General features: G+C 35.8%; 2 protein-coding genes across 6 annotated transcripts in view; both read right to left on the bottom strand.

Moving 5' to 3' along the window:
- LOC114398332 overlaps positions 1-10,723 on the bottom strand; it is an 11,799-nt gene extending 1,076 nt beyond the window's left edge. The window contains exons 1-7 of one of the 5 annotated variants that reach the window (XR_003663580.1): positions 10,421-10,710; positions 8,673-8,936; positions 8,482-8,543; positions 8,304-8,382; positions 8,085-8,223; positions 7,594-7,707; positions 6,571-6,766 (exon numbers count right to left, since the gene is read on the bottom strand). Coding sequence is in view for 4 of the 5 variants with exons in the window: in XM_028360517.1 (XP_028216318.1) it covers positions 6,656-6,766; positions 7,594-7,707; positions 8,085-8,223; positions 8,304-8,382; positions 8,482-8,543; positions 8,673-8,842 (675 nt within the window). In the remaining variant the exon portion in view is untranslated. Of the gene's footprint in view, positions 1-6,570; positions 6,767-7,593; positions 7,708-8,084; positions 8,224-8,303; positions 8,383-8,481; positions 8,544-8,672; positions 8,937-10,420 lie in introns of all 5 variants that reach the window. The other 4 variants (XM_028360517.1, XM_028360515.1, XM_028360516.1 and 1 more) reach the window with 4 other exon arrangements.
- Positions 10,724-29,170: 18,447 nt separating this feature from the next.
- LOC114399956 (cleavage stimulation factor subunit 77) lies at positions 29,171-59,649 on the bottom strand. Its single transcript, XM_028362186.1, has 23 exons — positions 59,109-59,649; positions 58,960-59,025; positions 58,823-58,885; positions 58,578-58,687; positions 57,648-57,748; positions 55,550-55,611; positions 55,315-55,455; positions 55,059-55,187; positions 53,535-53,581; positions 52,678-52,741; positions 52,040-52,160; positions 43,380-43,438; positions 42,976-43,044; positions 42,249-42,389; positions 41,680-41,744; positions 38,776-38,872; positions 36,389-36,448; positions 35,667-35,813; positions 33,977-34,043; positions 33,802-33,897; positions 31,776-31,862; positions 30,556-30,816; positions 29,171-29,875 (listed from the first exon to the last, which is right to left on the bottom strand). Exons 1-23 carry the CDS (start codon positions 59,109-59,111, stop codon positions 29,712-29,714), a joined length of 2,220 nt encoding a protein of 739 aa, XP_028217987.1. The 5' UTR covers positions 59,112-59,649; the 3' UTR covers positions 29,171-29,711.
- Positions 59,650-72,089: the final 12,440 nt, after the last annotated feature.

The raw sequence follows: 72,089 nt of genomic DNA, 5'->3' as shown, positions 1-72,089 counted from the left end.
TTGGTGAAAAGGAACATTGAAATCCTTTTCCCATCCCCTCAGCCATGACCAAGTGAGAAAGATTGCTTTGTCCACCAATTTAGAGATGTCAAAAGGCTGATTATTAAAAATCATGTCATTTCTGAGATTCCATATGGATCTTGTAGCTGCTATCCACCATATCTTCCTCCTTCTGTTGGAATTCCTCGAGCCAGCCAATGAGCAGTGCTGAAGAAAGTTGTCCATAGGCTTACTGTGCAGAACTCTATCTTCCCTCACCCATGTGTTGAATTCCCACCACAAAGGCATAACTTTATGACAAGTGAAAAATAGATGGGATGCAGATTCGACTTGGCTTTGGCAGAAGGGGCAAAGGTCATTTTGAAGGACAATCTGCCTCCTGATTAGGTTTTCCTTAGAAGGAAGCCTATCCCAGAGTAATCTCCAAGCAAAGGATAAAGCTGTGGGGGGGATTTTGATTTCCCATAGCTGTCTGAAGCCACTATTTGGCTGATAGAATAGCTGATCAGGTCTGATACAATTATAAGCAGAGTTTGTAGAGAAGATCCCCGTTGGTTCAGCTCCCCACACCCAAGAGTCCATCAAGGCTGCATTGATACTTATTGCTGCAGTCTGGTCAATAAAAGCTGAGGCTCCCCCCAATTCATTGTCAAAGAGATATCTTCTCCAGGAGAATTTCCACTCCCAGCCAGTTTCTCCAAAAATCCCCATGCTTGCCACTGTCTGTAGTTTTTGAGATGATATTTGATATAATTCTGAGTATTTGTCTCTAAGAATAGTTCCATCTCCCACCCATGAGTCTTCCCAAAATAAAATTTGATCACCCCTGCCCAGTTTCCAAAGAAACTGCTTATTAACAGCAGCCATGCTACTATGTTGAATAATTGATCTTAAGTCAGACCACCAAGAGGAGAAAATCTGCTTAGGAGGACCCTCTTCCAAACCTCTCCAACCCCTGTACTTTGAAGTGAGGATTCTGCTCCATAGATGATCTGGTTGCTGGAACATCAACCATTTCCACTTGATGAGAAGAGCTCTATTAAAAGCCTTGATATCTTTGATTCCCAACCCTCCCTTTTCTCTAGGAGCACACACTTGCTGCCATGAGATCCAAGCTATCTTTTTTCCTTCCAAGTTTCCACCCCAAAGAAATTGTCTTTGGATAGTAGTGAGCCTCTTGATGACTGCTGAAGGGGCCCTGAAAAAAGACATATAAAACAAGGGCAAAGCTGTCAAGACAGCATTGATTAAGGTAATTCTGCCAGCCATAGAGATGCTTCTGTGGTTCCATTTGTTCAATTTGGCTTCAAAATTTCTGATTATAGGCTCCCACACCACCTTCCTTCTAGGGTTAACACCTATAGGCATCCCTAGGTATATGAATGGGAGCTGCAGGGGGCCACAATGCAAGTAGTCAGCAGCAAGACTACACCATTCCTCAGGTTGGCCAATCGCACCGAATTGGCTCTTAGCAAAATTAATTCTAAGGCCAGATACCATCTCAAAGCTTCTGAGAATAGCCTTAATAGCTGTGACATTATTCATAGTTGGTTCCCCAAAGAAGATAGTGTCATCAGCAAATTGAAGGATGTTGACAGGAACCCTTTTCTTGCCTACCATAAAGCTGTGGTAGTAATTTTTGGACACAGCTTCCCTCATCATACCTGTCAATCCTTCAGCAACCAGGTCAAACAAAAAAGGGGCCAATGGGTCTCCTTGTCTCAAGCCTCTTTGAGGTTTAAATTCTTCAGTTGGGCTTCCATTTACTAGAATAGATATGGATGCTGATGAAAGGCAGTCCTTTATCCATCCAATCCACCTCTCATGAAACCCCATTCTTCTCATCATATAGAAGAGGAATTGCCAAGACACCGAGTCATACGCTTTTTCGAAATCCACTTTGAATACCATACAAGGCTTCTTAGATCTCCTGGCCTCCTCTACAACCTCATTTGCAATCAAAACCCCATGAAGCAGCTGTCTGCCCTTAACAAAGGCTAGTTGCCTTTCATCTATTAAGTGATTCATGACCTTGCTTAGCCTATTTGATAGGACTTTAGCAATGATTTTGTAAACACAGCCAATAAGAGATATAGGTCTGAAGTCACTAATAAGTTGGGGGTCCTTAATCTTAGGGATAAGGGCAATGAATGATGAGTTGAGGCCCTTAGGGAATATTGCATTCACATAAAATTCTGAGAAAAACCTTAGGAATTCAGGCTTCAGCTCATTCCAGAAGTGCTTTAAGAACTTGAAATTGAGGCCATCTGGCCCTGGACTTTTGTCACTCCCACAAGCCCACACAACACTACAAATCTCCTCCTCTTTGAAAGGTTCCACCATCATTTCTCTCTGATTACTGGACAAAACATTAAAGGAAACCCCATCTAGATTGGGTCTGTTCAAGGAAGGTTCAGCAAATCTGCCTTGGAAGTGCTGAAGAATTGCAGCCTTAACCACAGCAGGTTTATCTACCCAATTGCCATCAATATGCAGCCCCCTCAAGGCATTCCTTCTTCTACTAAAATTTATAATTTTGTGAAAATAAGAGGTGTTGCCATCACCCTCTTTGATCCACTTGCTTCTAGATTTCTGCCTCACTATTGATTCATGAAGAAGAGACTGCTCCCAAAGGTCAGACTGTGTTTTCTTAAGCTGTTGGACTTGCTGTTCAGAGGGGTTAGCTGTGAGAGAATCCTCCAGATCATTCAGCTTTTTCTGAGTTTGCTTCACCTTGTTGCCTAGGTCTCCACAGTTATCTCTGCTCCAGGATTTTAGCCTATGTTTGAGGTTCTGAAGTTTGCATTTTAGTGCATACCCCCCCCCCCCCCAACCCATAGGCTGATTTGCTGACCAGCAGTCCCTAACCACCTTAGTGTAGTCCTTGTTAGACAGCCAAGCATCAAAGACCCTAAAAGGCTTAGGGCCCCAATCAGTGCATTTAGAATTCATTAGGATGGGGCAATGATCTGAATAGTTCCTTTCAAGATTGAATTGGGAACTATCAGGTCACTTAGATAGCCAGTCATAAGAGACTAACACTCTATCTAGCTTGCTCTTGCAAGAGCCATTAGGCCTAACCCAAGTAAAAGGCTTCCCCACACAAGGGATATCATCTACCTCCGTTTCAGCCAGCCAATCATTAAATTCAGCTATAAGATTAGCTTCTGAATTGGAGTGGCTACTTCCCAATCTTTCTGCTAGGTGTCTAATGCAGTTAAAGTCTCCTACAAGGCACCAAGACTGAACCTGAGACTGGTTCTTCCTTGAGTACAGCATCTGCCACAGCTGTCTTTTGCTTTCTATCTCACAAGGAGCATAAATATTGGCCACCACAACTCTCTGCATTTCTGCCATCCAAACCCCCTCCAACATAATGAATCCCCTTTCAGCAGTTTTCACCTCAACCTGGAAGTTATGATTGTTCCAGACACACAATAAACCACCAGCAGTATTCACAGCAGGGACCCATTCCCATTCAAAGTCTAAGTGACCCCACAAAGCCTGGCACAGTGCCTTATCCAGAGAGTCCCTCTTTGTTTCTTGCAAACAGAGGAGGTCTATCTTGTGTTTCCCAAACAGTCTCCTGATAGAGGCCCACTTTATAACTCTACCCAGCCCTCTAATGTTATATGACAGAATATTCATTTTAAAGATTTCCTATTGCCCAACTCCTTAGCTTCTTTTCTATCTCTGCACTCCATAGAAGCATAACTTTGAAGAATATCCGAGTCATCTGTGGTTGCCCCCATGCCTATATTTTCTCCAATATGCCATAAGTGCTAAGCTTCTTCCAATACCTCTGCACTGCACTCAATAATACTTTTTAGCCTTCTTTCTGCTTCCACATATCTTTGGTTGCTAGCATTGTCCTGGTTGGCAGTTTGAGTTAGTGAAACATCATCTCCTTGTTGAAGCTGAGGGTGATTTTCCTCAATCTGCAGGGGTCGAGCTTTAGAGAGGGAGTGTTTTTGTCTAGTATAGACTTTGGAATACTTGTCTGGAGTTTCTTTAGTGGGTTGGGCTACAGATAATAAATCCTCCTTATTACACCCCTTAGGTTTCGAAGTTGGGCCTATGTTTTTGCTTGTGTCACCAGCTTTTTGAGAGTGGTTGTGTTGCACATCCGAGAAGGCTACAAGGTAAGCATCCTGCTTACTACACCCCTCCTGTATGGTGTTTGGGCCCGAGTTGCAACTTGGCCCAGCACCTTGGTGGTTCTGCCCCGATATAAGGAGAGAGTGGGGTTGCATTACGTGGTCGTCTTCTTCCCCGATATAGGTGTGGTCAACTGGTGCTTCTATTTCAGCATTCAAATTACTTCCCAATTGCTGATTATTATGCCCTCGTTCTTGTTGTATTACCTCTTTAGTGCTAGCTGATCCCTTCTCTGGTCCCGTAAAGTTGTCTCATATGTCGAGCTTACCAAAATGAGGGCCCTGTATACCTTCGTAAATATCTTTTGACTTTTCATGGTAGGTAACGTCCACCTGGCTTTTACCCAGGGGTCCGAATGCATGGCAATGGCCATTGGTCTCTCCCTCTACCCGTTGGATATCAGACGATGACTATTTCCGGTAGGGCGACTCCGGCGAAAAGGAAGACATAGTGTCGCCGTCGTCTATGACACCGTCAGCGACGTCATCCGATGATATCTCCTCCGACCATCCTTCCGACGGCGAGTTTCCTTTTCGGGTCAACCCGCCTTCAAGCCCTGTCTCTTCCACTATCCATACCCGATACTCTAAGTCCCCCACACAAACGCGAACCTTTGTCCTTATCGACAGCGGAAGAGGTGTCCGCACCAGTAACCTAGCTCGGTCTAGTCTGTATCGGTCTTCTGTGTCATCATCGAGCTCGATGACATCGCCAATGGCAGCCACAGCTTTCTGAAATGGTCCTTTTCCCATACCTGAATGGGGAATCCCCACACCTGAAGCCAAACTACCCTGTTTTTGGGCCTGCAATCCGACGTCCACTTCTTCAGAGAATAGAAGAGGGAGTTTCCAATTTCCGTTTCCGCTCGAATGATATGCTGGGCCTTTTGATCAGGCATCCCAGGAAAGAGAACCATGTCATCTCCGAGGAAGTTGATTCGAGTGTTGTACCCTAACTCCCAAGCTATACGATCCTCTAAGGTCCCCACCTCTATCACCTTCTTTAACCTTCCAACCCAAGCTTCATTGCACCAATACCCCCTCCCTTCTTCTGGATTGATGAGAATAGTTGTTATTGTTGCTTCCTCTCTCTTTGTGCCTCCTGTACAAGCCCCACTAGCCGTTACATCCGCGTATGATCTCGTCGGAGGTCCAGTAATTACCCCACAGTGCTTGCTGGGTCTGTCAAGAGGCTTCCTCCCAATGAAACTCTTCTTCTGCAAGTCTGTCTTCAGTGCCAGCCTCTCGAACCTAGGTAGGTTAACGAACAATTTGCAATCGTTGATGAAGATATTATCCAGTCTCACCTCCAGCCCTTTTACGTCCGACACTCCCTTGAACCGCACGAATCCATATCTCCTACCTTCCTTATTGAGCCTTTTAGCAATATATACTTCACGAACATCGCCCCACTTTTTAAAATAGCCCCATAGCAGCTCTTCGTTAGCTTCATCAGGAAAATGAGTGAAGTAGAAGGAAGTGATATCAGGATTGTTCCTCCAGTTAAGGTTGTAGTATTTAGAGTGGCCCCCTGATTCCAAGTTCTTTGATTGTCTTCCCATTAGCAGTTGCTTCTTCCTGGCCTTCGCTGATCTTCTAGTAACCACCGTAGTCCAGTTATCTTCATCAGCATAGGGAGGGACCCGTCCAGGGACGTTGGTTCGTGCCCTGCCATAAGGATTTGTCGTTCGGTCCATGCTCCTTCGTCTCCATGAGGAACCACTTCGTGTCCTTCTGTTTTCGCTCCATGTCTCCTTCCTTCGAGTTCTGTCTCTCCCTATCTCTCTCTCACTCCTTGGCACTCTTTCGCGCCCTCTCTCTCTCTGTCTCTCTCCCTGTCTCTCTCCCTGTTTCTCTCTTTGTCTCTCTCTCTGTCTCTCTTGCTGTCTCTTTCTCTGACTATCTCTCTATCGTTTATTTATTTTTTTCACTGTTTAACTTTGTTTATCGGTCCTATCCTTCAATTAAGGGACAGATCAATAAGGCATTTTAAAGGCCAAAGTAACAATATTTCCATACATTGCATGAATTTCAAATTTCGTTTTGCTAACCCTTAAAGGAAATACTAACGAATCAAAAGTGAAGATCTTTTTATTAAAAAATGCAACATTTATGTTGTTAATGCATTTTCATTGTGATTTCTAAGAAAAAAATTATTTAGTAATTCCTTAACCATTGTCCTTGGAGCAATGGTTAGAAAAATCATTTTATATTTAGGTAAAATTTAAAAATATAAAGAAAAAAGAAAAAAAAAAATATATATATATATATATAAAATCAAACTCTTGCCCCATGTTTAGAAAAATCACAACATTTTTCCAAATACAAGAAAGTTGAACTTTCAAAAATCATTTTGAAGTCAGGAAATTTATGACATTTGTATGTAAGTTTGAAACTCTTCTTGCCCAATTACCAGAAATTTCTAGCGCAGTTGCTTCAGGGCGTTTTATAAATGGATTGAGTGAGATCATACAGAGAAAGGTGCACACCCATGATCTTCAGATGTAATGAAATCCATTTCTATGGCAAGATGGAAGTGGAATTGTACAGTGACTACATGGCAAACTGGTTGGATCGCACAACCAAAAATAATCTCCCCTTATCACAGCCTGCAGGAACAACCAAATCAATTACAGAACCTCTCAGTGTTCTAGGATTGGGCCAAGAATCACAGAGGACATGTCAGATCAGTGGTTTTCACCAAAACCAAGACAAAAGTTCTGTCCTAACTCAGAATCAAAGATGGGTCATTAATACTAGAAAAAGCAAGCTAGTTCTTCTGGAGTTGTGCAGCAAGCATTGCAATTCAGAAACAGAGGTATATGACTTCCTGACAACGAATATATATAAAGAAAGCAGGAAATTCTTGTTTTAGGTGTGTCCAACCCATCAATGAACTGAGAGGAAATTGAATGTGATTTCATTGGGAGAAGATGATGAACGAGTTGAAGATGCAGAATGTGAGATAATTGAATTGATGGAACCAAATTCAAATACGGTTCTGAAAAGGACACTTTCCTTCTTTTAGCTTTGAGGACAAGGCTGCATCTATACTGGAAGGCATTGATAAGCCAAGTTGTATGTTAGGCAGTTACAATTCTGTATTAGGCAGTTGTGTTAATTCTGGATTAGGCAGATATGTTTTAGGATGTGACAGTTATATATATGGTTTGATAGACTTGTAGGGGGAATTAAGGTGTCAATTTGTTGTTAATGTTTTTGAAATTTCTTGCATGGGGAAACCCTTGTGTGCTGAGTGCTTGTACCGCAAATCTGGTCAGTAAACCAGATTGTTTCTGTAATATAATCAACCACTGTTTTGTGTTTCTAATTCTAGAATCATACATCAGTGATATTAACTGTTAACTTGGTAGCCATGCTTTTTTTCTTATGAAAACTAAATTGTCATAAATAAATAGTTAGAAAACCAACTTACCTCCATCATCCCAGTGTGAATAACTGAAACCATCATTGGATTAACTGGAAGACATATTGCAGATGCTGCCATCAGTAACTTTGGATTCTCATTTCGGAGGGCCATTGACAAACACTGCAGATGATTTTATATTCAAATACTATATCAAGTTGATTTACTCACTGAAAATCCTAAAGCAATATCAAGCTAGACAATAAAGAAAAATCCAAAAATTATTGATAAATGCTTCCAAGTAGAGAATATAGCCGATATCATCGGGTTTTTGCATGTTATTGAATAGCCAATAGTTATATTTATCTATATGTAGCCAATTTTTTTTTCAAGCATATGAATGTAGCTTGTAACTCTTTATCAGTTGCTGGTTCAGAGATCTATTTTAATCTCGAGCCTAACACTGATTATTATATTGTATCTTTTAGTACCCCTGGTACTCAATTAATATAATTACTATTTTTGCTGAAAAAAAAAATATTTATCTATATGTTACTCACAATAGTTGTTGTGGCTATCATTGTGTAGTCAACCCATCTCAAAAATTTCCTCAACCTTCCTCTTGAAGAATGGTAAATGCTTGAGGCCACTCCAACTCCAATTAGTGAATTAGCATACAACTTAGAATTGAGATTCTTCCTACATTACACGGTTATTTATAAGATTACAAAGATGTGTTTCTAGCCAAAAAAATCATGATACTTGGAGCAATATATTACCTGGGGGCATGGATTCCAAGAGCTATAAAAGGAATTGAAGTAAGCACATTAGCAACTGTTTCAGCAAGAGTCTGATCACCTGATAAAGGGATGCAGTAACAACAATTATTTAAGACAGGATCATTCACAGTAAACTGATAAAATAACATCAAATGGAAAAAAAAAATCTCAACAGTACCGTGACAACTAATACCACAATGGATGGGTCTCAAGCATGCTGGTCTCTGTTGCCATAGTCTTCTGGTTAACATGTAAGTAGTAGGTTAGTGTGCATGGCTTTGTAAATTTTCAATTCTTTGTAATGCCATAAAAAAGTTACAATCAAGTAAAAATTGTATGACAATTGTGATGGGTATATATTTCACTCACTGCATCAACAGCAGCTGATTTGCTTCTGTAGTTGATGCTCCACCAGTTGAAGTACGAAAGTCCCCACTTTGATTAGTTTCTGTCAAATCAAATGGCGAGTTAGGGGCCACTTGGACCCCATGGACACCCTCAAGAGCTCTACTGTGATTCAGTATGCTGTTTTGAGTCATGTCATCCCCCACAGAAGATGCAGGACAACTTGAGTACCAGCAAGAAGTTGCTGGTACTGATTGGTTGGAAAGTGTTAAGTGCTAGCCAACAATGCTGCCTTACAAATAGAATATTAGTAATTCATAAAATTTGGAGCCAGTATGCATGTAGTTTTAACATTCAACCACAAGCAAATTTTAACATACAAGCACAAAGAACTGCATATTACAATGAGTATATAACAGATCATATAAGAATTTAACTCAGGTGACCTTCCACTATTTGTTGTAACTTGTAATTAATTCGCCATGCTCAAAATTAGGTTGACTTCCAACTTAAAAAAATTAAATGACTTCTATAAATTACATAACATTTAATCTTAACCATCAATGTATGGTTGTATAACTCAGATTTCCTCCTCCCAGTCCTATATAAAATCATGAGATGAGTATCCCTGAATTCATAAAAATTTCCAATTCAGAATTTCAGATAGCTGACATGCAGTCTTTCTCACATTATATCTCTTCAAATTGTCACAATTAAAACAACAAAAACAAAATCTCCTAGCAGCTATGCACCATAAGCATGCAAGTACTGTTAATGTGTTGACAAATTCACAGCTAGCCAATTGTTGACAAATTTCCTCTTATGAATAAATCCAATGCATTCAGATACACCAAAATTATGCTCGTTCACTGGTGCATTGATTTTGTGTTGAAATTATTGATAGGGGTCCAGGCAGTGTTATCAATGGCAGAAAATGACAGAAGGCTAAAATTCCACCATATAAACACGTCATTGCACCTCATGGTGCCACCATGGCAGGCCTCCCTTCACAAATTGCCTGTGGTGGTTGGCAAAAAATCCGCCATGCCATTCCACCATGGTGGTGCCATGGCTGCTATTTAACAACACTGGGTTCAGGTAGAAAAGGAATATAAGAATATCATAGTTTGCAATGTGTATCGATGCAATGCAATGAGATATATGATGTGTTAGTGTTATAAAAGACAAAAAAACAAGAGTAGATGGTGTATGAAATGACAATCTAAAAAGTTTTTACACTGTTATCCAATAACAAAATAACATTAAGATAATTTTGTTAACTTTTATAATGACTATCTTAAAAGTCACACCAACAAAAGTGTCAAATTACACGATCAATGCACAGAAATTAATCTCAAAAACTAATTCCTACTTATATACCTATACCATAAACTCTCATTCCTAATTATACGGAGAGATAATCTAATTTGCTCTAGAATACAATCTAAAATGTCATTGGGTATTTTTTTTTATTCAGTTCTCATAAAGCTAAACCCCATCCATATTCCTTCAACCTTGCAGTAATTAAGATAACCGCATAGCATCGCGAGTCTCAACTCGTCAACAATATTTACTAATTTAAAAGAAGAAAATATTGTTCACAACATTTACAATTTGACCCCAGAATTTCCCTTTAATTAAAAACTCCAGCAACCGCAAAAACATGAAGAGGCCTCAACTAACAAACAACCACAAAGAAGAAGAAAATAAAAGTTCACAACCTGTGTTTTGTGAATTGTGAGAACTAAGAGAGAGAGAGAGAGAGAGAGAACCTGAGGCTAAGGAGAATGCTGAGAAGGAATAGCAATGCAGAAGTGTGTATTATATATAGAAGGTTGTGGTTGATTTCAGGTTCTTTGAATTTTGAGAAATAAGAAACAAAAAGGGAAAATAAGGGAATAGAATAAGAGAGAGGAAGATGCTGCTTACGCAAGAATCTTCCTATTTCGCTCCACGCATATTCGCTTCCTTCAACTTCAACTCACCAGTCACCACGCTTTCCTTGACCTTGAGGCCAATTTCGCACTGGAAAACCCAAATTTACCCAATCATAAACCACTGTTGAGTCTTTTTTTGTGTGTTCTAGTTGTACTTCTATTTATGGGGGCTATTAATTATTCCTTGTCTTTTCCAGAGTGTTCTCGTTGTTCTGGCTCTAAAATAAGTCAAGTATTAGTTGTGCAATATGACTTGGCATTCTTTGGCAAGTTCGTAACTCTACGGTAAATAGGTGCTTTTCTTTTCTTTTTTTACGGTATCCTTTTCTTAAGTTTAGTAAAAAATTTAAATCGTTTTCTTTTTTTTTGCTGTTAGAGACCACATGTGTCTTTTAGAGTGTAAATGAATTGAGTCAGCACTAAAATTTAGACTTGACTTGAAAAAATAAATGGTTCAAACTTGACTCATTTATTTACATGAATTTAATTAAAAGTTTGGGTTTAACTAAAAAAATTAAAGCTTGAACTTGGGTTGTTTAGTTCATTTATAACCTTTTTTTTTAATTTAAGAAAAATTTTCTTAAATTAATTTTTAACTTTATCAATTTAGTATTTATAAAAACATTTTAATATTATATAACAACTACAAATAAAAATATGTGCAAAACATGTGGTGTGATAGTGTGAAATTTATGTTATTATAATTTTCTATGATATATATATATATATATATATATATATATATATATATATATATATATATATATATATATATATAAATTTATTCACCAGTTATTAATGTTAAACTTGTAAAGCTTGGATTTGGCTCATTTAAATAATCAAACTCAATATTGAGCTTGGATTTATTTATTTAATTAAACAATCAAGCTTGATTAAGCATTTAAAGAGTCGAACTCGAGTAATTCACAAATAGTTTGGCTCATTTATACTCCTAGGTGTCCCCAATGGATTATTCATGTTGTTCTTATCGAATTTGGCAGAATCTCTTCACGATGTTGCTCCTTTGTGAGCTCCTCATTGAATCATAATGAAGTGTATATGAGAAGACACTTTGACGCTTAAGTTAGCAGCGCTGAGGTAACAGCAGGAATAGTGAGGTTGGATTAAAGTTGATTTACCTGAACTTTAATGACCCCTTTTATTAGGTCAAATTGGATGAAAGGATCTCAATTTTTCTCATAAGATAATGTAATTAGGGAAATGCATCATTCTATCTTATATTTTCTCTGATAATACATAACTTCCGGTTTTATGGGATATTTTTATCCTTATGGTAGAAGATAGAATTTTTCTTTTACCTTAATAATCTTGTTAGATTCTTTGGATTCCGAGTAGTTTACTCGGTCGGGAGTACGAAGGTTAATCGAGTCCGAGTAGTACATCTGTTAAATAGATCATTCTTTTACATATGAACACAATGAGACCTTACATCACTATCTCAATCCTATGGGAGACCAATTGGCAACCTAGGCATAAGCCTTTTGGGAGACCAAATGGTGGCTGACTTGTTGGCTGTTGGGGGTGACTTTTGGTTGCCACAATTTCAGTTACACTCAGCCATTAAGTTCTTTTAATTCCCTAGGTTAATGGCATTAAGTTATTTTAATTCTAGCTTAGTGGGTCATTACTAAAATCTGATGTAAAACTTCTATATAAGCTAAACCACTTTATCAATAAACACAAGTTGAATTTTATTCAGAAAATTTGAGTTTATCTCTTTTATCTTAGTGAGAGTGATTCTCCTAAATTCTTGAGTGATTCAAGAACACTCTGGCTGTATCAAAGGACTTTCACAACCTTTGTGTGTTGCCTTCGCCGGAAAGAGTGATTCTTTCCTTCCTTTCATCTTCAACCTTGTTCTTTCAAACCACAATTCCAGAAAATCCACTTCTGCCCAGAATTATCTCGTGGCCATAACTCCCGTTTTACGCACTCAAATTAAGTGATTCTTGAGCCTAAATTGAATTTCAAGACGAGACCTTTCACCTCGTTTTGGAATCACCTCATTTGGAGCCATGTAGCTTGAGTTATTGCCATTTCTATATTTCTGTCCAGTCACTACTTAACCTACGTTTTACCATCCCATTAATCCATTTTATGCCAAGAACCACCTTATTAAGACCCACGAAATTAACCACCTTATTTTTCATCCTTTCCTTAATCAATTTCCGCATTTTCCATCAAGGTTTAATCCTAGACGATCCTAAGTCAGCCCTTGTGCCATGAGGGTTCATATCATTTGGTAATCAGAGCTCCGGTTCTAGGATCAACACTTCCTTTGCTGGAAATATTGGGTAACATCCTTCTTTATTCTCTTTGCCATTTATATTACCTTCTTATTCATATTTTTTTAGGCTGAACCATTGCAAAAGTTAAGCCTTTTGATCTCTTTGTTAAAAAAAAAAAAAGCAGAATTTCGTATAAGCAAAATTAAAAAAAATAAAATTGGGCTGAATGGTTCATGCTTGAAGAACTTTAAAAAAAAAATCTCTTTAAGGTAATATATTGGTTGCATGAAGGATTGTTACTTGAGTTCCTAAATTCAGAATTTTATTTCCTTCATTTGTGCCTAAAAACATTGTTAGCCTTTTTCTTGGTTAACCTTTTCCTTGTCTCTCTAGCCTTACCTTACACATATTGGTGAATTGTTCTTTGTTGTGGCCATAATCTCTTGAATTGCCTAAGAACTCAAGGGGAATTAGAGTGATAAAAGGCAAGAGTGTTTCATTAGAGAAAAGCCATAATTGTGTGATACACTTGAGTGGGCGAGGTATTCAAACAACAACTATAATTGTCTTGTTACGTTTGATTTGTTTGTTTGAGATGGCAGGAACAAATCCTAATGATGGAGGGGGGCTTTCGCAATTCCAAATGCAAGCTTTGATGCAACATATGGAGAGGTTAATGAAACAATGAGATGATGCGCTCCATGAGAGGTTGGATCAAATGGAGAACAGAGATCATAATGAAGAAGAAAGGAAGAGAAGAGGGAATGATGGTGTTCCTAGACAAAACCGAATTGATGGTATTAAACTCAACATTCCTCCCTTTAAAGGAAAGAATGATCCGGAGGCCTACTTGGAGTGGGAGATGAAAATAGAGCATGTTTTTTCATGCAACAACTATGAGGAGGACCAAAAGGTGAAGCTTGCCGCCACAGAGTTTTCCGACTATGCTCTTGTGTGGTGGAACAAGCTACAGAAGGAGAGAGCAAGAAATGAAGAGCCAATGGTTGATACATGGACGGAGATGAAAAAGATCATGAGGAAGCGGTATGTGCCGGCTAGTTACTCAAGGGACTTGAAATTCAAGCTCCAAAAACTAACCCAAGGCAACAAGGGGGTTGAGGAGTATTTCAAGGAAATGGATGTGCTCATGATTCAAGCAAAGATTGAAGAAGATGAGGAGGTAACTATGGCTCGATTTCTTAATGGTTTGACTAATGATATCCGTGATATTGTTGAGCTGCAGGAGTTTGTTGAAATGGATGATTTGCTTCACAAAGCAATCCAATTAGAGCAACAATTAAAAAGGAAAGGAGTGGCTAAGAGGAGTTTTACCAACTTTGGTTCTTCTAGTTGGAAAGACAAAGGTAAGAAAGATGGGGCTGCTACTTCTAGTAGTTCCACACCTATCCCATCAAAAACTCGCTCAAAGTCCCAAGAGGAACCCTCTAAAAGGAGTAGAGATGTGAAGTGTTTCAAGTGCCAAGGCCTAGGACACTATGCTTATGAGTGCCCTAACAAAAGGTCCATGGTTCTTAGAGATGGAGAATATATAAGTGAATCCGATGTTGAAGAGGAAGAGGAGAGTGAGTTCGTAGAGGAAGAAGAGACTCCGGAAGGAGATTTGTTGATGATTAGGCGGTTACTTGGTGGTCAATTGAAGCATGAGGAGGAGAGCCAAAGAGAAAACATCTTTCACACTAGATGTTTAATCAATGGCAAGGTGTGCATGGTGATCATTGATGGAGGTAGTTGCACCAATGTGGCTAGTGCTATATTAGTGTCAAAGCTAAATTTAGCTACTAAACCACATCCTAGGCCATACAAACTTCAATGGCTTAGTAAGGATGGGGAGGTGCAAGTGAGGCAGCAAGTTGAAGTGGACGTTTCCATTAGGAAATACAATGATAAGGTATTTTGTGATGTTGTTCCTATGGAGGCCAGTCACTTACTTTTGGGGAGACCATGGCAATTTGATAAAAGAGCTAATCATGACGGTTACACCAACAAGATATCTTTCATGCACCAAGACAAAAAGATTGTGCTCAAGCCATTGAGTCCACAAGAAGTGTGTGAGGATCAAAATAAAATGAGAGAAAAACTTCTTCAAGAGAAAAGAGAAAAAGAAAAAGTGAGCAAAAACACTTGAGAGTGAGAAAAAGAGGGAAACACTTGAGAGGAAAAAGAGTGAACAAAAGAAGAGTGAAACACATGAAGTGAGGGAGAGCCATTTAGCGACAAAAAGTGAGGTCAAGAGGTTGTTTCGTGCTAAACAGTCACTATACATCTTGTTTTGCAAAAATCAGATTTTGACCACTAACACTTTTGATGATTTTGAAGTGCCTTCTAGTGTTAAAACTCTTTTGCAGGATTTTCAAGACATGTTTCCATCAAATGTGCCAAGTGGACTACCACCTTTGAGGGGAATTGAGCATCAAATTGATCTCATTCCGGGAGCTTCTTTGCCCAATAGGCCAGCCTATAGAAGTAATCCACAAGAAACCAAAGAGATTCAAAGACAAGTGGATGAACTCATTAGCAAAGGTTGGGTAAGAGATAGTATGAGTCCTTGTGCTGTCCCAGTGATTTTGGTCCCTAGAAAGGATGGGACATGGCGCATGTGTTCTGATTGTAGAGCCCTTAATAGCATCACCATTAAATATAGGCATCCTATACCTAGGCTTGATGATTTGCTTGATGAATTGCATGGTGCATGTTACTTCTCTAAAATCGATTTAAAAAGTCGATACAATCAAATTAGGATTAGAGAAGGGGATGAATGGAAAACTGATTTTAAAACAAAATATGGTTTGTATGAATGGTTGGTTATGCCTTTTGGCCTAACTAACGCTCCTAGAACTTTCATGAGATTAATGAACCATATCTTGAGAGAGTTCATAGGAAAGTTCGTTATGGTGTACTTTGATGATATTCTTATCTATAGCACTTCACTTGATTTGCATATTGATCATTTAAAATCTGTCTTGACTGTGCTTAGAGAAGAACAATTGTATGCCAATCTTGAAAAATGCATCTTTTGTACTAACCATGTTGTGTTTCTTGGTTTTGTTGTGAGTTCAAAAGGAGTGCAAGTTGATGAGGAGAAGGTTAGGGCTATTCAAGAATGGCCTACACCTAAGTCCGTGACCGAGGTGTGGAGTTTTCATGGCTTAACAAGTTTTTATAGACGATTTATGAAGGATTTTAGCACACTGGCAGCACCTCTCAATGAAGTGCTCAAGAAAAATGTTGGTTTCAAATGGGGAGAGAAACAAGAAGAAGCTTTCAATGTTCTTAAGCAAAAGCTAACTAATGCCCCCATACTTGCGTTGCCAAACTTTCAAAAATCTTTTGAAATTGAGTGTGATGCTTTAAATGTTGGGATTGGGGCTGTGTTCATGCAAGAAGGCCATCCAATTGCTTATTTTAGTGAAAAGTTAAGTGGTCCTACCCTTAACTATTCAACTTATGATAAGCAGTTGTATGCCTTAGTACGGGCTTTGAAAACATGACAACACTACCTTTATCCCAAGGAATTTGTCATTCATAGTGACCATGAGTCCCTCAAATATATCAAGGGGCAAGGCAAGCTTAACAAAAGGCATGCAAAGTGGGTGGAATTCCTAGAGCAATTCCCTTATGTTATCAAACATAAAAAGGGAAAAGGTAATATTGTAGCCGATGCTCTTTCTCGGCGTCATGCCTTACTTTCTATGCTTGAAACAAAATTGATTGGTCTTGAATGTTTGAAAACTATGTATGAAAATGATGAAACTTTTGGAGAAATTTTTAAAAATTGTGAAAATTTTTCAGAAAATGGTTTCTTTAGACATGAAGGCTTTCTTTTCAAAGAAAACAAATTGTGTGTGCCTAAATATTCTACTAGAAATTTGCTTGTTTATGAAGCACATGAAGGAGGTTTAATGTGGGCATTTTGGGGTCCAAAAGACTCTAGAAACATTACAAGAACATTTTTATTGGCCTCATATGAAAAAGGATGTGCAGAATTTTTGAGAACATTGCATTGTATGTAAAAAGGCAAAGTCTAAGGTAAAGCCTCATGGATTGTATACTCCATTGCCAATTCCGGAGTATCCTTGGATTGATTTATCCATGGATTTTGTTTTGGGGCTGCCAAAAACAAGTAATGGTAGAGATTCCATTTTTGTGGTTGTTGATAGGTTTTCTAAAATGGCTCATTTTATTCCATTTAAAAAAGTTGATGATGCTTCCCATGCGGCTGATTTGTTTTTCAAGGAGATTGTGAGACTCCATGGTTTGCCAAGGAGCATTGTTAGTGATAGGGACTCTAAGTTCCTAAGCCATTTTTGGAGGACTTTGTGGAGCAAGTTGGGCACTAAATTGTTATTTTCAACCACTTGTCACCCACAAACCGATGGGCAAACAGAAGTTGTTAATAGGACTTTGGAAACTTTGCTTAAGACAGTTTTGAGGAAGAACTTAAAAACTTGGGAAGCTTGTTTACCCCATGTTGAATTTGCTTACAATAGAGCTGTTCATAGCACCCCTAATTGTTCTCCTTTTGAAGTTGTTTATGGTTTTAACCCACTAACTCCTCTTGATCTTTTGCCTATGCCTAATGTTTCTGTTTTTAAGCATAAAGAATGTCAAGCAAAGGTGGACTATGTGAAGAAGCTTCATGAGAGAGTCAAAGATCAAATTGAGAGGAAAAATAAAAGCTATGCTAAACAAGCCAACAAAGGGAGAAAGAAGGTTGTCTTCGAACCCGGAGATTGAGTTTGGGTGCACATGAGAAAAGAAAGGTTTCCGAAACAAAGGAAATCAAAGCTTCAACCAAGGGGAGATGGACCATTTCAAGTGCTTGAAAGAATCAATGACAATGCTTACAAAGTTGAGCTGCCCGGTGAGTATAATGTTAGTTCCACCTTCAATGTCTTTGACTTATCTCTTTTTGATGTAGATGGAGAATCCGATTTGAGGACAAATCCTTCTCAAGAGGGAGAGAATGATGAGGACATGACCAAGAGCAAGGGCAAGGATCCACTTGAAGGACTTGGAGGACCTATGACAAGGGCTAGAGCAAGGAAAGCCAAGGAAGCTCTTCAACAAGTGTTGTCCATACTATTTGAATACAAGCCCAAGTTTCAAGGAGAAAAGTCCAAGGTTGTGAGTTGTATCATGGCCCAAATGGAGGAGGACTAAATGGCACCACTTTGTCTCAATTTTAGAGTGTTTAGTTTGTCTAAATAATGGCCCAATCCTTGTAAAGTTGGCTGACCAAAAATATGTTTTGGGTTAATCAACTAAAAGGGCTTTAGTTAGGTTTAGTTCAAGTTGTAATAAGGGCCCAATTGGCAACCTAGGCATCAGCCTTTTGGGAGACCAAATGGTGGCTAACTTGTTGACTGTTGGGGGTGACTTTTGGTTGCCACAATTTCAGTTACACTCAGCCATTAAGTTCTTTTAATTCCCTAGGTTAATGGAATTAAGTTATTTTAATTCTAGGTTAGTGGGTCATTACTAAAATCTGATGTAAAGCTTCTATATAAGCTAAACCACTTTATCAATAAACACAAGTTGAATTTTATTCAGAAAATTCGAGTTTATCTCTTTTATCTTAGTGAGAGTGATTCTCCTAAATTCTTGAGTGATTCAAGAACACCCTGGCTGTATCAAAGGACTTTCACAACCTTTGTGTGTTGCCTTCGCCGGAAAGAGTGATTTTTTCCTTCCTTTCATCTTCAACCTTGTTCTTTCAAACCACAATTCCAGAAAATCCACTTCTGCCCCGAATTATTTCGTGGCCATAACTCCCGTTTTACGCACTCAAATTAAGTGATTCTTGAGCCTAAATTGAATTTCAAGACGAGACCTTTCACCTCGTTTTGGAATCACCTCATTTGGAGCCCTGTAGCTTGAGTTATTGTCATTTCTATATTTCTGTCCAACCACCACTCAACCTACGTTTTACCATCCCATTAATCCATTTTATGCCAAGAACCACCTTATTAAGACCCACGAAATTAACCACCTTATTTTCCATCCTTTCCTTAATTAATTTCCGCATTTTCCATCAAGGTTTAATCCTAGACGATCCTAAGTCAGCCCTTGTGCCATGAGGGTTCATATCATAATGAAACCTTAATCTAATATGTACAAAGATAAGTGGGCTCATACTTAGCCCATGGGTCCAAAATCTACCCTAAGGCTCATGAGTACCTTAGGGTCTTCTCTTGTATCACTGGCTCAATCTTCTTGGAGTCGTCTATCCAATGCCCTTTGGGGGTAGGATTGTACCACCTACCCTTAGCCCAAACTAGAAAAACCTATTATAGCATGCCTTTAGAAATTCATGCATATGCTAACAACATGTAAAAGACACGAAAAACTAAGTCAAGGAGAGACACAACCTGATCAATAATATCCAAGAACCTTTGCTTGAGTGAATGAGTGTCTTCTTGATCTCAAGAGAAATTCACGACTCACTTTTTACCATGAGAGCTTAAGAAAAATGAAGTCTAAAAGTTGTGAGTCGCACACACTATTTAAAGCACTTTTTCTTCCCTCTTTTTTCTTCATCATAAAAGTGAGAACACAAGGTGGTTATTTATAGAGAAAATAGTTATAACCGCTTGTAATTGATTAAATATCCAATGTATTCAATTACTTTAAAGAATTAATCGATTATATTATCATTACAATCGATTAAAGTGTTCTTCCCAATATCTGGAAAACTTTCAAGAACAATGTAATTGATTAGATTATGAATGTAATCAATTAAAGTGTTCTTGATCACTTCTGGGAACACTTTTAAGAAGGAAGTAATTGATTATGATCACCTAATAATCGATTAAACCAAAATGAGAATCTCTCTACAAGCTACAAATACTTGTGTAATCGATTATGATTAGCCTTGTAATCGATTAAAACAGAGAGTTTTATGCACTGAAGAAGTTTCTAACTTTAGAAACAGTCTTCTTACCTCTACATGACGATGCATGATGTACACATGAACAGATAGAGACTAAGATGCAACAATCAATACAAATGCCACTCAAAGAGTTAGGCATGTAAAAAGACAAAACTTCTTCAAGCTCCAAAGTTTTTTCATGTTGCTCCCTCTATCTCTAACAGGTTGAAACTATTATTGTCTGAATGGTTGTTGTTGTTGTGTATGAGGACCATACCTCAAGTTCAAATGATCTCTCCAACTAGGATTGTAGGTGTTGGAGCAAGGATTGTATTATTGTTGTTGAGGTATGAATGGTTGTCCAGGTTGCATGGTAGAAACATCAACAACTTTTTTTTGTTTCTTGGAGTGTGGAACATGCATCTGTTTGATGATCAGGTGCACAACAGATACCACACCGCCTTGGTTGATTGGCTGCCATCACATTCTGTTGTTGACCAATGGCTAGCTATCTCACAAGGGATGTTAATTCTGTAAGTTTATTTTCTAGCCTATGATTATCAGCAACCATAGAAATAGAAACTTCACTTGCAGTAGCCCTAGATGGTGAGACAACTCTAGTACCAAATTGTTGGTAATTTGCTACCATGTTGGAAATCAATTGTCTAGCAGCAATAGGAGTTTTGTCCATTAAAGCGCCTCCACTGGCTGCATCAATCATACTTTTGTCCATTAACATCAGCCCTTCATAAAAATATTGGACCAACAATTGCTCACTAATTTGATGGTGAGGGCAAGTAGCACACAACTTGTTAAATCTCTCCCAGTACTTATATAATGTCTCTCCAGGTTGTTGCCTTGTACCACATATTTCTTTCCGGATGGATGTTGTTCTGGATACAAGGAAGAATTTCTCAAAAAATATTCTCTTCATATTTGTCCAGGTGTTGATAGTATTCTATTGAAGGTACAACCAGTCCTTAGCCACACCATCCAAAGAGAATCGAAATGCTTTCGTCTTCACATAATCTTCATGATTGTCATGCGATCGCATGGTGGAACACACTACATGAAACTCTATAAGATGCTTGTATGGATCTTCACCTGCAAGACCATGAAACTTTGGCGGAAAATGGATTAGTCTAGACTTTAGCTCATTACTAACCTCAGTTTGAGGATATTAAATACACCAAGGTTGATACACATCATCTAGTGTAGCCAACTCCTTGAGAGTTTGATTGTTATCAACCATTATATCAACACTAATTTTTCAAAATAAGAAGCAACAAAAATAGGCTCAAGAACAAATTCAACAATGAATTCATTATCCACTATACTACTATCCAAAACTACACTATCATGCATAGCAACACTTCTACTCCTATTACTTCTACTCAACCTATGAAATGTCTTATCTATCTCAGGATCATATGATGGATGCAAGTCACCTAATTTGGACCTAGTCATGCACAAATAAGCTCATTAGTGACAACATAGACAACTACCTTACAAGAACACTATTCACAATATTTGCTTAAATGCTACAGAAATTGGAAAATAGCCCTAAAAAATTTATAAAAAAAATTCCAAAACACCACAATAAATGTCAAAATAATTTTTTATTTTTGATATTTTTTGGTGATTTTTAAAAATCATGAAAATAGAAAAAAATTCAAAAGTGGTCTAGATCATCGAATTTGGCAAAAATGACCCCCAATGCTCGTGTTTGTCCCTCACAAGGGCACCTTGATGTATGAATTTTTCTACATTTTGGCAAAGTTTCAACCCATTCTGAGATAGTCACATTTGAAATGACCAAAATGCTCCTATTGCTAAAACTCCTATTTGGAGGTTGAATTTGCCAATTTTGACCCAAACCTAACCCCAAAGAGGTTACTTTTGCTCATATTAAGGAATAAACTTTGGACACACAATGCACAACACTACTACTCTATTCTACTGCTACTCTGCTCTACTGCTCAATGTAAAACACTCTATTACTCACACATATTATACATAACAACATTAACAAAACCAATGCAATATGTCAAACAGTTAGTCTATTAAGACAGATAATGCACAAAATGCAAAATGTTGTAAAATGCAAAACATGCAGAACATGCACAAATGTGTATTTTTTTTCTTTTTCCAATAGATAGATGCAAACCTATACTACTATACTAATGTCAGTTATGAGTGAATCAAGGTTGGCACATAATAAATCGTATCCTCGGCAACAATGCCAATTTTAATAATGGCTGTCGAATCATTTCAAAACAAATAAAACTAGGAAATTCTGTTATACAGGATTAATCTAGTTCGACTCAAAGATACAATTCAATTTGGTTCCTACTTCAATTCACTTATAAAAAATAATGCAAATTTGAACGAATAGTTTGTAGGCAATGTAAAGGAATACAAAATCACAAAAACACAAATGAAGGAACAAAACAAAAATGAAGGAACAAAGAAGAATAAAAATAGAATACGAATCAGGTTTAATAGCATCAATCCAATTCACCAAACCAATGCAAAATGAATTATCATAGTTCTATAGAGAATGATCATGTTGTTAAATTTCAATCAATGTCATTAGACTTAGTTCAATCGAATTAATCCCTAAATTCATTAAAATCACAAATTAGGTTGGAATATCATTCAAACAATCTATGATTAAGTTTTGCAATTAGGAAATAAGTCCATAACCTAATCCATTTTCAATCCTAAGCATATTCATAATCATGAAAATAAAAAATTAGATTGAAGAAAAAGATGAGCATTCACCTAGAATAGAAATACTAAACCTGAACTCAAATTCAGGCTTGCTTGGAGTGGATCCTTGGATTGATTGAGTGTTTAGCCTTGTAACAGTCGTAACTTTCAATAAGTAATTAAGAAATTAATAAATTAATAAATAAATAAATAAGTAAAAATAAATAAATAAATAATTATTAGGTCATAAATTCCCACTATATAAGCCAAATGTTAACCTAGAGCAGCTTTTTAGAAAACACATTTTGTTCCTTTCTTCTTTTCTGACGCACAAGAACCCTAACAGAGCAACTAGAGGAGGAGCTCTAGAGTGCACCAGAGACGCCACCATTGCTAACAGAGAACATTTAAGCGACTATATCGAGGTAAGGGATGAGTTACTCACGCTTGGGGATTAGAATGAACATGTGTAGGGATCTCTAGAGGATCAATTTTTGGGTTATTTTGGGGTGTTTATGAATTTAATTATGTTTTCATGTTTAATCGCGAATTGAGTGTGTTTGATGAACCAATTGGTGTTCTGTTGCGAGTTTGTTGTAGAATTGATGTGTTCCTGTGTTAGGTGTGTACCTTAGGAATTAGAATTCTTTATAATTAGCATAAAAATTGTGTGGTGGTGATTTTGTTTATACCAGATATGTTGGCCTTTCAATCTTGTTTTTTTTATTTTTTATTTTTTTTTCACACCGCAGTGTATACGTGTACATATACATTGATACTGTTTTTTTTACAAACTTTATATTTTATTTCACGTGAGTGATTTCTCGTCATGAAATTCATAGGTGTAGGGATTGTTGGATAATTGAATTGGCTAAAATCATTTAAAGAAATTAACTAAAGTTGTATTCACATTGTAATTAGGGATTTTCTTGATGTTGGTAACTTAGTTGAAATATATTTAGAATATAGGTATACATGTTGTTCATAGAAATCAATATGAGTATATATTTTATTGTTATATATAATTTGTATTTACTTAATGATATATTTGATATTATTGTGATTATTTTATATTAATATATATTTAATACTTTTTATATGTTATATATATACATATATATATATATATATATATATATATAATATGTACATTTACGTTTACGTTAATATATATTTTGTTATATATATATATATATATATATATATATATATATATATATATATATATATATATATATTTGAATATAATATACTTATATATATATCTTACGTGTATTTTATAGTTATTTGTTTATAAGCCTTGAAGTTAAATATTGTATGTTATTATTATTATGATACATTGTTATTTAATTGTTGAGTATATTTTGTAATTAGTTAAAGTGTGAATTGTTAAACTGTAGACATGAAATATGGTTGTGAATGAGTGTGTGATTGATATTTGTAGTGATATTACTTGTCATGTGAGTTATGAGTTATACAGTAACCCGACCAGTGTTTACCTTGAGAGAACTTTTATGCACAGTGTTAAAGAAAATTGTAGGATTCCTAGTTAGGATCCTGAAGGGTTAAACTATAGCGTAATTTGTTAAATATGTTTGAAATATAAGAGTGAGGTCGTGGGTATTATATAACTTATAAACAGTGTCTGCGTGCAAAAAAATATATATATTTTAGGGGTTGGACCTGAATCAGGAAGGTGAGGCTCAAACGGATTCTTTGGAGTCTAGGCCTTGGGGGTAAAGATACTCGGTTTGAGTGCTCCTTTAAGCCCATGTTGATCCCATGTGGTTGGGGCATTCTCGCAAAATAGAGTAACCCTGACTAGTCACCTTATGATGTTACTTAGTGAGAGTGACCGAGTATACCCATTGTGTGGTGTGCTTTGTCATGTACTCCTAAGCGCCCCAGTGTTGTTTTTCACTGACATGGCACCACATTGCATATAGGCTTGAGTCTTAGTATAATTGTTGCATAATGCTTGTGTTTTGAATTTCATTGAGTTAACAATTGTGGTTGATGTTATTTTATGGAGTGTGTAAACTTGAATGGGTGTGAATAATGTGTGCGATTTTGTGCAGTAATGTTATTTATATAAATTCAGCTTTAAGTATTACATGTTTCACATGCTCTAATGTTTTATTATACACGAATGTGATAACTCACTCCCGGTGTGTGTTTGTGTTTGGGCTGATTGCCACTTTGTTTCAGGTGAGCCTTCATATGATGAGTCACATGCTAGAGATGGAGAGAATTAGTCTGTGATAGGGATATGCTTTGATAAGTGTGACATTAGGGCATAGGATTTTACTTCACATATTATGATTTTCACATGTTATGATTTACTGAATGATACGATTGCGTTATACTTTTCTACTTTAGTTTCTTTTTATTATTTATTTAGAGTGGACGACCTTGTTTTGAGCCAGGATAGTCTTACCTTTTATTTATAAAAAAAATTCTATTATGTTTTCACTAAGCGGATGTGGACCTTTATCCTTTTGAATTGATTTAAATTAAATGTGTTTAAAAATAAAAATTATTAATTAATTTTGCATATTTTTTTTCCTTCTTTTATTATTAAGTGTTTATAATCTTTTAAATAAATTTTGTATGATTTATTTAATTAGTTAGTTATAATTGTAAGGGTAGAGGGTGTCACAAGCCTTCCATGATCATCTCCAATTGAAGAGCCATGAAATTTGTGCAAGAAAAAGGAAGAACAAAAGTGAAAAGAGGAAGAAGAATGAAGAATAGTTGAGAGAAAAAGAGAGAAGAGAGTTTGATCCTAAAGCTTGCACAACAAGTAACTAAATATATTTTTGTACAAAATGAAGTAACTAACTAACTAACTTCCACTAAATATATAGAGTGACTACTCAAAAGGAAGCGATGGGCCTTGATTAGGCCCATCTAATCTACCTAATTAAACTAATTACACAAAGCAAAGCCCAAATTTGTAGCCTATATTATTCAAATGCAAAGTTATCGACTTCCAAGCCCAATTTGACCCCCAAAATGGCAGAATTGGGCAAAGCTTATATGTGAAAAAAATTGAAGTTCTTTTCTTAGATTTCCAAAGACTACTCACATGCTCCATTTGGAGTTCTGTAGTGCCCTCTAAGCTCTGCATAAGGCAGATAGGTCAAGTAAGCACAAAAATCCAAAAATAAGCAACAATTATCAACTAAGCCAAATTATTTGCCTAAGACCAAAACTGAGTTAAGGTGAGAAAATAAGAGTTAAAGAGATGCCAATTGAGCTAAGAAGAATAGAAAAATACTAAACTACAAATGCTTAATCAATAGGCCTCAATCGGAAAATTGAGTCAAAAGTTACGGTCATTTGAATTTTCAAGGGACTTCTACGTTCAATTTTGAGGGTCTCGATATTTTATGGGCCTCAATCAGACATCCAAGTCAAAAGTTATGGTCATTTGAATTTGCCGGGTTTTCCTTGTTCAATTTTGAGAGTCTCACTATATTATGAGCCTATATCAGACATCCCATTAAAAGGTTATGGTTGTTTGAATTTATTTAGGGCTTCCTTGTAGAAATTTAAGCTTCTCGATATATTATGGGTCTCAATTGGATATCCGAGTCAAAATTTATGGCTTTTTGAAACTGCCTGGGGCTTCCTTGTTGAATTTCGAGCGTTCTGGTATACTAAGGGCCTTAGTTGGACATTCGAGTCAAAAGTTATGGTCGTTTGAATTTTCCTGGGGATTCCTTGATCAATTTCCAACATCTCAATATTTTATGGCCCTCCATCGAACATCCGAGTAAAAATTTATGACTGTTTGAATTTTCCTGGGACTTCTTTGTTCAATTTTGAGCCTCTCAATATATCATTTTCCCCAATTAGACATCCAAGTTAAAAGTTACAGTCGTCTAAATTTGCCCAAGGCTTCCTTCATAAAGTTTGTGCGTCTTGATACATTACAGGCACAATCAGATATCTGAGTCAAAAGTTATGGTTGTCTGAATTTGATTGAGGCTCCCATGTTCAATTTTGAGTGTCTTGATATACTATAGGCCTCAATCGAACATTCGAGTCAAAAGTTATGATCGTTTGAATTTTCTAGGGACTTCCTTGTTCAATTTCGAGTCTCTTGATATATTATGGCCCTCAATCAAGCATTCGTGTCAAAAGTTAAGCTCGTTAAATTTGTTTGTGGCTTCCTTGTTCAATTTTGAGTGTCTCGATATATTATGGGTCTTAATCGGACATCCGAGTCAAAAGTTATCGCCCTCTCAATTTTCTAGGAGCTTTCATTTTCAATTTCAAACGTCTCAATATATTATGGGACTTTGTTGGACATCCCAAAAAATAGTTATGGCCGTCTAAATTTTCCTGGGTCTTTCTAATTCAATTTCGAGCATCTCGATATATTATAGTCCTTAATTGGACATCCGAGTCTAAATTTATGGCCATTTGAATTTGCCTAGGGCCTCCTTGTTCAATTTTCAGCGTCTTGATATATTATGGACCTCCATTGGACATTCGTTGTTTTAATTATCCCAGGACTTCCTTTTTCAATTTCAAACCACTCAATATATCATTTGTCTCAATCAAACATCTGAGTCAAAAGTTACAGTCATCTGAATTTGCCCATAATATGATTCTTTGAATTTTTCATGGGCTCCCTTTTTCAATTTCGAGCGACTCAATGTATTATGGTCCTTAATCGTACAACCCAGTAAAAAATTATGGTTGTCTAAATTTTCCAAGGTGTTCCATGTTCAATTTCGAGCATCTTGATATATTATGAGTCACAATTGGACATCCGAGTAAAAAGTTATGGTTGTTTGAATTTACTCGTGGCTTTCTTGTTCAATTTCAAGTGTGTAGATATCTTATGAGACTTAATCAGATATCTGAATCAAAAGTTATGGTCGTTTGAATTTGCCCAAGGCTTCCTTGTCGAATTTTAAGCGTTCTGGTATATTATGGGCCTCAATTTGACATTTGAGTCAAAATTTATGGTTGATTGAATTTGTCGGTGGCTTCCTTGTTCAATTTCGACCACCTCGATATATTATTGGTCTCAATCAAACATCCAAGTCAAATATTATGGCTATTTAAATTTGTTTGAGGTTGTGTTGTCGAATTTCTAGCGCCTCAATATATTATGCATCCCAAGCAATCATCCAAGTCATATAGATACTAAGCTCTCAAAACACCTTGTAAACCTTGAGAGAAAAGACTAAAGTGCTAAAATTTATATCCGCCTGTAAGACGATATAATATTAGTCAATGTGTAAACTTCCAACAAATCTTATTGATTTGCTTATAGCCAACAATGACTTGGTATGATAAAGAATACTAGGTTAAGTCAAGCTTGAGGTAGAGCTTGCTTTTGGAAAAACCAAAAATGACAATAAAAAAATACTTGTAACTTTATGATAAGTTAGCAAAAACTTGATAGGTTGCCACGAACTAGACATAGTCTCAATGTAGAGATGAACCAATATAACTTTCTATATCATTCTTTACTGCTTTTCTTTGTGTTAACTAACAAAGGGTTTTTTATTATTATTTTAGATCTTATTTTTGATCTATCAAGAAAATTGTTTTTCTTATCGTCTAATAAAGTTTTTCTAAAACTTCCCTTATCTTTTTTTAGTTAGATCTACATCATACGATAAACATGTTTTCAGTCTAAGAAAAAGTTTAAAATTTCTAAAAACACAATTCAATCTCCCTTCTTGTGTTATTTGCTTCTACAAAGTCATTATGAGCCATTCTGAAGTTTAGAAAATTAGAGTCAAGGTCTTCATCATTCGATGTAGACTTTGCCATAGCTTCATTCTTATATGGATGCTCTTCATGTACCCTTCAATAAGTCTTATATGTAAGGCCAGTATCTTGCCAAGAACTAATTACCCAGAGGGAAACAACTTCATCAATATGATGAGCTTCAAGAATTCTTTTGAGTTCTCAACTCTAATAGTTATTCTGAACTTTTTTTAGCACCTCAAAATGAAAGAACATATGTTTCTCAAAGTAAACATTGAAACCAAAGATTTTGATTCAATAAAACCTACGTCCGAGCCAAAAAATAACATTTTAATTTTGCAAGTAAAGAAAACTAAAAATTTTACAGGAACAAATTTAGAACACTTCGATATTTATAAAGACAAAAAACATATTTTAACCTTTATTAATTTATTAATAAACTTGACCACTTGACTCAATCCAACCTTAACATCACTAAATTAGTTCAAATTGAGTTACTAACAAAAAAAATGGAAAAATAAAACCAACTCAAACTAATTAATGTTGATTAATTTAAATTTAAATATCTTTTATACCCGACCCGACTCATGTTCACCCTACCAAACATGCCAAAGCAGCCATTGCCATTGTCTATGTACAATTGGAACCTTTTGGAGCACCATGGTGCCAAGTTTCACAAATTGTAGTGAAACCGTTTTGTGCAATGCAATCACTTAGTTTTCGCATGGTTGTTTTTCAATTGTAAGGCTACCTAATTAATTGCTATCATAGGCATGGCCGCTAATTCCAGTTAACACCTACCATGTAGCCCTATTTATTTTACACAAATTAATCCCACTTTTAACGTTTTAATTTTAATACAAAAGTTGTAAGCATAATTTAAATGTACGTTTATTTAAAATTAATCTTCAGCATCACATTATACTCAAGCTAACAGAAATTCAAAACCATGGTCTTAATTAAATAGCAAGATGCAGGATTGCAGTATAGTGCTAATTATGTTCACAAAATAAAATAAAATAAAAATTGTGTAAGTAAGCTCGTGGATAACAGACAGATGCCAGTCTCCAAAATATTGTAAAATCAGGATATTGAAAGTTTAATCCATCATTAAGCAACCGGGTTTCTTGCACCTCCAATAACATAGCAAAATAAAATTACATAAATTAAATGTTATTGTAAAAGATCTAGGAAAAAATGTTACGTTCCTGCATGGGAAAACAGTTTTAGAATACCAGTTTATACTCTTAACACTTCAGAGACAAGTATGGTTCTTCCATGCAAGTCCAAGCTCCTTTTGAAGTATTAATCCTCCCAAGAGCTGAGGTTGTACTCATGCAAAGATTATAGTCCTATTGCCTTGTCCATAAGACTCTATAGGGCCATAGGCATGATAATGGAGGCAGGAACCTGAATAGTGAATATACATCGTGTTCACAACTTATCAAATAGGCAATAGGCAAATGGATAATGCTGTATGAGCTCATGGAAGGTCTTTTAATTTACTTAGGCCTTCAAGAAGTGGTTTGAAAATATTTTATCAGCCAGTGCTGCCAGACAAATCGCCAGAAAATGCACTTCCATATGAAACTGATCCTGTTTGTGAAGCACTGCTGGCTCGAGCTTTCTGATACTGTCGTATCCGGAAAGCATCTCGTGGAAGTGGTTGACTTTGGACAGTTGTAGTATCATCCTCATCTTGCCCTAAACATTATTATCATAACAAAAATCAGCTAGAGGGGTACTCAATTTTGAAGTCAAGGCATAAAGAAAGGCAACAACACAAGCACGCACATCTGAAACTAGCGTCTAATCTGACATGCAATTTATAACCATTATTTAGGTATAAATGGATAAAACTATGCACAAAAGAATATGAATCTATTCATGTAGAAATTATACAGGTACACATACATACAAAATTACTAATTTTTTTTTGAACCGCCAAAAGTAATAATATATTAATATGAAAGAGTACCAGGGGTACTACAATTAACACAGGAGAGATATCTCCTGATAGAATACAGAAGACAAGAACCCCACCAAATAAACAACACCACCCCACCCGTACACAGCAAAAACTTAAGCAAAGGCTAAAGGCATTGCTGACGACCATTGGTGATAAGGAACATACAAAATTACTAATTTTTGTAAACATAGCAAATTTAGCTCCAACTAAAATACCAAATAAGTCATGACAAACTATGGACATATTAAATATTTGGCAATCCAAAATCCGTTTTCGATACAGGCAGAGAGTGTTCCACGGCTCGGTTCTAAAACACACACACATACTTGAGTAAAATTGCAAGTGCATAAATTGAAGAGAAAAGAACAAAGAAAATATAAGCATAAAGTCTAGACTATATGGATCATGCACATACTGTCTGGTTCCTTCCTTTTCCCATATTGTCTATTACTTCCTGGTTTCAAAGATACACCACCACTTGGAGCAGGGTGAGATTTGCTTGAACCAGAAAGTTCACTTGCAGCAGCAGCAGGAGCAGAACCAGCTGGTAATAGTGCTGGAATTCCTGCTTTACCACTTTGTACTTGTGTTGGAATCCCTGTTTTCACACTTTGTCCTGTTGGTAGATCACTTTGCAAACAAATTGATAGCACGATATCCACATTTGGCATTGGGCCTGGAAATTTCAAAACATTTTTTTTCAACAGTATTCAAATAGAAATAAGCAAGAAACAGTAATAGTTCTGGTGGTAATTCCAGAAAAATAGTTAAGTCGCATAATTATTTTTTATACTTTATAATCATGCACTTTGCTTCCAACATTCTATAATCCATCAAAACTATAATATAGCATTGTAAAAACCATGTTTTCCAAACATAAAATGTATACAAGATTCATCCAAACTTGGTTATCCAATTAAATCCTACAGGAAAAATTTAGTGGCGGCTTACAATAGATAGCACTAAGCATTGACAAACTAACAATGAAAATGTTAGGACCCACTCCTTTTCAGAATGGGTTGGAACTCTAATCTAATCAAGCAAAAACATAGAGTGACAGAGAGAGAGAAAAGAAAAGGGAAAGAACGAATCTTGTATTATCAATTAAGGGAAGAAGAAACCAAGTACCCACAGGTACACCAAAGGAGCAATTCTCCTTTCAACACTGGAACTCCAGTCGACAAATACAAAATCAGAATCTCCCCTCTATTCCTACCTCAAGGGCTTATATATATGCTTCTCCTAATTACTGTCCCATACAACTATTTATTTCCCCTTTCACCCTTCCTCCTTTAATAGACCTGCAGGGTCTGTTTGGGAAACTCAGACACTGGTCTAACAGAAAAGTTCAATGGTTGAACTAATTTCAGAAATGCACTGCTTAAACTTGGCAATAACAATATCTTTAGGGAAGCAGACACTAAAGAAGAAAGAAGAAATGAAAGAACCAAAGAAGGAACAAAGAAGAAAAAAGGAGAATTAACATAAGCTACCTCCTTGTATTGACTAGTTAACAAGTGAAACTCACTCTAGTTGGCATTTCAAAACGTTTACGGATTGTATATAAAAAATTGTTGAAAAAATGTAACAGTATAATGGATAAGAAATCATAGTCAACAGAAATTTGGAAATTACCTTCAACTGCAGGTAGATTTGCCAAAAATGATACCAAAGCAGGTGGTGTAGCTTTCAGAATTTCATCAAATGCATTTGTTCCAGCACCTGCCACCAGCAATTGGATTAGACAAGGTCTTCACTCCAGTTGAATTGCATGTAGGAATATTAAAAAAACTATCATTTTTCATATTGTTCAATGAGGAAAATGAAATAATTTAAATTAAAAACAGGAGATAATAATTCCTTCCCTAAACCTTCTTGTATGAAACTATATTGGCAATAATTGGATGCTGAAAGACATGTTTTTTAATGCATTTTCTTCATGCATTATTGTTCTAAATACCAATAACTACATATGCAACATACACATAAATAGTAAAATGGTAGAAGTTGTAAAATTATGAATATTAAATAATTGAGTTGTGCTATTCATACAATTTATACAATACTTTTTTCTCTATATCTCTCCTTCACAATCACATCATTAATTACATCTCATACTTTTCTCTCTCCTCTCTCATTCTCTTCCTTTCTCTCATAAAAATTGTTGTACAGATTGTTATATAAATAACATTTTTCTAAATAATCCAGGTCACACTTGCTAAATTGAATTTATTCTGAACATACAAGTTCAAACCATAGTAGCTAGATTCTCTCAATAACTATGCATGCTGCATAGCAGATTTCCAGTACTGTGTGCCATGCACCAAATTCCCCATAGAGGTCTCGAAATATTATTGCAGTAAATAATAAACTGCAAACCATACCCCTATCCATTCCTGGTAAGTGATAACTATGGTTCAAACCTTATCAGACTATTTACAAAGGATTCATTTGGAAGGGCAAGTACCACACTACTCCAAGTGGAATTGATGCCACGTCTCAGATTTTCCAACCTTCATTAACATCAGTGAATGAACCATTATTTATTTCCACTTCAGCCATAACAAATTACCAATTTTTATTTAAGTAACAAGTTACAATTTTGGTACCTTCGAGAAGGACTTAAGGTCAAGTTATAACCATTGGTCGAGCAATCTCAGATTAGGTTTTATTTGTTAGAGGAGAGGATTATACATTACAGTAATTGCACAAAATCTGTTATATAGATTTCCAAGCACTGGTTCCTATCTAGACTACTTCAAGTCTGATATCGGAACCTTGTGTTTGGCACCCTTAATTGTAAACTTTGTTTCTCTGGTACTCAATTAATACAAATATATACTTTTGCCGAGCAAAAAAAAAAAAAATCTCTGTCAGACACTAGTCATCTTTTGAAAGAGTTGAGAGAAAATGTGTTAGACCACATGTCTTCAGACATTTATGGATTGATTTACAATCAGTGTAATTAACACCCTAATCTCTAACCTAATAATTAGCAACTGTCTAAATTATTATAATTTAATCAACATAAATACAGTTGACTATCTATTCTAACATGAAATGTTAATATTCTAATGGAATCATCATTTCTTACATAGGTCGTAGGAGATCAAAATCAGGAGCGTTTCCATAGTCACCCCAGTTTCAATGATATTCACTTAACTTTCCAATATAATACTACTCCATAATCTTCACTCTTCTCTTCCCAGAGTTCTCCTCTCTTTCCCCTTTTTCTCTATTGCCATTATTTGTCCCACATCAATAACTATAAACCGGATGCATGATATTCACTATTTTTTTATTCGTATTAAAAGATATAAATAATTTTCTAATTATGTTTAACTAATATAGAGGACATATATGAAAGTGAGTCTCAGTGCAATGGAGGTTATTGCCTTGAGACCTAGAGGACACAGGTTCAAATCATGAAAGCTGTGAGAAGTGATTGTGTCCAAGTTGACCCAAGATGTTCTTTTGGTTTACCGCATCTACCTGAGATTTCACTTTTTACCAAAAAAAAAAATCACCAAAAACCAAAAGAAGCCTCCCAATAAAGAATTAAAAGAAAAGATTCCTAAGCCATATCTTCTACAGTAATCAAGATATAGTTGTCAATCATGAATTGCAACACAAACAATTTTTAAAAGGATGGGCTATGTACCAGGAGTATGCTTTGGATCATATATCACCATCTTTGAAGTATCAGGATAAACAATTTTTGATGGCATAGTTGAAATGCTTGCCATAGATGTCTTATCTGCACTAACATTGAAGCATTCACCACATAATAAGTAATATTGAGAAACTAAGCGTTAGAATGAATATAATATTGGTACCTAAAAGAGTCGTTCCATTAGGCAAAATAGACTTCTCCACTTTCTTATTGATATTTTTGGCAAGCCACTGAAGAGGTAGAAATGAAAATTTAATTACTGTATAGAACACAGTTGAAAATGGACTGTATCTTCATTGTTTACTTTGTGCATCACAAATCTCCCTTTCATAGGGTAAATGACTATGCTTAAAAGGGAAATAAGGAAATAACAATAATAGGGAAAAAGGGAAACAAATATCTAAAGATATTTAGAGATAATTTTTTACCTCCTAAATATCTATGATATTTACAACAAACACAGAAGAAATCAGGAGAGACAGCCTAATTCTGGGAATCTAAATATAATAATTGCATGGGGGCACTTTCAACGAATTACAGCTTATCAAAAAACTTCCTTATTCATAAAATATGATAGAAAGAATTTGTGCAACAGGTACTTTTTAAAATAAAGTTAAAAAACTAGTAAAGGAAAATGGTAAAGATGTGATTTAATGACAATCGTCATAGTTATTTGAATCTTATGATTTGCTCTCCAAATTGCGCAATTCGATATGATTGGGGTAGCCTGGCCAATGATTTATACCATGCGACGAATTGGAGAGGACCTTGAATCATGTGTTGCATGGATGAACGGTTTGATTTCACATCATGATACAAAGTAAACACTTTTGTATGTTATTTTTTCTTTTTGTACTTTTATTTCACCATTTCACATAAAAGAAATTAAGTTAGATAAGCATAAAATATTAAATGGAATTGAAGGAGCACTACTGAACACACAATATTTGATTATTCTTTATGTTCTATTTTTATACATTCTTCCGAAATAGGGGTTTCACATTTCCACTTATTCTATACTCCCTCTATTTGGCTGTTTCATTGCTGTGTTCAATTCTTTAAAAATAGAAGTTTCACACACTCATTTTCATATAGGATTGAAGCACTTTGCTTAAAATGCCAGTCCCAGTTTCAGAATACTGATAACATTAGGATTGGATTTTCCAATCTGGTGCAAGAAGCCTAAGATGTGAACCCATCAGAAACTAGCATGTTACAAAAGAATGGGTCTCTTTACATTTTATCAAACTCACTGCTGCCAAACATTCAAACACTAAACTTTCCTTTTCCTGTTCAAATGCTTTAGTCTAAAATTTTCATTTGAATCTGTAAAAAGCAATACTTATAAACTTCTTCCAGATCGTTCCCATGGATTAGCAAATAAAGAGCATTGTTTCTGATAATGCCACAAATGTTTGCCTTCCCTGACTTGGGAGAAGTTATTTCAAATATGAAATGAGTTTCTAAATGCTGAAGGACAGAAAGACCAAAGGTAAAAAGACACAACTAGTGACAAGTGCTAGAAAAAAAAAAAATCATTAGTTTTCACTTAACAGCTTCAGCTTTTGGGACAATCAGTTCTTGACATGGTATCCAAGCCTCTATGACCAAGTTGTCAAGAGTTCAATTCTTGCTTACCATTATTCTTCTAAATTAAAGTTGAATTTCAACACAGTGGTAGGCATATGTATTGTCTACCCTTAAAGCACAAAAGGCCCTTGCTCGATGAGCCATATTAGATGTAAAACCATTCATCAATCTCAGCCTAACATCTTAAGCTTTTGGTAGAGTTGGTTCTTGACCACAAGCAATATGGTATTCATCTCATTAAGAAAAATACAATTGACCAGTACCTGTTGCCGAGCTAAATGATCAAGATCATTAGAGGAGCACGGCCACAGATCCATGAAACTGTACCGTGATACAATGTCTTGCAGAGAACTCTCTAATGCTGTTCCATCTTCAGCTCCAGAAAGTGCTTCTTTCCTTCTTTGCTCAACCTATATAATTTTACAAGGATACATGATCAAGTAGATTACTTCCTTTCCACGTTTGGTCCATTCTACAGTTATAAGCAACTACAAGATTACACTTCAAAAATTATTTTAGAAAATACATATTATGATCAAACATTATTTTAATATCATTCTCTTGCCACCATTATTTCTAGATATTGTTGTTGAAAAACAGTATATATTGTTGCAGAATGGCAAAGAGTTTTCGTTAGTTCCAGTTATAGAGCATTCATTGGAAAAAAATAGAAAAAAGTGAATTTTATTCTTTCAAATGATCTCCAGCCCTTTACTAATGCAATCATAATGCAACAGCCCAACAGTGAGATGTTTGACCAAAGACCTATTCCATCAATGTAAACTAATTGCTAATCCATCCATAAACAGGCAACAAAGTCTACAAATCATCTTATCCCAATATTTTGCTTCAAGGCTTTTTTGTCAAATGATTAGGAGTCACGAGGAAGTAACAATTTGAAAAGCCTAATCATGAACATGACACTAAAGTAACAACCAGAGATAGCAAGATGAATGCTGTATAGAAACAAATTTGAAGCTACTACCTTCAGCATGCTAGCAAGATCCCCATAAGTTTGCTCAAACTTGGTGAACTTTTTCCAGACCTACAAATAAGAATAGTTACAAGTAAATTGAATATCAGCAAACAATAACCTCTAAACATTCTCCAATTGAATATGTACAGAAACTACAAGTAAAATTAACACAGAATCAAACAAGCTGAATACTATGGGGAAATCATTATGCATTTCACTCTAAGAATGTACTGTAATATTCATTGGTTTGTTTTTTCAGCCTCTCTTTGGGTTTCAGCTCATGGATTTCTTGAGGGAGATTTCCTCTCCAAAACAAAAATGGAAAAATTTGGTGGTGAAATTAATGAGGATGTCACACATAGGATACAAGCGGGATGACTTAAATGGAGAAAAGCATCGGGGGTTATTTGTTTTTTTTCATCAGCAAATCAGGGGCTATTTGTAATCGCAATGTGCCTACCGAACTCAAAGGTAAGTTTTATTGTTCAGCTATATTTTCTGCTATACTATATGGTAGTGAATGTTGGGTTTAAAGGGACAAGATGAGAGAAAAGTGGGAGTGGCAGAAATGAAAATGTTAAGATAAATGTGTGATCATACAAGAAAAGATAGAATACAGAATGACGCTATATGAGAGAAGATTAGTGTACCACCCATTGAGGAAACGATGACAGAAAATCGGTTATGGTGGTTTGAGCATGTACAAAGAAAGTCACAAGAGGCACCAGTTAAAAGAGTAGATTGCATGATTTTTACCCGGGAAAAAGGAGAAGAGGGAGACAGAAAAAGATGTTGGATGAAATCATAAAGGGAGATATGAGACTTAATAATATTTTTGAAACTTTGATTTTTAACCGTGTCGAATGACGTCATGTGATCCATGTAGCCAACCTCACCTAGTGAGATAAGGCTTTGTTGTTGTTGTTGTTGTATATGTTTAAGTATAAGTTTTTGTTTTCGTTAAAATCTTACGGTGTGTTACAATTTTGCTACTTAGATCTACCACTCACTCCCTATCCTAACTAAGATCTCCATTTTGATAACATCAATTCAAACAGCTATTAAATGTAAGTGTTAAGTCAAAAGACATTTATGATTTAAAGACAAATCAAAAATCCTAATTATTTGGATTAGATATAAATACATACAAATGATAAAAGTTGTGTTTGATGTACTATTAGATCATGGTATGTATTTCTGCGTCTGATTTTTCAGACGATACATACATATAAGACGATCTGGCGTAACATTAAGAAGTGCATTTAAGACCTTCATTTAATATTCTGTGTCTGAGATTTTTTCTTGCAGAAAACATTCTCTTAAGATTTGTCAAAGTCCTATGAAGAATAAATGAAGTCCATAGTCTGAAAGTGTTTATCTTCATCAAAAGGTGCATTTTGTTGGTGCAGACCTGCTATGATGGAAGAAGTGACTTTCCTGCTAAGTATAAGACACGTCAACCTATCAACATGGACTTTGCATGAAGAACAAAGTGAAGAATTCACTCATTGAGACAATGAATACTTGAAGATGAAAGCTATAAATAGAAGAAGCTTTGAAGAAACAAGATTTGAATCAACTTGCGTGAAAACATTCTTTCTTGTAAAGTTTTCTGTAAATCTTTGTATCGATACTAAGCTCCCAAAACACCTTGTATACCTTGGGAGAAAAGACTAAAGTGTTGAGAGATATCCTCTGTAAGACGATTTCATATTAGTCATTGTACAAACTTTCAACAAATCTTATTGGTTTGTTTAGAATCAACAGTGGCTTGGTAGGACAAAGAATACTTAGTTAAGTCAAGCTTGGGGTAGAGCTTGCTTTTTGTAAGAGCCAGAAGTGACAGTGAAGAATACTTGTGACTTTTGATAAGTTAGTGAAAACTTGGTGAGTTGCCAAGAACTAGACGTAGTCTCAGGATATAACTTCTTGTGTTATTCTTTACTGCTTTTATTTGTGTTGACTAACAAAAGGGTTTTAATTTGTTTTTAGTTCTTATATTTGTTAAGAAAATTATTTTTCCATCGTCTGACAGAGCATTTCTCCAAAGATCTCTCTTGTTTTTAGTAAAATCTATCAGACGATAAACATGTTTTTGACCAAAGTAAAGTTTAAAATTTCTAAAAACACAATTCAACCTCCTTTCTTGTGTTATTTGTTTCTACAGTAAGCAATATAAACATGAGTTGAGTATCTAGTCTTGTATAAGGAAGGGTTTTTATTATGTCCAAGTATGTATTGGTGCACATATTTAGTTTAAAATATTGTTTGAAAAGGAGCTAAAATCTTGCATCATGGGCCTGATCTAAAAAATAAAGCATAACCTTGATTTTATTAACTATTAAGGCTCTAGGAAATTCTTTTAAAAGAACAAGGAAATAGGAAGTGAGGCCTACCTCAACTGATTCCTCTGGTGGAAGTGAACTTAATGCCCTCTCAAATAAAGCACGTATATTTTGGTCATCATTCAGACGTATCAAGAAATCAGCATATCTGAAATATCATAAAAATATTCTTAACTGTTAATCAGTACTCTTTTTGACAGGAAAAGAATTACCATAAATAGTCTTGAGAATCTGAAAGATATTCTAAATGATATTATAATAAATGCAGTTTGTAGGCATATAATCCCTGATTCACAGGAAACCAAATATCATGTATTTATGTGTAATTAATGTTGTAAGCCTATATAAACTCACATCTGTAGTGTACTCTAACACACAATTTTCACTCTATTATTCCTCAATATTTTCTCTAATTTTACATGGTATCTAGAGCTAGGTTGAGGGAATAAGAAAAAACCGGGTCCCCGATGAGCCCTTTTGCTCACTACCTTTCTTCTATCATTCTTCTTCCAATTTCTAGTGGACCATTCCACTCATTGCCCTTCTTCCGGAAAACTCTTTCTGTTTTCCAGCGAGTGCTCTTATCCGGTGAACCATATTCCGCTGAGCAGAAGTTGTCACAGCTAGCACCACTGGATTCGTCTCCTCCTTGCCAGTCAAGCCCAGCTTTTTCTCTAGCGCCATCAGAGCGCCACGTGCCGCCACCTTCTCCAATCATCTCTTTTAATCTTTTTCACATTTGTCCTCCTCTCCGGTGAAATCTAGGTGCACCCACTACCGCCATGGTGCTCATCTCCCTCCAGCGAGTCTGACCATGTAATCAGCCACCATCACCGCTGCCGCCAGAGATTTCGCTGTTTGACTGTTTTTGGCTCTTTTCGCCTGCAGATTCCATTTCTGCTTTTCTTTTATTCTCAATCCCCCTATGGAGTCTCCACAATTGATTCTAAAGCTTCAAAATCTTGGTTTTAAGAAAGTAAGAACTTGCTTTGAACCTTCTAAGGCTGATGTGTTTTCCAGCTCTCTTTTTCGAGCAACATTCCCCGATTTCACCAAGATCCCTGAGTTGTCTTCAAAATATTGGTTGTTTTAAGAAAGTTGGAACTTGCTTTTATTAGGTCGATGGATATTACAGCTCTCATTTCTTGATATAATGATGAGAACATAAAGCACAATTACTTATTGAAACTAGTCATAGACCTAATCATTATTGGGCTCTCATCCTCTCTGCCCAGTCATTGTCTGCTCTGACACTGTGTTTTACTGTGCGACACTTGTTGCACAACACTTCTTGCTTGGCTGAAGGCTGCGTGTTGGATTCTTGGTTGTTGGCTTCTTGCTTGGCTGAGAGCTACGTAGGTATTGGGCTTTTGCTCGGGTTGTACTTTTGGTGAATGTTGTTGGGCTCTTGTATGGCTGGGGATGGCTAGGGTTGGTGTAAGGGGGGTGCTCTTGGGTTGTTGTATGTTCTCTGCATGGTAGTGCTTGGCTGACTGCTGACAGGTGCTTGGCTTGTTCTGTGCTTTCTGAAATTGCTGAGTTATGACTTATGAACCTATTTTGAGTTGTGTTATGTAATATATCTTAATCTATGATTTATTACGAGTTGAGTTATTTTTCTTGTCTGTTATTTTTTATGTATATTCTTAGAATGTGAGTTTGGGCCTAACTCCAAAAGCTAGCTCATAGAGTGAGGATTGTCTCCCACTTATATATTCTATTGTGGTCTTATCTCTAGCCGATGTGGGACTTGAGTTTTTCTCAACACACCCCCACACATCCAACACTATATTGGACTTGGTGCGTGGATGACATGGTGGGTAACCCGTTTAATGGATCTAGGATAGGCTCTGATACCATCTTAAAATGTGGGTTTAGGCTTAACGCAACCCCAAAAGCTAGCTCATAGGGTGAGGGTTGCCTCCCACTTTTATATTCTATTGTGGCCCCTAGCAGAAATGTGTATAGATATAATTTTTCATATACACATAACTCCTTCAATTACGATTCTATTGGGAAAAACCCAAGTGCTACATCAGCTAAAGAAAAAGCCAAGTTAGAGTATATAAGTGAGGGACAATGCTCACCCCTTGATCTAGCTTTTGGGGTTGACTTAGGCCTAAACTCACATTCTAAAGATGGTATTAGAGCATATTCAAGATTAATTCAAAGGGTCACCCATCATGTTATCTACGTACCAAGCCCAAGAAATGTTGGACGTGAGAGGGTGTATTGGGAAAAACCCAAGTCCCACATCTACTAAAGATAAAGTCAAGTTAAAGTATATAAATGAGAGGCAACCCTCACCCCTTGAGCTATCTTTTGGGGTTGAGTTAGGCCTAAACTCACATTCTAAAGTCTAAGAAATCCACGAGTTACAATCTTTTACCCCCTTCCCATCCTCGAGTTTGACAACATTGAGTAAGACCCGACCCATTCCAAAAACTTTATAATGTCAAGTAAGACTTGACCTATGCCTGCATTACCCACGAGCCAGGCCACAAACACAAGAAGCACAGTGGCCACAATAGCCATTGTCACAGACAACACGACACGACAGAAGACCAAATGGAATCCATGAGGCTACAGCATAATAGCACCACTATTGCTTCTATTTGATAACACTTCTCTCTGGTTGGGTTATAACTTCAACAGAGAGAAATTGCAGTGGAATCTCTGGATTGTGTACATAACAATAGAGACAGTGAGCTTCCACAATTACACTTCATACCTACAACTTATGATTTTTATCCATTATGTAGGACTACATATAGTAAAATGGAGCGTGTTTGAGATGCATCCACAAAAAAGAAAGATAGAAAACCCAGATTATTTTATTTCTAATTTCTGTAACAAAAAAAAAGGACAGAGTATCAAATAAATAAAGGTGTACATCAAGAGAGCAAAGCAGCACAACACAAGAGTTATAAGAGTTAGGATGAAGGTAGAACTCACTCGAGAATATAAACAGGCTCGTGCATAAAGCGTTTTAGTCCTGCTTCAAAAACATTATGAGCCATCTGCATGGATAATCCAATAAAGCAATCGTATTTATTGTTATTCATAAAGTATTGAGTCATATTAGCTAGAACTAGAAGTAAAAATTATTGTTATTCTTAAAGTATTGAGTCATACTAGCTAGAAGTGAAAAACTTTAACATATAAAACTCCAAGGATATCAATGTTATTTTATTAAATCTCATAAAGGATAGAATGAGCAAGAAAGACAATCCTTGGCATTGTTTCCTTATTGTAAGATAATTACTTCATTCAGAGTCCCAATCACAATAACAACAAAAGGCTCTGAGTTACCTAAATTTATACATACCTACAAACACATGCACTTCCATATACATAGATATAAAACCATTCCAAACATCAAAAAATTTCCAGGTATACATCCAGCAGAATAATTTATCATCAATTATCAAAAAACATATGATTTTATAGAAATAAATAATCCCACTACCTGACTAAAATACACATACATACACACACACACAAAAAGAGGAAATAATAGGAACCTTTGGATCCTTGTCAAGACAAAATGCCATTGTAGCATAAGCAACATAAACATGATATGTACAGCTTGGGGACTTGCGAGCATCCAGAAAGTACTTCCTAGCAGCTTCAACACCTTCAGTTCTTCTTAGAAAACGAATGAACTGTAGTGAAACAGATGTCACATTTTTTGCAAGAAAATCTATCAAACAAGCATCAAAATGAACTGCACAAACCCTTTAACATTATCAATAAAAGAAGTTAAGGAAAAAAGAGAGAAAAATACAAAATTTATGTTTCTACACACGACTTCTATGAATGAACATCTAATGAGGATAAAAGGTATTTGTGTAGAATCCACCAGAAAAAACAAAAGAGAAAATATATGGAGTATGGACAACTATAAACATTCAGAGAATCAGACCAAGAATTTGAACAAGCAAAACTTTTAAATTTGTAAAAATGCCATGCAGCTGTACTTTACAACTTGTTTGATGATTAACTTAATATCATAAGACAAATTGATGAACATATTGTTAGAAAGTCCCACATCGCCTGCCTCAATTCTTGAGGTGCAACTTATATATATATATATATATATATATATATATATATATATATATATATATATATATATATATATATATATATATATGTTGGACAACTTCACTTGTAGCCAATTGGTTTTAAGCTGAAATCACACACACACACCATTCAGCACTAAAAGCATTAGCAAACTATTTCATGTACTTGAATATGAGAAAGTGTGGTAGCACTGTCACCATCTCCCATAACACTTTCGTATATTTTCTTTGCAGCCTGACATAAAACAAGAAAACAAGGAATAAATATGGTTAAAGATTTAAAAACCAAGTAAAACAAAAAAGGAAAAGAAATTGAAGCTTATACTTGAGAACCAGAAAATATTTCACGGAGGTTTTGTGAATTAATTGAGTGAGAGCATTCATCCTTGATATTTAAAAACATGAAATGTAAAATAATAAATAAATACATTTTGCATTTACAAGAACAGTATAAAGAAGTAAACTATGTTTAATGATTCTTAATCTTTTCAATTATGCATACACTCTAATAATACTCAATGACATTAATCACTGTCACCTTTTGCAAAACATTTGTGCAACCTGTCATACCTGAATTGCTCCACGAGATTCCTCTAGCTCTGCATAAGCATATCGTAGCATTTCTGAATCTGTTCACAAATGAAATGGCAACAAAGAGATGAGAGACAAAAATAAGCATAATAGAGTCAACTAAGACATGTTAATGCATAATTAAGAGCTACAATACATGTTACCCAAGGGAAACATATCAGCATTAATTGAGATAAAGTATAAAGCATTAATGGTAAATTACTTACAAGTCAAGAGAGAGGATGAGTAGAGAGAGAAACAGTGAGAGAGAGAGAGAAACAGTAAGTGGGTTAGCGTAAGGAATAGAGGGAGGGTTAGAGAGAGAGGCAGAGTGTGGCCGAGAGAGGATCCCCGTCGCAACTACGCCGGGGTTAGGGATGGACAACATCATCCACTCTAATTGGGCAAATTGGAGGGATAAGACTGACATCTCATCCTTCTATTTTACAAGATTCCCAGAAGATGCAACTAAAAAGGATATATGGTACCAGTTCAAAAAGTGGGGGATGTGAGGGAGATTTTCATCTCCAAACAGAGAAACAAGAGTGGTAGGAGATACGGTTTCACGCGGTTTAAAGGGGTGACCGATGTGCGCAGTTTAGAATGACAGCTGGATAATATCATAGTTGGAGGACTAAAGCTGTATGTCAACATTCCAAAATACGGGAGAGAGATGACAAGAAACATAGAACACATAGCAGAAGACAAAGTACAGGGGTACAATGAGAAACACGAAATGGAAGCAGATCGACAAAGGCAACCACAACAGCATAGGATAACTCCGGTATCGTACGCGAGGGTGGTGGCAACAAACACCAGAAATTCCGGGCAAAGGTGGACACACGAGGACGCGTTTCACGTACACGAAGGATCACACTCATCGGTCCAGCTAGATATCCCGATGGACGAGAAGAAATGGTTCAGCGATGCTTGGGTGGGATGATTGAAGAACTTGGCGCTGTTTGACAGAGTTGAAGACGAACTTTCGTGGGATGAAGGAGTCGACATTGTGCCGAAGTACCTAGGGGATGATATGGTACTGTTACTTGGCCTCACTGATGCCAGAGTAGAACAGATGACCAAGCAGGAAACCATGAACGGATCCTCCCTGTTTCATTTGCTGGAGAAATGGAATCCGAGGCTGCGAACAAGATACAGGTTGGTCTGGGTTCAATGTTGGGGTATCCCGTTAATAGCGTGGGACATGGCGCAAATCTAGAAGATTGTGGCAACGATAGGGAACATGGTGGAGGTGGACGACGACGTTGATGGACAAGGCAAGGGTGCTCATCAAAACTCCATGGCAGCCCACAATCCAACAAACAGTAAGCGTATACATCGGCGGGGAGGTTTACAGAGTCCATATAGCGGAAGAAAATGGGACTAGTACTGGAAAATGCAACTGCCGACTCAAGAGTGTCTTTGGGTCATTGGAGGAAATCGAGTCCGAGGAAAGCGATATCGGAACTCTGGTATCGAAGGCGGAAGGCACGCCGGAAAATGAAGATGAACCGAGAAGGACCAGCTGCAATCCGAACGCCGGCCTCTCAATCCAGGGGAACATGCTAATACCCAGTGGTCCAACAATCTGGAAAGACCAGTGTAAAAACCGTGGTATGTGGGCACACTGCCCCAATCAAAAAGGGTGCAGAGTAGAAAGCATGGGAGGAAATGAGGAAGAACAGTTGGCGTGTCCCAGGAAGCCGGTAGAAGACAGTCCCCGAGAAGAGGAAGCACGCAGGATCGAAAAGAAACAACATGACAGGCACCTCAACACGACAGGGAGGGAGCAGTGCTTTCACGAAAGTGGAAGTGTTGACTTTGAAAGGAGCCACAAGATGTCAAGGTCACAAATTTTAAATGATAAAGAATCACGTGACCCACAGAAGGCTGATGGGGGGTTCACAAAGTTATTGGGCCTTACTATTCACACCCATACTGAAGCACCACAACAGAAACTTTCCACCCACAAAATAATAAAGGGGGAACAATATGCGCATGGCAAGTGTACTCACGAAACAGGAGGTGCAAAAAGCAATTGGACCAGGGTAGTGCAAATGATAAGTGGCCTGCCATAGTTACAAAACAAACCACAAACGGTCAACAACAGCACAACGCGGATCTGGAGAAAGTTAGAAGAGACAAAAATGGTAGCAATGACTAGATGGCAGTTACATCAATGCAAAATGAAAGTGAGGAAGTAACACCAGTCAGTAATAGAGTCAGTAATGACTAGCTGAAAGAAGCAACATCTCAATGGAATATGACAAAAGAAATGGGGGTAACATGTGGGACAGAACGTGACAAAATCATTGATAGGATAAGGGCCATGGAGAAACGTGACAGGAAAGAGGCAGAGAGATTGGGAAATAGGACTATTATCCCATGAATATCATAACATACAATGTCAGAGGGCTAGGGAGGGGGTGAAATGGGTAGCAATTAGGAGAATGGTTAAGAAAGAGCAAATAGACTTGTTATGCATTCAGGAGACTAAGATGGAGCAAATTGAGAAGACGATGTGTCAAGCACTGTGGGCGAACTCTGAAGTCAGCTGGAAAATGCAACCTGCATCCAATACAACAGGGGGTCTTTTATGTATATGGAGTGAGAAAAATTTCAAAATGGAAAGGAAGGTCAGTGGCAGTGGTTTCATTTTGTTAGAAGGGGTGTGGATTCAGGAGGCACAGAAAGTTCATATAGTCAGCATTTATTCACCATGCGATATTCATAACAAGAGAGCTTTATGGGACACTGTTAGGCAGATGAAAAATTCAAACCCTGGAGGTCTATGGTGCATATTGGGAGATTTCAACAATATCAGAACTCCATCAGAAAGACTGGGTGCTTGTCAGAGGGGGGTGGATGACAGGAATATCAAGGAGTTTAATGAATGGATTGCGGATTTGGAGGTAGAAGAAGTGCCAAGCGTGGGGAGAAAATTTACTTGGTTCAGACCGAATGGGTCAGCCAAGAGTAAGCTAGACAAAATTTTTGTATCTGCTGACCGGTTCACTAAATGGCCTGAAAGTACACAATTCATTTTGGATAGGAACTTCTCGGATCACTGCCCCTTTCTGCTCAAATCTAAACATGTCGACTGGGGACCCAAACCTTTCAAGATCCTCGATTGTTGGCTTCAAGATAGGTCATTCAGGAAAATTGTTCAGGAATGTTGGGCAAACAATCAGCAAAGGGGATGGGGGGGGGGGGGGGGGTTGTGCTTAAAGAGAAGATAAAACGACTCAAGGGGAGGTTGAAGGTATGGAACAAGGAGTACTTTGGAGACACCTTCAAGAAGTTACGAAATATTGAGGCTGATTTAAACAAGTTGGAAGCATATACAATTGACAGGCAGCTATCTCCCCAAGAATTGCTGATCCGGAAAAAGCTACAGGAGGGGATTTATGGATAGTTGCCCAATCACATGAGTCTTTATTGAGGCAGAAGGTGAGGTCAAGACGGATTAAAGAAGGGGATTACAACTCACGTTATTTCCACCTGTTGATGCATTCGAATCGTAGAAATAATTCTTTGAAAGGAGTGATGATTGATGGATCCTGGGTTGATGAACCGAGAAGAGTGAAAGAGGCAATTCGTTTGTTTTTCTTGTAATGATTTCAAGAATCTGAGCAATGTAGACCAAAGCTGGATGGGATCAGATTTCAGAGCATTGGACAGCAACAAAATGATATGTTGATGGGGCGCTTCCATGAGGATGAAATAAAGAGGGCTATATGGGACTGTGGAAGTGAGAAAAGTCCTTGTCCAGATGGGCTAAATTTTAAGTTCATTAACGAGTTCTGGCAAGTAATTAAACCCGATGTTATTCGGTTTTTGGATGAATTCTATGTCAATGAAATTTTTCCAAAGGGGTGTAACGCATCTTTTATTGCTCTAATCCCTAAGGTGGTTGATCCACAAAATCTTAATGAATACAGACCTATTTCGCTAATAGGTTGTATGTACAAGATTGTGGCTAAGATATTAGCAAAAAGATTGAAGAAGGTGCTACCAGCCATAATAGATGAAAGACAGTCTGCTTTCATAGGGGGCAAACATTTGTTGCACAGCGTGATCATAGCAAATGAAGCGGTTGAGGAAGGAAAAAGGTGCTAAAAGCCATGCATGGTGTTCAAAGTAGACTACAAAAAGGAATATGATTCAGTCTCGTGGGACTTTTTGATATACATGATGCGGCGGCTAGGCTTCTGCCCCAAGTGGATTCAGTGGATGGTGGGATGCCTCAGGTCTGCTTCTATTTCAGTATTGGTGAATGGAAGCCCCTCGTCTGAATTCATCCCACAAAGAGGACTCAGACAAGGAGATCCACTAGCGCCCCTTTTGTTTAATATTGTTGCTGAAGCTTTAAACGGATTGATGAGAGAAGCAGTGCAGAAGAATATATTCAGGGGATTCTTAGGGCAAAGAGAAGAAGTCCTCTGGTAGCACCAAGGATCAAATGGTGGCACTTGAAGGGTGAGAAACAAGGAATCTTCCAACAAAAGATATGGGAGGGTTGGTGTGGACAATCACAAGGAAGTGCAAATGATATGTGGAACAAGATGTCCCAAGAGATTATTAAAGTGGCTAAAGAGACGTTGGGTGAATCTAGAGGTTTTGGACCTAGGGGTAAAGAATCGTGGTGGTGGAATGAAAATGTTCAGAGCAAAGTTAGAGTAAAAAAGAAGTGTTTCAAGGAGTGGTCTAGGTGTAGAAATTCTGAAACTTGGGATAAGTATAAGATAGCTAGAAATGAAACCAAGAAGGCGGTGAGTGAGGCAAGAGCCCAAGCTTTTGACGGACTATACCAAGCTCTAGGAACCAGGGACGGAGAAAGATCTATATATAGGCTTGCTAAGGGTAGAGAGAGGAAGACTAGAGATTTGGATCAAGTAAAGTGTGTTAAGGATGAAGAAGGCAAAGTCTTAGTGCATGAAAAAGATATCAAGGAAAGGTGGAAGGCGTATTTCCACAACTTATTTAATGATGGATATGGATATGACTCTAGCAGTCTAGACACAAGAGAAGAGGACCGGAACTATAAGTACTATCGTCGGATTCAGAAACAGGAAGTAAAGGAAGCGTTGAAAAGAATGAGTAATGGTAAGGCAGTGGGGCCAGACAACATACCTATTGAAGTGTGGAAAACTCTTGGAGATAGAGGTCTTGAGTGGCTCACCGAACTCTTTAACGAAATTATGAGGTCAAAACGCATGCCGGAGGAATGGAGGAGAAGCACGTTAGTGCCAATCTATAAGAACAGGGGGGATATACAAAATTGTGCAAATTATAGGGGAATCAAGCTCATGAGTCATACCATGAAATTATGGGAAAGAGTGATCGAACGGAGATTAAGAAAGGAGACTCAAGTTACTGAGAATCAATTTGGTTTCATGCTGGGAAGGTCGACCATGGAAGCGATTTATTTATTACGGCGGGTGATGGAGCAATATCGCATGGCCCAACAAGACTTGCACTTGATTTTTATTGACTTGGAGAAAGCGTATGATAGAGTGCCTAGAGAGATTTTGTGGAAAGCTCTAGAGAAGAAAGGGGTTAGGGTTGCATATATTCGAGCTATCCAAGATATGTATGATAGGGTATCGACTAGTGTTAGGACACAGGGTGGAGAGTCAGACGATTTTCCCATCACAATTGGTTTACATCAAGGGTCAACCCTTAGCCCCTACCTTTTTACCTTAATTCTGGATGTCCTCACGGAACAAATCCAAGAGATAGCGCCGAGATGCATGCTTTTTGCAGATGATATAGTCCTCCTTGGAGAGTCGAGGGAGGAGTTGAATGAGAGGTTGGAAACTTGGAGACGAGCTCTAGAAACACATGGCTTTCGCCTAAGCAGAAGCAAATCAGAGTATATGGAATGTAAGTTCAACAAAAGAAGGAGGGTTTCGAACTCAGAGGTGAAAATAGGAGACCATATTATCCCTCAAGTCACACGGTTTAAATATCTTGGGTCTGTAATACATGATGATGGGGAAATTGAAGGGGATGTGAATCATCGCATTCAAGCAGGATGGATGAAATGGAGAAAAGCATCGGGGGTGTTATGTGATGCAAAGGTACCGATCAAGCTAAAGGGAAAGTTTTATCGGACTGCGGTAAGACCGGCGATTTTGTACGGAACAGAATGTTGGGCGGTCAAGAGCCAACATGAGAATAAAGTCGGTGTAGCGGAGATGAGGATGTTGCGGTGGATGTGTGGTAAGACTCGACAGGATAAAATTAGAAACGAAGCTATTAGAGAGAGGGTTGGAGTAGCGCCTATTGTAAAGAAGATGGTGGAAAATAGACTTAGGTGGTTTGGGCATGTAGAGAGAAGACCGGTAGACTCTGTAGTGAGGAGAGTAGACCAGATGGAGAGAAGACAAACAATTCGAGGCAGAGGAAGACCCAAAAAGACTATAAGAGAGGTTATAAAAAAGGATCTCGAAATTAATGGTTTGGATAGAAGTATGGTACTTGATAGAACATTATGGCGGAAGTTGATCCATGTAGCCGACCCCACCTAGTGGGATAAGGCGTTGTTGTTGTTGTTGATTCTTAGTGGGAACAAACAATGTGGAAGTCAGCATCTTACAATATGCTGACGACACAATATTTTTCGGTGAGGCATCAATGGAAAACGTCAAGGCAATCAAAGACATTTTGAGGAGTTTTGAACTCGTATCAGGCCTCAAAATTAATTAAGCAAAAAGCTGTTTTGGGGCAATTAGAAAGCCCGAACATTGGAAGAATGCTGCAAAATACCTTAATTTTAACTTGTTATCCATCCTGTTCGTCTACTTGGGCATACCAATTGGGGCAAACCCAAGGCGTTGTGAGTTGTGGGATCCTATCATCAACAAGTGTGAGAGAAAGTTAGCAAAATGAAAACAAAGACACATTTCTTTTGGGGAAAGAGTGACCCTTATACAATCAGTCTTAACATCTATTCCTATTTATTTCTTCTCATTTTTCAAGGTTCCCAATAGAGTAGTGGATAAGCTGGTGAGTATGCAATGCCGATTTTTATAGGGAGGGGGAATCGAGCAAAAGAAGATTGCATGAATTAAGTGGGATACAATGTGTCTCCCAAAAGAAAAAGGGGGACTAGGCATAAAGGACATCAACACCTTCAATCTAGCACTGCTTGGAAGATGGAGATCGGATCTATTTCAGCACCAAGGGGAACTATGGGCCAGAATATTGGATTCAAAATATGGTGGCTGGAGGTGCATGGATGACGTAACAAGAGGCAACAATGAATCTTTATGGTGGCAGGACCTAAAGGCGGTGTTCCACCAATCGCAACAGGGCAATGTCTTTCAAAATGGAATTGCTAATGATGCTCCACTAATAACAAAATATCCTAAGCTATATCACATTTCCTGCCAGCAAAAACAGCTAATTCAGCACATAGGGAGTCACACAGATGTAGGTTGGGAGTGGAACTTCATATGGAGGAGATCCTTGTTTGACAATGAAATCGACATGGCTGACAGCTTCTTGGGGGATATAGCAGGTAGCCTAATCCAGCCACATAGAAGAGATAACTGGGTGTGGAAAGCAGATCCAACAGGCCAATACTCAGCACAAAGTGCATATAATCTGTTGTTGGGGGAATCAATAGATGAGAATCAGGATGGAGTTTTTGAGGAATTATGAAAATTAAAGATTCCAAGTAAAACATCTTTTTTTGCATGGAGACTAATTAGAGATCGACTGCCAACAAAATTAAACCTGCGAAGGATACATGTAGAGATCAATGATTTACTATGCCCATTCTGCAGGAACAAGGAGGAGGACACAGCTCATCTATTTTTCAACTGCAGCAAAACCCTCCCTATATGGTGGGAATCTTTGTCTTGGATAAACATCTCAGGTGCTTCCCCGCAAAATCCGAGACAGCATTTCCTTCAACATGCACACGGGCTGGATGATGGAAAGGGCTAACAGATGGAAGTGCTGGTGGATAACATTAACATGGACTATCTGGCAGCACAGGAACAAGATAGTTTTCTCAAATGATACCTTCAATGGTAACAAACTGATGGATGATGCAATCTTCTTAGTTTGGACATGGTTTAGAAACATGGAGAAAGATTTTGTAATGCATTTTAATCAATGGTCGAGTAACCTAAGAGAAGGTTTTTTGTAATCAGGAGAGGGTAGCAGATATAGGATCTAAGTAGCATATAGACTACACTATAAGTAGCTTTTGGTTCCTATCTAGACTGTTTCAAGTCTGATCTTAGGAACCAATTGTCTAGACAATCCCAAACATGTAACTTTAGTACCTCTGGTACTCTCTCTCTCTCTCTCTCTCTCTCTCTATATATATATATATATATATATCTAAATTATCTTTGCTGATAAAAAAAAAAGTACACCGGAGATCAAGATAAGTTAACACAAGAAGTGTTCAGAATCAAAGGATATCCATTAGAAAAAGAGCTTTGAATGCCATACTCTAGGTAACCATAGAAATTCATACTACAGATAACAAATTTCTTATCATAAGTGTATCACAATATAGAAATTACTGTAGTCCAATAGGAAAAAATCAAAAATAAATGCTGTGAATACAAAAAGATATGCAGTCACTAACAACAATATCTAAAAATTCAGCAGAACTAGAGATAGAAAATGCTACAAACCAGGGAGAGCCTTCAGAGCCCTTTGAAATACTTTGATTGCAGAATCTATCAAACCACCTTTGGCATGCCATGTAGCATAGTCATACCATATATCAGGATAATGGTACATATGCATCAGACACTGAATACCAGTACAACACAGTAAGATATTCCATAAACAATAGAACAAATAATATTATCAAAAATTAAAAGCATGGTTAATGATGTTTATTGTTTCCACATCTAAACGAGAAATATTTTTCTTTAGACTAGGGAAACTCTAAATTTTATAAATAATAAATTTAAAAAAAAAACAGAAGTTAAATATAGTAGTGGGAAATTACTGTAGGTTAGAAGAAAAATTTGAAAGTTCAATAAGTAGTTTAAGGGTAAAACTGTCCAATGAAATGTGGACACCAAATAGGGGTATTCCCTTTATTATTAGTACAGATGAAATTACTACCTATCAGTTCAATTCAATGAAAATTATGTCTCATGACACAATAATCCTTAATGGTTTTCTTCACTAATCTAGCACATCTTTTAGTTATGACAAGCCAATGTAATTTAAAACAAACTAGGTTTTCTCCACATTAATGAAAATTGATAATATTAAAGGAATAAAAAATTAAAAACCAATAAAATATATTTCCTAGTACCTGCTCATAAGTAAATATAATTCGTTTGTTGGAGGATGCAGTATCTATTCTCTGTGGATTTCCTCTGAAATACAAAATGAATAAATTAAATAGAAAATACTCACTAAACATGATAGCATAAATCAAGAAGAGGATACAAAGGCATGATGACCAGAGGCACTACATCCATCTAACAGTCATTTCAAAATGATAAGTTTGGTCAAAGTCGAACCCTCCGAGAAGCTTAAGCAGTTAATGAGTTAAATCATAAATGGAGTCTCAAGAATGGTTTTACATTTTTTATTTTATAACAATTTCACCTAGAACTTTTGATTAAGAGAATAAAAATGAAACACGTGATTAAGTTAAAAACCATTCTTGAAGCCCCACTAAACAAATTAAGGTTTTCGGTGTTCGGCATGATACTAGAGCTTTTATGTCCAAGTAGTCAAGAGTTCAATCCTTGTCTCCCCATTCTTTGTAAATATATTAAATTTAAGCACAGATAAAGTGAGTCTGTGTGCATTGTCCTCACTTTAAGCCCAAAGGCTCTGGTGTGAACAGCTGTATTGAGACATGAGAGAGACAAACAGCATTGATACATCATAACAGCTTAAGCTTTTGGGAGAATAGATCTATGACACAACATTCCAGACAGTTGATAAATACACTCAAATGAATAATTTCAAAACTGGTTTTTCAAAGGGGAAGTTCTTGAGTTGCTGTTTTCCTTTTCTCAATTTTCCCTATTACCCTTTCAAGCTGTAGTTTGAATAAATATCAAGCAGCAAAGATCTAATAGACAAACTTATTAGTGAAAATGCACATATAACACAAGCAAGTTGCTGAAAAGGAACAAAAGGACAAATGCTTCTTACTTTTCAAAAGATAAAAGTCTCTTCCATGCCATCCACTGCATTTCTTCCTGTCACAAGTAACTAAGAAATAAAACTTACCCTGATTTTAGGCATATAAGAAGCATAAAATCGATGTAACATCACTTAACACCTTAAGGTTTTAGGATAGTTTGTACATGGCATGATCTTAGAGACTTTATAACCAAGTGGTCTAGAATTCTATCCTTAACACCCCCATTGAAACAAAATTGAATTTCAGCACACAATGGGTCTATACATTGTACACAATTCTAGTCCAAAGGGCTTTCTTATGTGAGGGTGCATGTTAGAGATAAAAAAAAAGTATAAAATCATCAATGCTCCTTTACCTAACAGAGAAAGATTTTGAGATAGTTGGAGCATGTTGGGATAAAAGCTTTTTAAAAAGTATAGCATAAGATTTTGAACAATTATGCTTTTAAATATCATGCTTGATCGCGAAAATTTTTTGGCACTGGCAACCACCACAGAACCAAGCGGAGTTCCACCGTTCACTGGCGGAGGAGGGGGAGGAGGGATGGAAGCGGAAGCCATGAAAGAAGAAACGAGGATCGAAATGAAGCTCTATGATACCATAAACAAATCTCAGGAGAGAGAAAAACACTAACAGAAATGTGGTGAAAGATTATGATGTTCAGCCCAAATGAGAATCAATTACACCTCAGCTTACATGAGCAGTTACAGTTGTAATTGTCAACTGACTCTAGTCAGTTAGTTAACTAATTATGAAAGTACAGAAAACCTAGTTAAGCCTATACACAGTAGCTTAAGAAACTAACAGACTAAATCGAGTAGATATACTCCTATAATAGGAAAAGAAAAAAAATGAATCTAACTTCTCCCGAAGTTAAAATCAACTTATGCACCTCAATTTAAACCGATATTAGATGAGGAAGCCTTTGAAAAAGTCGAGGTGCATGAGTTAATTTTGTCGGAGAAGTTTCAATCGTTTTACCTCCTTGGTTTATTTTGTTTTCTTCAGTTGTAAGTGCTTATTGATAAGTTTATCCAAATTAGCTATATGATAGCAAAACAAAACCAAAACAAATGTTTTTTAACAAAATGCACTTGGTACTCGTGAGAAGTAATTAAAGCATAATTGCATAAAGCTCCATATAGAATATTTTGTCATCTCAAATGGCAGATGTGGAAGAATATAAAAGTGTTCATTCCATTTACATCAAGCATACAGATTGATCTGTGTCACCAGCAACTTCTCAAAAAAAAAAAAAAGACTAAATAAACAGTCAACTAAATATCAAAATTTACATCAAGCTTTATTTCCAGACATAACCAACTATTACATACAGGACCATGAAACCAATATCAGCATGAACAGAAGATAAAAAGAACATCCAGTTGTCATTTGATCAACATTTCAAAAAGTAGCGCTGCCTTTCCAATACTTTCATCACCCAAATTACATCTTTTAGAGATCCATAGTTTCATATTTTAGTATGGAAAATTATTCTGCAAAATTATTACTGATAAGAAAAAGAAACTTGCCTTGTAGGATCCAGTTGGTGGTACAGCAAGCATATTCCAATCAATTTCATCAACATACTTCTTCCTCTCCCGGTAAACTGCCCTAGCGCTATTATATTTGGGTTGATATTCAGATATTAGTCCTTTAGCCTGCAGAACACCTTATCGTCAAATTGCATGCCTTTAAAATATTCTAATCTAATACCAACAAAGAACAACTACATACTAATGAATACAAATTAACAGAGCAAGCAACAAATCAAAATCAATATCTTACCAACTGACGGCTAACAGAATTTTCAAAATTTTCATAGTCCTTCCAAAGTTGTTCAATGTGATGAGTGGGAGTAACAATAGCCTTCTGATAGACTTTCCTCATTGTAGTCATCCGGTGTGATTCTTCTTGAGCATTTATAGCCTGTGATAGATCATTGAATTTGACCTCAAAATATGAAAAACTATACCAAATTATGCACCAAGGACACAGAACATGAAAGATTAGCCAAACAAACCGGCAATGACTTTAGAAAGGCTATGTACTCCATCCACACAGGGCCAGATGCAATGTCTGCTCCTGTTAGCACGTCATTAGAGATAAGTGTCAAGATATATATAATGCATAGATACGTTCATTCATATGTGCATATAACAGACATCCTCTGCTTTCCTTCCTAATTTCTGAATAACTTCAAATGGTAATATCAATAGAAAGGGCATTAATTGTGAATTCTCACAAAACAAATTAGTGTGGGGGGGGGGGGGGCAGGGGGGGAATGTATGCTAGCCAAAGGCTGTTGAGATGTACAAACTTAAGTGAAATTAATTCAGAATTTCAGATGCTTAAGCATTAACTGGGACACACAACTATTTATATTAAAAAAGTTGCCTTGAACTAGTCTAAAGAATTTAAAATTAATAGTGAATAGATCTACTAAATGATGGATAACTTAAACAAATATTCAAATAACATAAGATGTTATTAAGAAAAATTATACAATTACCCTGACCCAAAGAATAATCAGCTTCTTCACGTGAAACATTCAAATTGCCAAGAGATTTTATCTATGGCTAGTAAAATTAAAAACTTATGCAATTCCCCAATAGCCCCATGCCTAAATCAGACCAGTTTTACTTAATCTATCTCTTAAAATTCATATTCTCTTTTACATTGAACTCTCCAATAAATAGGATTCCAAATAGTGTTCCCACTCAGTAGAAAGACAAAAGCCACAGACATTTTTTATCAACACATTGTACATTCACAAACAGCAACAAATCCTTTTCTGACAAGCTGGGATACGCTACATGATTAGTCATTGCCATTAGGCTCTGACTTGAACCAACCAACTCCTAATCTCCTATATTTGAGACCCCATTCTTGAAAACCAGATAACCTTTTTATGTGCCATTCTTCTCATGTAGTCATGTGTCTTCATTTTGAGAGTGAATAGCAAGTGTCTTATGAGTTTATATATCAAATCAGTATTTTTTTTTTGCCTTAATTGTCTATTCAATCAAAAAATATTTTTAGTTTCCTTATTTATTTTAACTAATACTCAAATTTCTTCAATCAACATTAAATATAATGAGAAATTTGCAAATCATAATAAAAATAATATTTCACTAGTAAAACAATCTCTCATTAAATATTTTTTAAATTTATATTTTCACAGTTTCCTGTATTCATAAATATCTATGCAATGTATTTGTACAGATACTTGCCAATTATCCCAAAAGCATATGTGGTTGGTTTAAGACACATAAATGGTTTTATTATATCTACCACTCCACACACAAGAGCCACTTGGGCATGATGTGCTGACAATCAACAGCCCAAACCTATGCTGAAATCTACATATATTAAGAAGAATGGAGGTAAACATGCATTAACTCTAGACCACACAGCATAGAAGCTCTGATACCATGTCACACAAGACCTCTTTGGCCTTGAAGAATGGACAATGCATACGCTGACCCTACCATGTGCTGAAACTTTTATTTAGAAGAAAGGGAGCAGCAAGGATTGAACTCTAGACCACATGGCCATAGAAGCTCTAATATCAACTTAGGAACCAACTATCCTAACAGCCTAAACTATTAGATAAAGACAGACAAATGGTTTTATATCTAACAAGCTTCATTTTTTTTTTTTTTGCTCAGCAAAAATAGATATATTTATATATATGAGGAGTACCAGTGCTACTAAAAGTACATGAGGATTAGGTAGACAGCTGGTTCCTTTGGTTGTTAGTTGTTACAAGGAACCGAGCTAGTCCCCTATAAAATATTACAAATGTCCAGCACCTACAATCCCTTCCTAAATACAAAAGCATGTTTCCAGTAAAACCACTGAAAGCAATATACTTTTATTGGTGTCTCATAATTTTTTTGTCATTTCTCTACCTCACCCAATTGGCCTATTTTTTTATCCACTATTCCAATTCCCACTAGGGCCTCTAATCAATCTTCTTTTCACCAAAGTCTCTATTGCTTTATTCAAACACGACCAAATCATCTTATGTAAGTTTTCATCATCTTCTCCTAAATAGGTGCTACTTGAATCCAATGAGAACTAAGAAAATGCAAACAAGACAACAGAAAACAACTTACCAACATAGTTAAGCATAAAATCAAAAGCTTTTCTTGTCTCTTCTTGACCCTCCATGCCCTTCTTGTCATTTACCTTTCTAATAAAACGAATGTAACACCGCCTATAAACCAGAGATAGGAAACAGAATGAAAGATTGAACCAAAAACATCATTTGCATGTACCACAAGACAGACCAAATAAGCAGGTTACTTGACTTCATCCATTTTGTAAGAGTGTATATGAGTAACTCAGTTTAGTTTACTAGTGTAGTAAGTTAACAGTTAGCTTTAATCACTTTTCTATCGTATATGAGTAACAAAAGGCACTGAGATCTCTAAAAATAACAGTACTTATACTGTTGAGATTCAGTTGTAACTGAAAAGTGACTAAAGCCAACGGTTAACTAACTACAGTAGTAAACTAAACTGAGTTAGTTACTCATATACACTCTTACACATTCAAATAAACATAGCGCAGTTCTGTTGTTATCTATGAATAAAGGTTTGGACAGGTCCCCTAAAGTAAGCAAACAAATTAAACCTTAAAGATTCCCAACTGAAAATAAGTTTACTCATTTTGGTTGATCGAACAGAAATACAGCTACACGACAAGCAGTGAGCTTGTAGCCCATTCTCTTCCCAGAAACTTCCCCTTCCCTACCCCCAGCTGAAAATTCAATGTTAAATCTTCAAAGCCATCCTACTTGCTGACCAACCAAAAGGAAAGTAACTATTTCTTAGTGCCATAGGCTTGAATTACTCATAAGATAGTTTAATCCCATGCCACTCTGCACATAATTCATCGAAAGAACCAAAAAAGAAAAAAAGAGGGTTTTCCCATAAGATCATAACATTTGAAACAACACATTCAAAAGAGACAGTATATAAAAATAAGTAACAACTAACAATACACCAGCCAATGCCATAAACAAGATAATGCAAACAATATACCATAGAGGAATCTGAAGACAATTCAACAAGCACCGACTAAAAATCTGTTTTGTAGCATCATCATTATTTGCAGCCATATGTGCCTCCACATATTGCCTCCAAAACTTGGCCTAAACACGAACAAGCACCAACAAAAAATCAGACCCATAGCAGAAGAAGCAACATGATTTCAATCACGAAACACAATCAAAATCACACATTTCTTCCAATAACAACCAACCAAAGCACTCAACAAGAACACTCACTGCAGTTGGAAACAATAGCAGAAGCTGCTCGTATATGGGTGTGGCCTCCGCGACGGGCAAATGCTGAGCAACACAGAAACAACACGAATGAGCAAAAGAGTACCCAAAAAATCTGAACTTGGGAAGTGGGTCCGAACCTGAGCCTCGTTTGCCAAGATTTCCGCGGTTTCAACATTATACTTGTCACCTCCACTGGGTTTGTCCTGATAAAATTAAATTAAATTAATAAAAAGATATAATTTTTATACACATCAACAACACAGGAGCAAGGAGTGAGTGTGCGTACCATGTTGGAGGTTAGAAAGAAAATAAAAAGATCGAATTTTTATACACAGAGACAGTTACGTTTTCACTTTTCACGTGGCTGAATTTGAAAACGGTAAAAGAAGAGGAAGATGAAGAAGAAGAAGCAAGTGTTTTGCTTTAGGAGAAAACAAGGATTAATTGAAGATCCTTTCGATTGGAATAGTGAAGGGAATTGAGAAGAACAGTATTATTGGGGGCACTTTATAGCTTGACTAACGAGACTGACGGATTCCTACGACCACAACGCCGCTGCAAACAACCACGAGCGAGGTTTCCTACAACGGTGCTCTCATTATCGCGGCGTTGGGGGGCTTCTGGGCGCGGCAAGGTGTTATGGGAAGATGCAGACAGCAGAGAGCTCATGACGGAGCAACGGCCTCAGGAGACGACGCCGGAGATTGTGCGAGGGCGGAGAACACAAACATCAGAAGCAGTGATGCTCGTCATATCATCACCACGGAAAAGGGGAATGAGGAAGATCGGCGAAAGAAAATAAGGGGGTAAATGGGGAAAGATAAAAAAAGAACCGTTATCATAATAAAATATGATTTAATGTAAAATTGAAAACAATAACTTTTTTTTTAAAATATCTTACTTGATAAATGTTGAGAGTCTCCCATAATTGCTAAAATCACACTTTTACCATGTGTTTTCATGATCGATGCAGAAGATATATTATATATTGAGCAAAAGAATAACAAATATATAAAATTTGCTCTGACACGAGAAATACTTCTTAACAACATTGTTACAACTTTGCAAGAATATGTTCGTTGAAAAGTGCAGCAAGTAGTCATTACTAGTAAACAAATATATGAAAAAAATAATTAGTATTGAAAAAAATAATCACGTACATTTTTTTCTGGTGACAGATATTGAAAAATGATGATGATAGAATACACAAATTTATTATTTATGTAATTGTCTCTTTGTCTTGAGATTTTACATAACACATCAAGTATGGTTTGAATAACCAACAGTTAAGGTATTTCAAATTAAATAAACAATTCACTGTTACAAATTTAATTCCGGTTTTTAATAAAAAAATCAATTCTAAATTTTATTCACTACTTAACTGTTACAAATTTAAGTAATAATTAACTTTGGAACCTTTTAACATTGAAATTTAAATACTATTATTATTATTATTATTATTATTATTATTATTATTATTATTATTATTATTATTATTATTATTATTATTATTATTATTATTCAAACAATATTTGTGCTATCAATACTTATTAATTTTTAAATCATTGATTATATATATGTTTTAATCACCCAACACGAGAGAGTAAACTAACAAAACCAAAAATTGATATATGTCAAATTGAGGTTTTTTTCCTTGAATATATCATCTTTCTTTTGTTTTTTTTTTTCCGATGTACACTACTTTTCAATCTAATTTCCAATTTATACTATTTTATATTTTGTGTTTTGATTCACACCATTTTCTAAATGAATATGGCCAAAGACTCAAATGAAGGTGAATACACTCTCTCCTTTTTGTTTTTTATTTAAAATATTATAAAATATAAATATTATATTATATAAATTTTTTAATTGGTTTTAAAATTACTTATTTATTAAATTAAATTTTATAATTTTATTTTTTATTTTTTTAAAAGAAAAATATATAGATAAAGAAAAATAAAAAAATTGGATAAAATTAGAGTATAATTTTTTAGTTACATTGTATGAAATTTTGTAGTTAAATTTATGTGTTGTTGATATTTTTTTAGTTACATCTTGGGAATATCCATGCGATAAGCCAAGTGCAGGTGAATCGTTTGATCAATTATCCAAACAAAATTGGGTACAATGCTTCGACGAGGGGAAACGTTGGGACATATGACTACCAATTTGTCTGAGTCTGCTAATTACATGTTAAAAAAACACAAGACATTTGCCGGTGTCAACTCCGGCTCACAGTATTCTTAAGTGGTCTCTGATGCAATGAATAACGGTCAACAAGAATTTAATACACACATTGTAAATGAATTCGACAAACACAATCACACTTTTATTTTGATATAGACTCAATTCCCACTTCAAACACCCTGACCACTTGGAAGTTTTAGAGTAATGTTACAATCTCAAAAGTGTGATTGTGGTGAATAGTGGGCGGCTAAACACTCACCGTGTTCTCACGTCACGGCTGCCTACGAAGGGTCGTCCCACTCGTATTCCTACTAAGATGGACGAAGAAGAAAATGACCGGGAAAGTAGAAAAAAAATGTGGAATTTGCCGACAACATGATTATAACGTAGACAATTGTCCTAACATATCTCCATCTTAAGTTTTTCCTTAGCCAAATGTAATTGTTTAAGTATTTTATTAATAATGTAATATAATATTCTTCTATAAATAAATTGTTAAACAAAAAGTCTTATCATTTTTAATTAAATCTAATGACATAAACAAACTAATTATATTTAGTAATATAATTTTATTAAAAAAATTATATTAGAAAATTCAGATTTTAAATAAAAATATTCACCTAAAAAATGTGTTAAGTAAATTAAATAATAAAACAAAAACAATTATATTTAATAATATCATTTTCTTTAAAATAAAATAAAAACAAAATTATAAAATTTAATTTAACAAATAAGTAATTTTAAAACCAATGAAAAAAATTATATAATATAATATTTATATTTTATAATATTTTAAATTTAAAAAAAAAACAAAAAGAAGAGAGAGTGTATTCACGTTCATTTGAGTTTGCAGCTATCCGATCTCTTTGGCCATGTTCATTTCAAAAGTGGTGTGAATCAAAGCACAAAGTCTAAAGTAGTGTAGATTGAGAATTAAATTGCAAAGTGGTGTATATTGAGAAAAAATCCGAAGAGAGAAAGTGTATTCACGGAAAAAAAAAAAAAAAAAACCTCAAGTTAATTTGATCTAAATTAATATTATACTATCAAACTTAGTTAAATTTAAAATGTGTCATGCATTTAAAAGATATAAACTTCACTTTGTGACAATCCATTAATAATTATGAAACTTGAGTTATGAAAACTAAAATCAGAAGACAATAATATTTAAAAGGCTTTGAATTTTATTTTATACTTTTTTAAAACCTGTGAATAAATTTAATAATAAATAGTATTAAATTTAATATATGTATATTTTATATTAAATGAAATTTTACTTTACATTTTAAAAAGAATAAATATTTTAGAAATTAATGAAAAGAAAAGTAAAAATAGTAATCACAAGAACAATTATCATAAATAAAAGTGAATGAAATTTTACACAATGTTTTAAAAAATAAACATTATTTTAAAAATTAATCATAAGGAAGTAAAAGTAAAAATAGTTAAATAGATAATTGATCATTCTTAAATTAATTCTACATTATTTCTTATTTTGTTAATTTTCTCTATTTTTATTTAATAAACATATCAAAGATAATTATTACAAAAATGATAAATCATTATTTTAAAAATTAATCATAAGAAAACAAAAATTAAAAAATTAATCATAACAAAAATAATCCTTCATTAATATTATATCAATATTGCCATATCCTAATTTCGTCTAGGGACTATTGTTCATTGACCTTTTGATCCTTGCTAGTCGGCTTACGGTGTTGAACGCTAGTTATAGTGAGAATCATTCAGTGTTTTGATCAAGAATGCGAAAAATACCAAAAAGGGGGGGCAAAAGGGTCTTTTCCTTGGTTTTCCTGGGCCCTAGCTCACCCAGGCTCGCCTAGGCCACCAAATAACTTCATGGTGAAAAAACCAACTTGCCTGGGCGAGCTGCCTTTCCCCAAGTGCCCATTTTCCTATAAATAGGCGTGCTATGGAGGCTGAGGAAGGGTTCCAAGGTCTAAAGAGTGAGGGAATTAAGAGAAAGAAGAGGAAACGATGTCGAGGTGCTACCGAATCGTGACCGCGATCATTCCTTACTACGTTTCTTGTTCTGCGTTCTTCATGCGACCGTCGGTTAGTTTTATTTTTGAGTTTTGAATGTGATCTATGTACCCTTAGGGGCCCCCCTTGTTATATTGCACATTCATCTTCTCCATTTATCATTGGCGATCTCGTTTTTCTTTGTAAAGTTCAATCTTAACCGATCACTAGTGTTGTAAAGTTGTCTTTAAAAAGATTGAAAGTTAATAAACAAAACCAAGATAAAACCAACGAGTGAATAGACAATTTAGTCCCTGAGATTGTACCCATTTTGCATATTAGTCCCTAACTTAATATTAAATTCAAAATAGTCCCTATCTTTGCAAAAGTGTTGCAAAATAGTCCTTCCGTTAAATTTTAAAGTAACGCCGTTAGTAAGGTCAATTTTAGTGCCACATGGACTATCCAACGTGGCATTAAGGGATGACGTGGCATGACACGTGGACGTGCCTCCTAAAAGATGCCACGTCATTTGATGATAACAAAACGAGTAAATAGGCAATTTAGTCCCTAACTTTGTATCCTGTTGCATATTAGTCTCTAACTTAATGAAAAATTCAAAATAGTCCCTATCTTTTGCATAAGTGTTGCAAAATAGTCCCTAACTTAAAAGATGCCGGAAATCGTGCTTAAAGTGTCCATGCATTGCAAAGGTTGTGCCTAGCACGATTTCTGGTAGCGCAAATTCCTCCTTGGATTCCTTGTCATCTTTTGATTCCTCTGGTTTTTTCTCTTCTTCTTTCTTTTCTTCTTCATTTTCTTTTTTCTCTTCCACTTTGTTTTCCTCTGGTTTTTTCTCTTCCTATTCAAAACACACAAAAAAAATCAGAACCCGGAATGATATATTGATAGTAATTGAAGAAAAAAAAAGAGGAAAAAAGAATGGTTATGCAGACCTCGCCCATTGGTGTTGACGGCTACAGAGATAAGGTTGTTGTTGTGGATTTTTGGTTCTTTTTATTTGTGCAAGTGTGTGTGGGTTCTTTTTCGTATATATGCCTCAATTGGTTCAGAACCATCAAATTTGAAGAAGTCACTCATTCTATCATCATCAAATGATGTGGCCTAAAATTGACCTCACTAACAACATTACTTTAAAATTTAACCAAAGGACTATTTTGCAATACTTATGCAAAAGATAGGGACTATTTTGAATTTTTCATTAAGTTAGGGACTAATATGCAACGAGGGTACAAAGTCAGGGACTAAATTTCCTATTTACTCGTTTTGTTATCATCAAATGACGTGACATCTTTTAAGAAGCACGTCCACGTGTCATGCCACGTCATCCTTTAGTGTCATGTTGGATAGTCCACGTGGCACTAAAGTTGACCTCATTAACGGTGTTACTTTAAAATTTAACGGAATGACTATTTTGCAACAATTTTGCAAAGATAGGGACTATTTTGAATTTAATATTAAGTTAGGGACTAATATGCAAAATGGGTACAATCTTAGGGACTAAATTGCCTATTCACTCTAAAACCAACTCATAAATAACTTCTTTTTATCAAAATATCACTTGAGATCGTTTCAAGGTCCAACGCCGTAAAGATTCTCTCCGCTTTTCAAATTTAAATGATCACTTCAAGGTCCAACGCCTTAATGATTCTCTCCACTTTTCAAAATTTAAAGCATTGTTTCAAGGTCCAATGCCTTAAACGACTTTTTGTTCGTGCCGCAACCTACCCTTCGGTGGGGGCGCAAAAAGGCCAAGACAGATGGGCCAAAGCGTTTGTCTCCAAGGAAGAAAACGAGCGGAGTCACCACCAACATTTATTAGAGGAAAACGTTTGAAAAACCAAAAAGAAGAAGGTCTACGGATTTTGAAAATGAGGGTTCGGGAGTTGTTTATGCACGGGGAAGGTATCAGCACCCGACGCGCTCGTCACAAGGGACGACAGCCTCTAATCGAGTGTGCAAAACATGACTTCAAAATTATGTATTTTCCCTTTTTATGTTTTTTTTATGTATTTTCCCTTTTTATGTATTTTACTTTTTTGTGGTCGACAAGGGTGTTTCCCTCACTCCTACGTATCTTTAGGTGCGATGAGGAAATCAGACCTACGTAGTTCTTTAAGTATGAAATTTTATGTGTTACATTGATTTTATCTTTTTTGAAAGATTGATTTTAAATGCAACCAAAAGTCATTTAAGGCGTTGGACCTCGAAACGATGTTTTAAACTTTTGAAAAGCGGAGAGAATCATTAAGGCTTTGGACCTTGAAACGATCTCCTGATTTTTGATGAAATGAAGAAGTTTATGAGTTGGTTTTATTTGGGTTTTCATGCTTATTAACCTTCAATCCCTTAAAGATAAGTTGTGGTACTAACGATCTGTTAAAACCTACTTTACAAAAGAAAAGTGATTACCGATGATAGGAGAAGGAGATGAAGATGCACAAAACAATAAAGAGGACCCCTAAGGGTCCATAGAGTGGATTCAAAACTTAAAAATGAAAACTAATTAGACGAAGAACGACCGAAGAACGATGTAGAAATCGATTGCAGTTGCAATTCAGCGGCATTTTAGCTTCTTTTTCTCTTCTTTCTTCTTCTTTTCTCTTCTTTCTTCTCATTTCTGGACCTCTGGACCTTAGGACCTCTTCCTCAGCTTCCCTTCATGCCCATTTATAGCAAAACAAGGCATTTGGGATGAAGGTATCTCACTCAGGCGAGCTGGTTACTTCACCATGAAGTTATTTTGGTGGCCCAGGCGAGCCAGAGGCTAGCCTAGACGAGTCAGGGGTCTGAAAAAGTGTGAAAATGACCCTTTTGCCCTCCCTTTTTTTGAGTATTTTCCACATTCTTTTCCGAAATGTCAAAAAACCTTACGGATTGCGCAACAACTGGCATTAAGCAGCTCAATTCAGCTAGCAAGAATCAAAATGTTAGCAAATGAAGGTCCCCAGACGAAATTAGGGTATGACAGTTGCACCTCTTTACTTATCTTTTATTGGAAATAAAAGGGAAGTAAAGATAGCGACACTAATTTCGTTCGGCGCGATCTTGCTATTCGACTGGGCAACTGGCGAAAACCAAAGAAGTGAAACTGAGGAAACATGAGGACATTGAAGTTCTTTTTCTTTTCTTTTTCTTTTTAAAAGCATAGAAACAGAGGATGTCGAGTCTTATGAAGCACAAACGAGGACAAAAGACATTGAAGTATTTGAGATGAAGACATTGTCGTCTTTGAAATGTAAATGAAGGCACTGTCGCCTTTTGAAAGCGTAAATGACCGAAGAAATTGTCGCCTTTTGAAAAGTAAATGAAGGCACTATCGCCTTTCGAAAGCGTAAATGACTAAAGACATTGTCGCCTTTTGAAAAGTAAATGAAGGCATTGTCGCCTTTTGAGAGCATAAATGACTGAAGACATTATCGTCTTCGAAATCTAAATGATGGAATTGTCACCTTTTGAAGACATTGTTGCCTTTTGAAGACATTGTCATCTTCTAAATGTAAATGAAGGAATTTTCGCCTCTTAAAGACATTGTCTTCTTCAAAATGTAAATGAAGGCATTGTCGCCTCTTGAAGACATTGTCATCTTCGAAATGTAAATGAAGACAGAAGACCATGATTGTCACTGCGGGTCAACGGACTTGATAGTCTTGGAAAAGTAGAGGTGCAAATGACCATGATTGTCTCTACAAAACTACAGACTATGATAGTCCTGGAAACAATGAAAGCAGATGACCATGATTGTCTCTGCATGCCAACGAACTTGATTGTCTTTGGAAGGCAAAGAAGACTGTAATAGTCTTGAAAACAACGAAAGCGAATGACCATGATTGTCTCCACATGCCAACAGACTTGATTGTCTTTGGAAGGCAAAGAAGATTGTAATAGTCTTGAAAACAACGAAAGCGGATGACCATGATTCTCTCCGCATGCCAATGGACTTGATTGTCTCTTGAAGGCAAAGAAGACTGTAATAGTCTCGGTCGAAAGACATTGAAGTCTTTGAAAAGAGGCAGATGACCATGATTGTCTCTGCTTGCCAACGGACTTGATTGTCTTTGGAAGGTAAAGAAGATTGTAATAGTCTTGAACAGTGAAGGCACAGATGACCATGATTGTCTCTGCATATCAACAAACTATGATAGTCTTGGAAACAACGAAAGCGGATGACCATGATTGTCTTTGCATGACGTCAAACTTTAATAGTCTTGGTCGGAATACATTGAAGTCTTCGAAAAGAGGCAGATGACCTTGATTGTCTCTACACACCAACAGACTTGATAGTCTCGAGGCAAAGAAGACTGTGATAGTCTTTGATAAGATAATTGCGAGGGCTTTAAGTCCTATGAAATAAGCCAATAGGTACTAGTACCGAAGGGCTTAACCTTATGAGAAAGCAAGAGGTTGACTCTTTGAGAGGGTCTCTTATCCTAAACTCTAAGATTAGGATATTAGTTTTGGGAAATTGGCATACAAAGAGAAATCTATGCACTTAATATGACCATGATTTTTGGGATGCAGATGCATGCAACCTTTATCTTGAAATGCAATAAATGCAGGCTTTGTATGCAACAATGCAATGCATGTAGACAAAGGATCAAGCCGATGTTTTGATGATGCCAAAAGATCAAATGCGTCTCAAAGCTTTATTCAAGACAAAGTAATTAAAGATATTCAAGATAGATGATCAAGACAGTCTATAGAGTCTTAGAAAGGGTATATTAAATAGGAAGGGAATTCCAATTGAAGTAGCAAAAGGTTTGGCCAAGAAAATTAAGTTAAAAAGTCTTTTACAAGAAATTTACTCTCTGGTAATCGATTACCAGAGGATGTAATCGATTACCAGTGGCCAAAACTGATTTACAATAGCTATTAAAATTTGAATTCAAAATTTGCCCTGTGTAATCGATTACACATATATGGTAATCAATTACCAGTAGTTTCTGAACGTTTTAATTCAAATTTTAAAGCTTGTAATCGATTACACATATACTGTAATCGATTACCAGAGCAGATTTTCAGAAAATATTCTAAACAGTCACATCTTTTTATGTGGTTCTTGAATGGCTATCAAAGGCCTATATATATGTGACTTGAGACACGAATTTGCTAAGAGTTTTTCAGAACAAAAAGGTCTTATCCTCTTATAAAGCAAAATCGTTTTATCCTCTTACAAATTCCTTGGCCAAATTACTTGTGATTCAATAAGGAATTGTTTGAGTGCTCAAATTGTTCAATCTATCTCTTTCAAGAGAGATTTCTTCTTTTCTTCTTCTTCATTCTGAAAAGGGATTAAGAGACCGAGGGTCTCTTGTTGTGAAAGAATTCTAAACACAAAGGAAGGGTTGTCCTTGTGTGTTTAGAACTTGTAAAAGGAATTTACAAGATAGGGAAACTCTCAAGCGGGTTGCTTGAGGACTGGACGTAGGCACAAGGGTGTGGCCGAACCAGTATAAATATGAGTTTGCATTTTCTCTTCCCTTAAACTCCTTTATTTATTATTGTTTTATATTCGTATTCAAATTGTTCTATTTGAATCAATATTTAAGAAATTCATTATTAAGGAAATTTATAACTTGAGTAGAAAGTGAAATAGAATTTTTAATTGGGGAAATAAGTTGTAATATCTTAATTCAACCCCCCTTCTTAAGATATCTGAGGCCACTTGTCCAACAATGCAATGGAAATTTGTACAATTTTCATGACATTCTTTCCTATTTTTTTGTGATTTTGATTTTGTTTTTTTTTTTTTTGTGGAAAACACAGATTGACTGTTTTTTTAAAGATGTGATAACTCATGCAACGTCATCCTATTTTTTTGCAAATCTCGTTAGGGACTCCCTCAGAGTGTATGTTCTGTTTGATTTAGTCACTTGACAATTTTGGAGTGACGACAATGGAGCCATTTGAAATTTAATCAATCAACCGAAATATCGATCCTAGGGTTTTCCCCTTTTCCTTTAAATACTTCAATTATTCTGCACAACAAGAAAATATACCATCTTTCTCTTGTTTTTTCCCAATGTACATCACTTTTCAATCTAATTTCCAATCTACACTACTTTGCACTTTGTGCTTTGATTCACACCACTTTCCAAATGAACATGGCCAAAGAGATCAGTTGCAAACTCAAATGAACGTGAATACACTCTCTCTCCTTCTTGTTTTTTTATTTAAAATATTATAGAATATAAATATTATATTATTTAATTTTTTTAATTGGTTTTAAAATTACTTATTTATTAAATTAAATTTTATAATTTTGTTTTTTTTTTAATTTTTTTAAAGAAAAATATACCGATAAAGATGTTAGACAAGTGGCCTCAGATATCTTAAGAAGGGGGGGGGGTTGAATTAAGATATTCCAAACTATTTCCCCTAATTAAAAATCTATTTCACTTTTTACTCAAGTTATGAATTCCCTTAATGACAATCTTCTTAAATATTAATTCAAATGAAACAATTTGAATATGAATATAAAGCAATAATAAATAAAGGAGATTAAGGGAAGAGAAAATGCAAACTCAGTTTTATACTGGTTCGGCCACACCCTTGTGCCTACGTCCAGTCCCCAAGCAACCCGCTTGAGAGTTCCACTATCTTGTAAATTCCTTTTACAAGTTCTAAACACACAAGGACAATCCTTCCTTTGTGTTTAGAATTCCTTTACAACAAGAGACTCACAGTCTCTTAATCCCTTAGAGAATGAGAAGAAGAAGAAGAACAAATCTCTCTAGAAAGAGATGGATTTTACAGATTGAGCACTCAAATAATTCCTTAATGAATTGCAATTGAATTGGCCAAGGAATTCTTAAGAGGATAAAATGAATTTGCTCTTTGAGAGGATAAACACTTGTTGTTCTGAAAATCTCTGAGCAATTTCGTGTTTAAGTCACATATATATAGACCATTGGTGGTCATGAATAAAGCCTTTGAAAAGTTGTGACTCTTGAAATTATTTTTCTGAAAATCCTGTCTGGTAATCGATTACAGTGATTGTGTAATCGATTACAGCTTTTAAAATTTGAATTAAAACGTTTACTAACTGCTGGTAATCGATTACCAAAATTGTGTAATCGATTACACAGTCTAAAATTTCGAATTCAAATTTTTGTAGCTGTTATAAAACGTATTTGGCCACTGGTAATCGATTACATCCTCTGGTAATCGATTACCAGAGAGTAAAACCTTTGAGAAACACTTTTTTTAATTTAAATCACTTGGCCAAACCTTTGCTAATTCAATTAGGAATTCCCTTCCTAATATTCTAGTGATCATCTTGATGTTGTGACTTGTAATCTTGAAGTATTGTCTTGAATATAATCTTGAAAAACCCATTTGCATCAATTGCAACACATCATCATGATCATCATCAAAACATCAAAGGCAATTGCATCTACAAAAGAAAAATAAAAAAAGGATAAAATTAGAGTATAATTTTTTAGTTACATTGTATGTAATTTTTTGTAGTTAAATTTATGTGCTGTTGATATTTTTTAGTTACATCTTGGGAATATCCGTGCGAATAAGCCAAATGCAACTGAATGACTTGATCAATTACTCAAACAAAATTGGGTACAATGCTTTGATGAGGGGAAACATTGGGGACATATGACTACCAATTTGCCTAAGTCTATTAATTCCATGTTAAAAAACACAAAGACATTTGCCGGTGTCAACTCCGGCTCACAGTATTCTTAAGTCGTCTCTGATGCAATGAATAACGGTCAATCCCCACTTCAAACACCCAGACCATCTGGAAGGTTTAGAGTAATGTTACAATCCCAAAAATGTGATTGTGGTGAATATCAGGCGGCTAAACACTTACCGTGTTCTCATGTCACGATTGCCTACAAAGGGTCGTCCCACTCGCATTCCTACTGAGATGAACGATGAAGAAAAAAATGAACAGGAAAGTAGGAAAAAATGTGGAATTTGCCGACAACATGATCATAACATAAACAATTGTCCTAACATATCTCCATCTTAAGTTTTTCCTTAGCCAAGTGTAACTGATTAAGTATTTTATTGATAATGCCATATAATATTCTTCTATAAATAAATTGTTAAACAAAAAGTCTTATCATTTTTAATTGAATCTAATGACATAAACAAACTAATTATATTTATTAATATAATTTTATTAAAAAAATTATATTAGAAAATTCAGATTTTAAATAAAAATATTCACCTAAAAAATATGTTAAGTAAATTAAATAATAAAACAAAAATAATTATATTTAATAATATCATTTTCTTTAAAATAAATAAAAAACAAAATTATAAAATTTAATTTAACAAATAAGTAATTTTAAAACCAATGAAAAAAATTATATAATATAATATATATATTTTATAATATTTTAAATTTAAAATAAAACAAAAAGAAGAGAGAGTGTATTCACGTTCATTTGAGTTTGTAGCTATCCGATCTCTTTGGCCATGTTCATTTCAAAAGTGGTGTGAATCAAACCACAAAGTCTAAAGTAGTGTAGATCGGAAATTAAATTACAAAGTGCTGTATACTGGAAAAAAAAGGAGAGACAAAGTGTATTCACTGAAAAAAAACCTGAAGTTGATTTGATCTAAATTAATATTATACTATCAAACTTAGTTAAATTTAAAACGTGTCATGCATTTAAAACATATAAACTTCCCTTTGTGACAATCCATTAATAATTATGAAACTTGAGTTATGAAAACTAAAATCAGAAGACAATAATATTTAAAAGGCTTTGAATTTTATTTTATAATTTTTTAAAACCTGTGAATAAATTTAATAATAAATAGTATTAAATTTAATATATGTATATTTTATATTAAATGAAATTTTACTCTACATTTTAAAAAGAATAAATATTTTAGAAATTAATGAAAAAAAAAGTAAAAATAGTAATCATAAGAACAATTATCATAAATAAAAGTGAATGAAATTTTACACTATATTTTAAAAAATAAACATTATCTTTAAAATTAATCATAAGGAAGTAAAAGTAAAAATAGTTAAATAGATAATTGATCATTCTTAAATTAATTCTACATTATTTCTTATTTTTTTAATTTTCTCTATTTT

This window comes from Glycine soja, chromosome 19, assembly GCF_004193775.1.
Source record: "Glycine soja cultivar W05 chromosome 19, ASM419377v2, whole genome shotgun sequence".
NCBI lineage: Eukaryota > Viridiplantae > Streptophyta > Magnoliopsida > Fabales > Fabaceae > Glycine > Glycine soja.
Note: the sequence above shows the minus strand (reverse complement) of the source record. Positions and strands in the feature narration are given on the sequence as shown.

Excerpts from the sequence above, each read along its gene's own strand:
- LOC114399956 (XM_028362186.1), bottom strand. Across the intron at positions 31,863-33,801 it reads TGATCCAAAGCATACTCCTG|GTGCTGGAACAAATGCATTT; the intron begins GTACATAGCCCA and ends TGCTGGTGGCAG. Across the intron at positions 29,876-30,555 it reads GAAAAGGAAGGAACCAGACA|GGCAAGATGAGGATGATACT; the intron begins GTATGTGCATGA and ends AATAATGTTTAG.